Raw genomic sequence first — 60,748 nt, 5'->3', positions numbered from 1 at the left:
AGTGCGACTGGTGTAATGGTCTAGTTTTTGTAACAGTCTATTTTTGATATCACAACCATTCAGGAGCCGAGGGGAAACTGGACAAAAGCTCTGTAGAAGCCAGGTGTTTTAGCCCCCTGCCGGGTGGGCCTGGCTGTAAATTATAGATGGGTGACTCACTGTTTAGAACTGGATTTCGGAGATAAGGAGAAGAAACCAAACAGTCTGGGATGTCTCCTTTCCTTTCATTCACCCAAATCAGGTTTATCCAAAAGGTATATTACCATGAGAGGCACAAAGACATATTTACAGCATAATGCAGTTATCATGAAAACTCCCAACTACAGCATTCATAGATATGATGGGGCTGCCATCTGTGAAGAGCCTGTGAGCTGGGGGTTGACTCTGCCATTTGTGAGGTGGGGGTTCTGGGGCGTGTCAAAAGGGACAAAGGACAATACTGTTTGTAGTACCTTTTGAGGAGTTCCAGACCAGTGACACCAAGATGATAAAGGAGAGATATATGGTGGGTGGATGAGCGGTTCCCGGGCAATTAGGCCATGTGGGCCATTAAAACTCCCGGGAAAGGAATGTGCCTAACATCTTATGACCCCACACCTGGTCACTTCCAGGGGGAAAGACTCCGGGCAGTACCACAGTGCCCTCCTTTGGGCACTGCTGTCATTACCCCAGGGACTACTCTCTTGAATGAAAACCTCAAAACTGTTGTTTAGATGGTAAATAGACCCAGTAACACCTTGAAAACATTGCCCATGTGATCCTTGTATTATTGCATTAAGTCTTATGTAATGGTAACAGGAATTGCATGTAAAATGGATAATCAGGAGGGAAGTTTCATGATAACTGCACCATAACAAAACATTAGGATAATCTGTTTGGTATGGATGTGATCCAGTAAAGTCAACGAATCAGATGAGATACATTTCATACCAAATGGATTTTAATCAACCATAGTTTCAATAACTCAAGGGAAAACCTACACGTCCTCTCCTGGTAATCATCTCATTTTCCCTACTCAACAACCCCCAACGGTGGGGGTCTAAATTCCAGATTTGACCACCCCTCCAGGTTGATTTATGGCACTGCCGCCTGGTTTCAAACGTGTGATTTGGCATAAAAGCAAGGGAGACAGACCAATCGGGGAAGATCGTATTCGACTTCCCACACAACATGTCTTATGTAGGTATGCGTGTATGTAAGTATCGGGAAGATCGTATTCGACTTCCCACACAACATGTCTTGGGTATGTATGTATGTATGTATGTGTAGCAGTGGAAGATCGCACTCGATTTCCCACACTGTGCATATTCTGTATATGTGTGTAGCGAAAGCAGGCTGGGTAAGATTCTTTACTCTATACTTTTTATTTTCAATTTATCTAATTGTAATTGACTGATATTCTACGTTAACTGCCTACCTGTCTGCAAATAAACTATTTTGCTTGTAACTTGCGTGATCTCCATGACTCTAATTCATCTTGTACCTTTTCAGCCTAAATTACAACTGAAATACTCAGGGGGAAATGGTGGCCAAAAGACCGACCGATCGGCGGGGCGGTACACCTGTGATAGTTCTAAGTTGTGAGGCCAGCAATTTCTGTCCCTTAAAGGGTCGGGCGACGCAAGGCTCCTGTAATCTGGTGCGAAGGGAACCCATGGGCGTTACGCCGGTTCCTACCAAATTAGCTCTAAGGAGCCCAGACAATGCTACGCCGACCTGGGCTCGCAAATATCATGGCAGGTTTGCATGTATTGTGTTGATTGGACCCTCAGCCTCTGAGTTCTCCACCGAACTGAGATTTCAGCAGTAATGCTAATCCCGGGAGCATCTATTGAGTAATGGTGGCGCAGGTACAAGTCGAATGTAATCACTCCGGAGGTCCGCGTAAATTGCAAACCCAAATTTCTAAATTATATTTTAAATGGAGTCAGATCAACGAGTGGAACGAGAGTAACCACTAAGCTTTCAAAACGGCCCCGTTTACGAACGGAGAATATTAGGAATATTACTGATCTGTTTCAGGCCAGTTGTAAGCGGGATATGGGGCAGGTCAATCCATATCCGACCCGTGGCAACAGACCCAGTATATTCCTAAACATAATTGTGCTCTGTTCGTGTGCGGAGTTTGATAATTTAAAATCTTTCATTCAACCGCCAGGAAAGAACACGTCGTCCCTTCACCTCCAGCTATTCCCTCATTGGTCTAGCTGTGCAGGTTCTACAGTAGCTCCAAAAGCCACAGGAATTCTCTGAGGTATGTTTGACGTGGCTTCCCACATTAACCACCGCTGTGTGATTTCCAGCCGCTATCAGCAATCTACGGCCCTCAAGCCTGAACTCAGCAGCCCTTTCCATTTGGGTTAACAGAAATCAGGCTTTGAAACAGCCTAAATACGTCTAACAAGGCTAAAATTGAAACGGCGCTATTCGTAATTAGCCGAGTGTGGGGCCAGAGAGCTCCTACGGTGAACAAGGTTAGTGTCTGGGTGAAGTTAAACTTGAAACCTTCTGCTTTTCCTCAAGCGGCTGAGGGAAGTAAATCAGAGGAGAGAATATGAATGCTGATCGCAGGGTCGATTGCTGCTCTTCTGTCACACTGCAGTAGAATTAAACGAGCCGCTCGGTCTGATGTAAACATCTGTGAAATCTCTGGTCATTAATTAAGTGTGGCAGAGGAAAATAATTGATCAATTTCAATCCTCCGTTAGCATGCATAATGAAATGCAGAGGCTGATCGACTCTGATTGTTAACGTACTCTAGTCGACTGCGCAAAACTCTAATTCAAACTTCTTATCTCACTTCTCTTGGCTCTGCATTTCGTATTACTCTTTCCTCTATCTGATGATTCCCAGATATTTCAGCCCGGTGTTTGCCAAGTGTCAATGAGACCCAAAGAAGTGTGAAGACAATTAAAATATGTAATATATCTATGTAGGGAGCCTCTGTTTCTGGCTAGTCATTTATTTTTTGATGAGCATTTCACTCAAAAAATGTCAAAATGCTGAAAGGAAATTAAAGTGACATGGTAAAGATGAAGTAAACAGCATTTTTTCTTTTTTACTTTGTTTCTTTGCTACATAATAACATCTTAAAGAATGTGTGGGTACAATTTGGGTGTTGATAGGAGGGTTCGATACCATTGGAATGTGATTGCTCAGACAGAAAAGAATACTTTGAAGACTTCTATTTTGATCTAAAATTTTCTGAGAGCTATTCTGTGTGCACAGAATTTCAATGACTCTGTCTCCACAGGGCCTAGTGGGTTTTCTCCTATAAAGGTTCACTATTTCTCACAACCACAGTAAGACGAACATATATATCAGACTGTAGAAACATAACTGGAGAAACATAATGCTTCGTAATGAGTATAGCTCCATATAGCAGAGATCACATTTAAAAGCACGAGTTTATTTATTTATTTATTTATATTTATTTTGCTGCTTGAAGCAGAATTATCTGGGCTTTCATTTGGACTAGTTGGTTCAAACTTGGTCCATATTCAAAATATCATTCTATTCAGCTATAGCTTGGTACTGAGAAAGGTATACAAATACATGTAGTGTAAATCTCAAACTCAATCACGTTAGCTTATAAGTTCCTGATGATAAAACCCTATTCTGGGAAAATAAAATCCTAAAGTGAATTTCTGCAGGGGAATTTTCTAAAGCTTATCCAGAAAGGGCCACTGTGGGAGCAGGTTTTCCAACAAAGCAGTTACACACCTGAATCAACCTGAATTAACAACTAGTGCTTACTAAGGACCTTGAGTAGTTGAATTGTGTGTGTGAGTTACTGCCTGCTTGAACCATATGCCTGCAACAAAACCGGCCATTTCTAGATAAGATTAAGGACCCCCATTCTAAACTTACCTTGACTACAAACAACAAATAAACAAAGTACTTGGTTGGGCCTTTTAAACAGATAATTACTCTGTCAGCATGAAGTATCACACGTTGGTTATAAAACTGTTATTTTAAATACGGTGTCATTAATGAATGGTCAGTGATTGAATTTGATTGAAAGAAAATGTACAGTTCTGAAGCAGTACAGTAGAAGTAAAAAAATCAGGTCAAGCTGAGAGTAGGGAGAGTAGCAGAGACTCAGACTTACATTGCATACAGATTTTGTTTTTCTGTGTCAGTTCATGGCCAATTCCACCTGCATGAGAGTTTATCGAACAATTCGGCAATAAAAGAAACAGAATATGTGAGGCAGTAAAATAAACAGAATGTGTGAGGCAGTTGTACCAACATTCAGACCATATTTTCATTTCCATGGTCATTACATCTCTTGAGACATTCACCAACTTGAACAAACAAACAAATAAATAAACAAATAAATAAAGGCACTTCAAGGCAAGCAGTTCATGTCTGTCAAAATATTATTGAAACTTGGAATATTTTGTGTGAAAACAAAAATGTTTCTTAGCTGTGGACATTATGTCCTGAGGAAATTATTTCTCATGCCTTTAATATCCTGTTGTTGCTTTTCTTTATCAGCCCTGTCAGTCAGTTGAAATTAATTTTCACTTTTAATACTTATAAATAATTAAGTTTCAAGCTACAGCACTGTGGAAAGTAGCTTTGCTTGCTAATTGCATTTTTCAATTTGTTTGGGCGAATACAGCTACACCTTACAACTCACTGTGCCATATTTTCAGGTCAGAAATGGCTCCTTCTATATATTGGTTGACCAATTATAAATTGGCTGAACAGTATGGTTGAACAATTGCAAAAATGTATCTTAAATGCCATCCGGTATTGTGTAACATTTTCAGTTATATGTTTCACTATTTGTCTTTTTTTGTAACACAACCTTGAAAACACAGTCGTAAGTAACACCATCCCAAAACATTCTGTACTGTGACAGCAACCCCACATGCAGAAAGGTTTCATCATAACATATGTATTATTTCTCTTCTTAATGTTCTTGAATAACTTATTTTGAATGTTTTCCAATATCTTTGTCAGACATCAAGGCTTAGTAATAGCATTTGTTTGACAAGTAGGCTAAATTACCAAGCAGAAATGTATCCAGCTAACATCAGCTTTTTTCTTTATGCTGCCTTTTTGTGTAGTTATTCTGACAAGCGGCGTTATATTAACTTGAGTACAGAGTAATAGGGCAGTGTATTATTGAAATTGAAATTCATTGTGAAGGGATTTATTTATTTTTTTCATTTTCAAAGATGATTTCACTCCTTTTCTCAGAATTTCTCAGGAGGATATCCCAGTTACCTGCTTTTTAACCATTGCCCAGATTAAGGTCTGCTGGCTGGAAGCTTAGTTTAAAAGAGAATTGCGCCTACCTCAGTCCGCCTGAGTTTGACATTTTTCTTTGACTGTATACATTTTATCTTGGTTTCAAATTGACACATTTTGACTGTGAGATGTGCAGACAATACCTATACCGACTTCATCCTTGTCTTTAACATTTCTACAAAAAAACACACTTTGAAGCAGAAAAATATATATGTGGGTAACGCTGTCAGAAGTTCCCAGCTCTTTTTCTGTTTTCAAAATGCCTTACAGCTGGGTATAAGAAGGGAAATGGGTCTCGGAAACCTGAGCAGAATGAAATGATAACCACATCGTTTAACAAGGATTTGGGTAGCATCAGTTTCTGTTGAGAGGGGTGACCAGAGAGTACAGCCATCATTTTCGATGGTGGCAAACTGCTGCAGGTTTGGGGTTGTTTGGGTTTTCTGGGCTTTCTGCTGGGGGTGCTGGAGGCCTCTTTATGCACTGAACACTGCTTCCCTCGCCTGCCTTGGGAACAGAATACTGATGAGCCTGCAAGGGGTGGGGGGGGGGGGGGGGGGGGCGAGGTGCATTCCCTCACCATGGTTACAGGGAAGCTTCCATTAAAAGACTGAAGGGTGTTCTCAGAAAAGGGGAGAAAGCCCTGGAGAGTGGATTCGTTCTTAGCCAAAGGGAATGGTGTATGCATTTATTTTAATAGGCAGGTCTCTTCCCCAAGCTTTTGGAAACTAGGATGCCCAGCATGCAGAAAGTAGCGGGTGGAGAGACAGGTCATGGGGAGATGCTGCAGGTGTACAGTCGAAAAACACCCTGGGCTTATTTACTTCCGTGCACTTCAGAGTAGCCTACTACTATTCATATGGGTATCATACAATCAATATTTCATAGTGTTTTTGAAAATAAAGTGAAAAAATATCAACTGTACAAACTACTTACACATGTTATTTGGTAGTTCCTGTAAGATAGCAATTTATTTAATCTGATCCTTAGCCGCACTGCTTAACTTCTGAAGTTAAGATGAAATGTTTAAGTATTGAGGTTACAAATTTTAAACTTCAATGTTATTTTTGAAAGGTCCATCAATTAGTAGCTATCGATCAACTGTAACATGAATTCATATTCATTTTAAATTATACAGTATGGTATTCATTAGAAATGATAATCCCACAACACATTCCCTCCTTATATTACATTGGTTGTGAAGCAAGCCTTTTTGTTCCTTTTCTACAGTGACAAGTAACAGGCTTAACACACCTCTCTCACTCCCTCCCTCTATCTCAAACAGACACACACACACGCGTCCCTTTTCAAAAGATGAAGGAGTGAGCTCACCTGGGCGAGGAACTGAGGAATTCAGGAGCTGAAAGGAAGAACCTGGATAGTGTTCCGTTTCTAAGGGGTTGTATACGTATGTTCATGTGGTGATTGTGTCCCTTTGGGAGAGTAATAACAGAGGGGTGGAATTGCTGGTGGAGTCGTCCACTCAGCTATTGTGCTGTGTTGTTTAGATAACACCTGTATGTATAGACCCACTGAGCAGCAAACCACTTCAGTGAGAGTGCTGAAAAGGTTATTGAAAAGTATCTGGTTTATGGGTGAGTTTCTGCCCACACTTTGTAGTGTTCCTGGCATCAGTTAAGAGACAAATCCCTTTTTGATAATCCCTGGATTGTGCGGGTCTGAACTATTTCACATTTTTGCTGTTTTGCACTCTCACTCTCTCCCTCTCATAAAACCCAAAACTTGCAGCAAAAACCCTCAGTGCCAGGCAATCGCCAGGCTTAATTAAATTGTTCACACAATATAATCTTGTTAAGACTTGAGAAAACACAAGCAGTGGGGTTTAATTTTAAAAAATCACAATGAAACACAGTAATGAATGTGCGCAACATGCCACTATTCAGGGAACTGTTTCCAAACAATAAGTTTTATGTTACATTTATTTATTTATTCATAACAAAGTGCCGGATAAGTGCACAAGCGGCTGTTTCAATTCTCATTGTCATTCCTTTGAACTTACTCACACAGAAATTGTATCAGATAGGCCTTTTGTGTATATTTCAGATTCAAAATAAACCTGTGGAGACTGGGGTAAATCCTTCCGCAAGGCTCGAGTTAATAGCTACGAAACATTGGCTTGCCGTAGGCATCTTGTTCCCCAGGAATTATGCTGGTTTACTAGGTCAACCGACTGTCCAACATCTAAAATGGTGAACCGTGCTTCATGGGGGGCATTAGGAAAGAGGAAGCACAGTGCTCTATGACAACCAGTTGGAACCACTCAAATATTTACAACATACCAGAACAATGTGACCCCGATAAGATGAGGACAGCTGTTGGGCCCTTGAGCAAGGCCCTTAATCCCACATTGTTGAATTGAATTGAAATTCTTTATTGACAATATAAAAAATATATGAAATATACTGTTTAAATAAATAATATATACACAGCCTCAACCAGGAGGCATCATATCTTTATACAATATTTGCCAAAAGGATAAAACACAATAAAGCCCAAGAGCTTGTGGTCCTTTGAGTGTAGGTGTGTGTTTGACTTTTAGTGTTTGAGTGAGTATATTAGAATAAGTATAAACTAATATGTGTGTGTATGTGTGCGTGTGCCCGCAAGTAGGGGGAGGGGGCAGCAGCAAATCACATGTAATAATAATTGTAAGAGACAAATAATCTTACCACCCTTCATTTATTTTTATTTTTTTATATATTTACCAGGGACAGTGCACATTAATCAACATTTCCAGTTTCCACATCAATGTAAATCTTCTGTAGACACTAACCTGCATGTCTTTGGACTGTGGGAGGAAACCCAGGACCCAGGACCTTCTTGTTGTGAGGCAACATTGCTAGCGTGCAGCCTTTATGGCCCTTCACTGGAACAATCCAGTCCTCCTACATATATACCAATGAAAGCCTTTCGCTAATGGAGAGTGGGGCTGATGCAGTGGCAGTGTTCATCAATGTTTTATGTTAACCTCTATGAGTGGATTATGTAAGATTGCTTTAAAGCAATGGAGAATAATTGTGAAGGGTGGCTTTCTAGTTGCATGCTGGTCTCTTGAAGACATGGAGTGAGCAGAAGGGGTGTGGGTTACTCACCCAAGTCTATAACCCTTAATGACTTGTTCATTTGAATGCCCCTGTGCTAATACTGCAGACACGTTGGGTTTAAATCATCCGCTCTCTAACGCCCTCTCCCTCTGCCCTCAATGGTGAGAAATTCAACCCCCCTACCCCCTCATCTTGCGCAACATGCCCAGTCACTGAGACCTAATGAACTGTATGAGAAGCACTGAGGCACAAAACAGCCTCTCTTTCAGTGGTACTGTGTCAGTAAGTTCAATTTCCATTCAGAAAATGCTGTGAAATGAAGGGAGCTCAGAGAACTGTGTGCACGTGTATTTATATTTACGTGGTAGTGTTGTCGTTTATGTGCATAACATGCATGCAAGTCTGTTGTGTGAAACTGTGTGTGTGTGTGTGTCTATTCCTGCTGTTTGTGGGTTTCTTGCCCCTACATTGTAATATTCAGTGTTAAATCAACTCTCGCAAGAGTACAGTCAATCCCTCTTGGACTCGTATAAACTTTATTTAATTGCATTGTGCTTGGGCCTGTCTAACCGTCGCTTCTGTTCTCATGAGACCGCAGCCTTCCTTTGAGTGAAACATAAGCTGAGCAATATTTTGTCCTTTTTTGTTTTCTCATTTCTTTTAGCACTTGGAGCACATCCTGGGACTGGGAGGCAGAGTAGAGGAGGATATTTTCTCTTTTTTTTGTTGGGTGAGGGGGGAGGGCATTCGTATAATGTCTATATATTACTTTCACAGAAGAAAACATACATTTTTGCTGTTTTTATTTTCCCTTTAGCTGCACATCCCGCGGCTACCCTGCTTTTCGTGGCCAGCTCCTCTGCTGCCGGGGAATGAATGCAACAATGTGATGGAAAAAAAAAAAGACTAGCCGCCTTTTGCCTGAGCTTGAACAAATTCCTTTTGTGGAGATTCAAAAGATGCCACGGAAAGAAAAAAACAAAAAAAACCCTGGGCTCTGCAGCAGCCTGTTGAGGACATGAGTAAGGAAGGCCCCATGGGCAATTTTGTCTGCTATAAACAACTGAGAAAGAAGCAGAAGAGAAAAATCTTCGTGCCTGAGATAAAAGAGCAAGAAGGAGTCCCTGAAGAGAAACTTCTGCCATTATAATGAAGTAAAGAGAGAAGTGGTGTTAACCGAAATACCTTACGATAAAAACATCTACCCTTCACTGGAGTATAGCTAGTACCCAGTGGTCTGCGCCAGTTTCCTGCCAGTGCTTCTAAGACATGATCCAACTTGTGCTTGCAACAGTGCTGCACAATTAGTCATTGCTTTAGTCATTACTATTGCAATAGAAAAATGTTTGTGTGGATGAGCTGAGCATAAATGCAGGCAAGGGTTCCAAAAGGGCATGTTATTGGGCCTCGAGGACTTTTTCCGGGCATGAATATTATCGAAATCCAAACAAACAGAAACAAACACCTGCAAGCGGAAAGACTCCCACTCCTTTTGGTCAGTGAGTGTTTTGAGTAAATACTTTAATGTGAATTGGCCATTTCTTTTCTCTGAGGCCACTGCACTATGCACCATATCACCACAACTACGCGTTCTGATTTTTAGTTTAAAAAAGGTTTAGAAGTTTAAGAAGAATCCTGCTGACACTATCCACTCTGCATTTAATTTTGTCTTAGTTTAAGACACAGTTTCACAGCATAAATTATAATTAATATTTTTGTCCTAATTAGGAAATACATTATTGAAGTGTATATTGCTTCTTCATGCATCACCTGACACATTCTATGAAATGTATTCTCTTAATTTGAAATGAACAAATTGAGAAACCCTTTCTAGTTGGATTTACTCCAAGGCCTACAAAATGCAAACAAGGCCTCACAGATACTGCCTAAAATACTTAAAATGTTAATTGTGAATGTCAAAGCATTGTGATAAGATGGTCTCGCAGGTATATCCAATATCTAATTTGCAGGGTCTTAAATAATGTTAAATAATGTAATTATCGTTAGCACGTTCAGCAGCCAATAAGACCCTCATCCTACCTTCGGCAAACAGATGAGACTGAAATTTAACTGTTGCTAATATGGAACACATGATAGCAAAGATTGTTAACTTGTAAAAAAAAAAAAAACGTGTTTCTCAAGACGACCTGTAGGCCAGGAATGGTTAAATATAAGTACCAGTTTATCCTCCAAACCAGTGGCTTTTTGGTTACAGATCCTCACTCCCCAGTACACTGTACACATTAGGGAATGAAAGTCTGCAAATTCACATTTAAAATCTCTCAATCCAACACAATGATTTATCACATTTAACAACTATCTATCACATTTCCCAACAAACATACTGCAACCTGGAGTGTGGTAATAATGTGAGCATCACAGTGCAATAACATTCAATAAATAATAAAACATTGCAAATTAAGAAAAAGATTGCCACTGAGGTGAGAGTTTTACTAATTCCAAGATTTTCCAGTGGAGTAAAACACATTCTCGCAAAACGTTACTTAAGACAAGCTAATATTTCCTAATCGAGTAGGGTGAAAGAGAAACACTTTTTTTGCCGTGAGGTTTTAACAAGGATGTATGAAGCACGCTGACGTCTTTCATAGCATGTTTTGCCCATGATGCTTCAATTGCCTATGCAAAGGGGTTCACGACTGTAGGTCCTATTTTGCATACAAACACTGTGGTTTTGAAGCAAGCAGGTTGAAGTGGATTGTCAAAAGTATAAAGTGTAAATAGGCTACAGACACTGTCGTAAGATGGTTATGCCGATAATAGCCTAATTAAAACATTGTATTACTCGTTTATAGGCTAGTGATAATATAAACCTGAAAGTAAAATCCTAAAATGTTACTCGTCAATTAAATTTACACCGGATTAATAAAACGTCAATACCTTCTACCTACACTAACAACAGCCTAACGTTATGAGTTATTACAATGCTATTAAATTAAAAATGATGTTATAGCATATCGCAAAATGGGCCACAGTTTAGCCCGAAAGGTTCCAGTTGTAATATGAAACTCCAAGTGGATGACATCAGTGAGCGGACGGTTCCCGTTCACTCCCTCGCAGTGACATCACTGAGCTCCTGCCTTTTCGCCAGCGCTGTGTGTCTGCACAAGTCTCACAAAGGAGTACCTGACGCTTGGATGCATTCACCACTAACCGACCACTTCACGGGGATTTACGCAGGTGACTAACGCAGTTTATAAAGTTTTCTTTGTATTACAGTTATTTCGCTCATAATTTAATGTAGCCTGTGTGCCGGGTTCTTCTACGCTCCACACAGTTGTTGGTTACATTGGGCAGTTCGTCAGGAAAACAGGATGTCTAGTTGAACATTTGCTTTGCGCTTGAACACATAGGCTATCGTTCTTGTTGCTAATAGCCTATCTAGCAAATTTCACGGAATAAATCGACTTTTCATTATAGAAAAATAATGGGGTATTTCATTAGCCTATTACAAACTGCTGAAAATTGCGCGATCTAGAACACATTCTATTTATGACTGCACGTGTGTGCTTTTGTAGATTGTTTACTATTAGGCTAGTAAATGTAACGAATTAATAGACAAGAGTGGATTTCTCTGACATTCCAGCTAGTCCGCGCTACGCGATTAGACAGCTTTTGTCTTTGTAGCCAAACGCGCCATCTAAGTTACCGTTATTCATCAGCAACTTGGAAATGAGTAGGGCTAGCTTTCGCTTCAACAACTTTAGCGAACTGACTGGTTTTCGCTAGCTTGATTCAGTCATCTGTTGCTTGGTGTAGAAATTTAGCCCGTGCTTCGTTGTTCTTGTGTTCATTCCATTTTTCCCGCTATATGGGCTACATTTGCCTCTGCTAACCTATGATGCTATGTTTAAATGCATATTTTGTTATCATTACGTTAACCTGTCAATAGCAATGTCAGAATTGTCACTTTAGTGTCAATTATAAATTATTTAAGCGGCTATAAAGTCTGTATTTACCTACACCGTTATCAGTCAGTAAGATTATAGCCTATTAATAATGTATTTATAGAGAAACACCCTAATTAGCCTAATTCCTACCTGACAGACCTCTCGTGTGTGTCGGTCGTTACCATGGCAGAAATAACCCCCAGACCCCCCTTTGTGGCCAGCACATTCCATTTAGAATTTGAATGCAGCTGTGTCACACCAGCTTTACCGAACCTCCGCCTGGAATAGCCAAGTGCAAACACCCGCACTTTTTCGGAAATGCCACTTACAAGCGGTGCACTAATATACTACAGTTGAGGATAAGCTACATTCCCAAATCTTTTCTCATAGTCAAAGGTTTTTGTACTTTTAAAGACGCCACACGTTGGTTGGTTCATTGTTTTTTGGGTTTGGTATGATTTCCACATACATGCAAAGTAGGCTCGTCGATGTTTCGAGTATGGGAAAATCTCCGGATGCTTTGGCGTTGAACGAGATACCTGTGTTGACTATTTGTTCTGTTTTGTGCGTTACGCAAGATCGTGCTTTGAAACCGTGTTTTATCCTCTTCAGTTGACTTGTTCGTTTACAGTGTGCTAATTGTATTCCTCCCCCACGTTCCAGGTGTGCTCTAAACACGTTTCATGTAGGCATGTTTGGAAGAAAAGACTTACTTCTCTCGAGAAGCGAAGGATAAACCAACGAGGATATTGACGACAATGTGGATCACCACACACTGCAAGACTCATAGGCATGGCCTTAATAGTATTAATTTAGCCTAAAACATATTTGCAGCTGTGTAACTGTCAGCAACAAACCTATATCCAATATATATGCAATATGGTAAGAGGCTACTTCCCTGAGCACCATTTACAAAAAAATAAAAAATATCATTGTTACATTGCCTCAGGCATGAACAGTGCAAAACGTGCTGCAGAGAGGTTGTTTTGCCTCCTGCCGAACATGAACACTAGTTTCACTTAATGGTGAAGAATTGGTACAGCACCTTTAATTGAGAAAGCAAAGCTGGGAGGATGTTACACACCTTTTTTATGGTCTTTTCATGGAAATCTCCTTTTTAAATTTAAGGGGAAATTATAAAAATCTGACACTGCAATACAAAACACTGATGTCTAATTGAGGTGAATTTGCGAAAGGCTTTTAAAGGATTTGTGCTAGCTCTACAGAAGATTTCTTCTGGCACGTTTCTATTGGTCCAGCTTCAGCAAAAAAAAAAAAAAGGCTGCAATTTGAGTGACAACTGGATAAGCACATTGTGTAATGAATTAACATGTGATTTGAGATAAGCTGCTCTTGAGGCAACTTGACGGCTTGGAATGTTAAATTTTGCATTTGGTTGGTGTTCAGCTAAATTTGAGTGAAGGGGGGGGTGGGGGAGATTTAATGATTACATGCCGGGGTACAGTTGAGGGTACACTCTGTTTACAGAAAAATTAGACTTTGCTCATCTTAGCAACAGATCAACTGTACTGAGAAATGCTGGGGAAAATGTACTGTAGCTAGTCTCTCTCCAAAGACCTTGGCATTTACCCCCGTTATTTACAATCATCAGAAGTACATGTGCTGGTCCATCCCTTTAGCCGGCCATAAAAGGGTATAATGAAATGTCTGATAGTATCATTTCAGTAGTTCTGTCATTTATTGTTTATGGAATTTATGTCTTTGATATTACTGTTTTGCTGCTATTTGCACCAGTAAGTGGTGAAGCATAACAATGAAATTAATTGAATGCAGAAGCATTTACCGATCAGCCACAGTGAATCCAGTTATTTTGTTTTAGTATAAGTTTGTTATGTATTTTACAAGGATAGAGCTACCATGGTGTTTCGAATTAGCCAAGTGCAGACAGTTCAAGACCAGTCCAGAGCACCAAACCAGTGACAACATGTGACCTGGTTTTGAGGACATGATTGGTCAATATCATAGCATGATTGAAATGCAGACACATATTTTTGATCCCATCTGCCAAGATTCTGTATGCTGAACAAATACTTGTTAGTAATCCCCAATCCAATCAGAGATTTTAATTCGACACTCAGAATCTAATTGAACTGCAGTGCTAGGTTTCCACACTGAGTCGAATAGAGTTCCCACAGACACACTGTGAGTAATTGCAGCAAAGTTGCAGTCAAGGAAACAGGTGATGTGGGTGTCAGAGGAACTGAACAAGGTGAAAAGGTCAATCTTTCATTCGACTCGACTGCATCGTCGACCACAGATGGCTTTGGCACATTGCCTTTTTAGTCTTCCTCCAGCTGTTGATCGCCATTGCCCAGCACCCTGACGCCATGTTTCAGCTCTGGTATTCTTCCGTCATACAAGAATGCACGACTTCATTACTGCATTCCAAAGATTTTTATTTTTACTTTGTCCCAGACCAAAACTATTTTGTCTGGGACTGATATATTTATCATGGGAATAAACAAGGAAAAGGAAAAGGGGGGTCAAAGAATAAAGAGAACGTAATTCTTACCTTGCAAAAATTTTCATTTGAACCACCTGTTTACCTAAAGATAGACTGGGTTTATCTTCAGCCCAACTGTGCTGTGGTAGCCAGAGACATTGTGCCTGCCAATTTACACGTCCAAGCAACTTAAAGCAATTCTGCATTGCTGAATGTTTTCTTATGCTGTTACCCATTACCGCCCTTTCTTCATAATGTGGAGGCATAATTGTAGTTTTATTCACATACATTGTCGAGACCTCCTCTACTGATTAAGCAGAGCGCAGACAATTAGTCATGAACTTTTAGTCCACTTTAAAGGATCCAGTAACTGTATGTTGCACACTTATATTTGAGTTTGAGCTTCCTTAAAATGCGGAGTCTAAAAAGCACTGCCGTTGTTTCACGGCATAAATTAATTAATTAATTAAAAGCAAAACCTTGTGCTAAATGTATTTTTTAATGAGGTGCCAGTTACGGAAAACGCACTGCATAAAAGCCAACTATTAGTGGCATTTAGTAAAACACATTCAAAAACAAGGCAAAGCAAGACTTTTGAAGCTGAGTTTAATGACAATCTCAGACACGAATGATGCGCTTTGCCGTCACTTCCTCAGGGTCGCCCTTTATGTGCTGCTGGTGTTTCCTTCGTAGAAGAGAAAATAATACATCCCCCGGCCTCCATTGGCCTCCAGAAGCACAGGGTTATGCCTCTTCAAGATTCTTTCATCTTTTACTTTTTAAGCCATAAGGACCGATTCTCCTCTGAATTAATTTAATGAATAGTTTTTCAGCGCCGATCTTTGCAACAGTTTGAAGTTCATTTAATTTGCCTTCTCTTTTGGTAGCTGTGGGATAATATCCGATAGCACAGCACCTCTCTAACAGATCAATGGACATGGAATGACAGATGGGGTTTTTGTTCTTGCAGTATACAGGTACTGGCAGGAATTTAAACTTCACTCCAGGGCACCTAGGGCTCTTCTCTATTCAACTAATTTGTTTGTAGATACAAACAATTGTATCTATTTTCTGTTCGAAAATGAGCTTCACAGAAAATGTAGTTGATCTTTCCAAGCAGCACACCAACTCCCTAGTTGGTCCTTTTAAGTGAGATTAGCTAATCACTGCTTTGGGTAAATGTAATAGGGTCACTGGAAGAGCAGTTGCAGGAACTTTTAAGACTTTCCAGGTAGAAGTAGTCATTTCACTTTGAGTAAAACAGAATTGCTAATTCATCTCGAAAACTGCCATTCTGTCATATTTTTGTTGCAAGCCTTAGCAGTATCCAGTTTGAATCTGCAGTTTGTGCAGCACATATGCCTTACAACATGGAAGTGTTGACAGCACTTCTTAACTGAGCCATACATCGGCAACAATAACCCTGGTCACATGGTCCCGCGGGCTTTGAGATGATGTCATCATCTGTGCGTGCCCCCGTTTCCAAGGGGAGGACGCAGCAAGCGGGCACAAAAGCTGATACCCAGTAATTTAGCCCAATGCTGCTGACAGTCCTCTCTGAGTGGCTAGATCCGCTAATGGCTGCTGCTCTCCAATTAGTCCCCAGGGCTCTGCTTGCTCTCCCATTGGTCTGCCCAGTGGTGATCCTTGGGACTTCAGAGGGAAGATTTGCCTTGGCCTTTACGACTCGGATATTTCTCCTGGAATAAAGTGAGGCTCTCAGCGGGAGACATGCAGGCGTCTGGGAGGCATTTCCTACATTCCGCTGCTCCACGACCCCTGTGAATGCGTACGCAATTCTGATGCTCGAGGCAAGGGATAACGATGTTCGGCAGACAGAGGGGTTTAAATTTCAGACATGTCCTAATACCACTGTCTGCGTGTGTGTGTGTGTGTGTGTGTGTGCACCGTGCTGTAAAATCCAGCTATGCCATATTGAAAATTGAGCTGGTCAAGCTGGTCATGTGCTGGTCCAGCTGGGTATGAGCTGGTCAACCAGCATGGCCACGCTGGTTATTAAACCGGTCTCGCTGGGTATCAGCTGGTCAACCAGCTAGTGCTTGTTTCAAAACCTAGCTTGAGCTACCTCTTTTCTGCAGGGTGTGCATGTATTCATGGTGTGCGCGCGTTTGTGTGCGCTGTGTGTACGGTGTGTGTGCTGTATCCTTCTTCGGTCCGATGTAGGCCATGCAAATGTGAGACAGGCACTTGCTCCCAGGTCACACGGGAGAGCAGTAACAACCTCAGACGGGAAGTGTGACAGCTGAACATGTGGGAGTTTATCATAGGTGCCACCCTCCTCCGCGAGATGAGTCAGGGCAGAGTTCCAGCCAGGGCGCGGGACAGCGATGGGATTTGGGGCTCATTGGATAACCTTGCTCACAACAGGGCCAGGTTCAGGGCACACAAGCAGAGACACAGCAGCAGTAGGGCACGCCCCGTCTGTCACTCCCACGTTCTCATTTCCTGTTTCCTGTTTCCCGTAAGCATTGTGTGACATCTCAGGGGAACAGCAGGGATTATGACACAACGGGCTCTAAAGCTTAAAGCAGCTTTATAACGGCCGCTTACATTAGAAAATAAAATGCAGGGAAAGCAATTTTCAAAGCAATCTTATGCGAGCCATTGACTTGATACATTTATCAGGAGACTCCCTGAGTTTCAATATTAAACATTGAATGAGTGATGCATTTGGCTTTCTGTTTTACATAATGACTGCACATTATGCAAAATGTTTCATTCATTTCAGAGTTTGATATTGAATTCCCAGTGGAAATGTGGAACTTTATGTATTTTCAGACAATTATTTAAAAAAATGTCTCTATGAATCTTGAAATATATTTGATGCTGTAATTATAACTAGCCTACATTTTTAAGACCATCTGTATGGTAAACTACTGACCTTCCGTTTGCCTCAGGCGCTCTTGACGAAACTCTCTTGGCTATTTTGAGGAAGCATATCGTCTGAGGTGCCATATACAGTAGGTGTGCACATTTTACTTACAGTATGTATCATGAATAACAAACAGTTCAGTATTTAGTCTTTAGAATAGAAGTAGAGTAGAATTGAAGCTATAAAGCTTTATAGCTGGCAGTTCCACCTCGGGAAGGCATTTCCTGATGCTCAGGAACTTCCTGTCCCAAGAACAACCCTCCCAAATCTCCATATAAACAGGGGCTAACACCACTTCCGGAGGACAGGCCGTTTGTTCCCTAGGTTCCACACCCCCCCACGTCTCTCTCTCACTCTCTCCCCCGTTCTCTGTTTCTCTCTCACTCTCATTATAAACACTGTATGGCTGCTTTTTTTGTTTCAGTTTATGGAAAGAGCAGGAAGCACGTGGAAGCATTTAGCAGGGATTTTCTAGCGCAGACTGGCAGATGGCAGATGTTAAATATGAGTGCCCTCGGGGTCATATACATTCTTAGCATGCTGTGCAGATAAACAGTTTGATTCTGGGATGCACAGCTGATGCACTGCTGTGCAAAGCACTTGAATTGCCACTGAAAATTAAGAGGTCAATTTAGGCTAAACAAGTAATAGCCTATATGTAGACAAATATGATGATGATGATGATTATTATTATTTATTATCGTATGCTCCAAAGTTGATGACAGCGTTGAGGTGCATGTCTTATTGCCATCATATCAGTCGTGAATATGAAGTGTTTTTAGTTACTGAAATGATAACGCAGACTGGTCTATTTGGCTGTTTGCTCCAGTAGCTTCCGAAGACCGGGCTCAAATTGCATTCACTGTCAGGGAGCTCTTATCAGTGGCACCAGCCAGAGAGAAACAGAGAAGCAGGGAGTTGGGTGGGGGTCAGGAATGTGGATTTGAGACTTGTAGGGAGGACATTTCACCTGGTTCAGGTGTTGAGGTATTTGAAACGATAGTTGTCTTGTAGTGAAGAGTGTAGAGAGTGCCTAGGTATCCCATAATGGGTTGGGAGAATATCACCGTCAGGGTTAAGCGCACTGAGTTTGTGCTTTCCTTCAACGATGATGGGAGACAGCTATTTTATCATTACAAGACAGTGCTGCTCACCAGGAAAAGGAGAAAACATGCTGATATTCAGCTTAGGTGACACCTTGGGTGTATAATGACGCTTGAATATGTCTTCATGACGTGTGTGCGCGTGTGTCACTGTTTGCATGTCTGCGGACAATGACAGAAGATTGCGACAGACTGTGACAGACAATTAAGTGTGCTTCCGCCCTTGGTTTTGAGAAAGAGCCGAGGCTCTCTCTGCTCGTCCTGTTGAATTTCCCATAAATTTGTAACGTCACACTGGGATTAAATTCAAATTGCAGAACCGTTCCCCTCTCGCCCTCGCACTCAGTTGATTATACCGATAGCTGAAATGAACTTGGTGTTTCATTACCGTAGAGAGATCTGGTGACAAGTTCATGGGAAATGCTTTTCGGAAATCATCTGTTGCCACTGTTTTCCTGCTGCACCATTTCCCCGTAAAACTACTGGCTTTTAACAGAAAACATGAGTTTGGTTTGTAACTCCAGCTTACGTGACAAGAAGCAAACACTGGCCATACATTGTATACATTTACACTGAAAAATGTGTAGTGTTAATTTATCTCCAGAGTATTCACATAATTAAATGGGTCTAAATGTCCTTTACTGTGTCATCAAAAATATATACTCAGTTCCAGATAATCACGCTTTATTTGTTTTCAGAATTGAGGTTGTACTTCATCCCTGCTTTGACAACTGATCACTTTAAAAAGTGAGTTGAAGGTGAAGGGTTTGTAATAAAAACTTTCCATCGAAGAGAATAGATGACAGTAAGCGTAGGAGGAAAGAAGAGAGAGGACAAAAGAAGAGAGACAACCTTTTGCCAGGTTTTCCGGCCTGCGCTCTTGTCAGGCCTGTGTGCTGTAGCGTGGCGTGGCCATCTGCCCACAGCTGGGGTTGGGTTACTGCTCACAGTCACTGTGCTCCTCTGCTGTCCCGAATGCTGGCTATGCCTGTTCGTGCCTCTTAAATTAAACACAGGCTTCGGCATTGCCACACACGTGCACTTAATCTTCCAGAAACTATACAGTATACACACACATAGATAGATAATCACATTTTATATAGCGCTTTTCGAGCCACTCAAAGCATTTTACAGTAATGAGTAGGAAACTCGCCTCAACCACCAACAATGTGTAGCACCCACCTGGGTGGGTGTGTGTACTGTATACTGTATACAGTACACACACAAAACACAAATACACTCACTGAGCACTTTATTAGGACACCTACTTATTCATGCGATTATTTACTCAGCCAATCGTGTGGCAGCAGTGCAATGCATAAAATCGTGCAGATACAGGTCAGGAGCTTCAGTTAATGTTCACATCAGCCATCAGAATGGGGAAAAAATGTGATCTCAGTTATTTCAACCGTGGCTTGATTGTTGCTGGCAGATGGGCTGGATTGAGTATTTCTGTAACTGCTGATATCCTGGGATTTTCATGCACAACAGTCTCGAGTTTGCAGGGAATGGTTTGAAAAACAAAAAACATCCAGTGAGCAGGAGTTCTGTGGGCAGAAACATGTTATTAAGGAAGGAGGTCAGAGGAGAGTGGCCAGACTGGTCGAAGCTGACAGGAAGGTGACAGTAACCCAAATAACCACTCATTATAACAGTGGTATGCTACAGGAGTAGAATAATTAATACGCCTAAAAATAGGTCTAATAAAAACCGAATAAAGTGCACACTGAGTGTATATGCACATACGCACACAAAACACTAACACACAGACTCAGATACACATTCATAAACACAAACACACAGGCATACGCACATAGCTGTACACACATGTATGTGCACACACACAACACACACACATAGGCACACAAACACACATGTACACTCACATACACACTGTATCCACGTATAAACTCTTAACACTCTTCCCATAGCCTCTCATGGTTTCAGACACTGTGCATGCACAGAGACAGACACATTCTTACATACTGAGGCAGAGAAGAGTGGGTTAGCTCCTATCCATCTTGGTTTGCGGAATAAAAGTTCCTTCCAAACCTCTTCAGCATTTTTTCTGCTCTACTTGTGGTTATGGCAACAAAATAAATAAATGAAAAAAATGAGGAGCTTTCCTGTCTGGAGTAGGAGTGGGAGGAAGCTTTAAGACAAAGAAAAACTCCCATTTTATTCCTCTCAAACTTTTAGGGACAAACACAACAAGCCCAACGTCTCTATTTAAGAAAAATCGCGAAGGCTCTGTTGTGAGAGAAGGTATTCACACTGGTGAGGAAAGCCTTCCTATTTTATCTCGGAGCCTCTATGCCAGTAACACAAGGCTGTAGTCGTGGAAACTACCGCTTTGACGCCTCAGAACAGCAGGACTGGGGCGATCATAACAGCTGTCAGCAGTAGCACAACTCCTGTTAATTATTGTGTTGTGTTGCTGTTGAGAATGGATTTAGACTGTGTAAAAACAGCATTATTAATTTGCTGAAAGCTTTGTTTGAGTCTGCATTAATCCCCCAACAGCACGCCCTGAATGCAGAATCACTTTCAGATCCGTGTTCAGAGTGACATATGGTCGTGAGGTATTATGCCTTAATTTCCTTAATGCTATGGCTAATTTGCTGGGGGGTTGGGCAGGCATGCGTGCGGCCCCTGTAAAGCTCACACAGAACCGATGTGTTTGGCTAAGGGGTAGGCAGGTTGGCGAAATGGTGCTTTAGTCAGAATTAGCTTGGGGATAATTCCCCCGCTAGCACCTCGTGACTGATGCTGTCCAATTTGCAATTTATTTGTTTGGCAGGGGAGTCTCTTTGGGACTGAGAAATGTGCATTTAACATGCTAAGCAAATTTATACTCAGTAAGCACTTTATTAGGTATTTATTAGACTCATTCAGTCTTCTGCTGCTGTAGCCTGTCCACTTTTTGACATGTTGTGTGTTCAGAGATGCTTTTCTGCATACCACTGTTGTAATGTGTGGTTATTTGCATTACTGCCACCTTTGCCAGCTTTGACCAGTTTGCAGTTTGGCCCTTCTGCTCTGACCTCTCTCATTAACAAGTTGTTTCTGCCCGCTGAACTCTTGCTCACGGGATGTTTTTTTGTTTTTCGCACCATTCTCTGCAATCATTCCACAGTGAAAGTCACTTTGATCACATTTTTCCCCCATTCTGATGGTTGATGCGAACACTCTCTGAAGGTCCTGACCCGTATCTGCATGATTTTCTGCATTGCACTGATGCCACACTATCGGCTGATTGGTGCACAGGTGTTCCTAATAAAGTGCCCAGTGAGAGTACAATCAAACCAGTGCCATTGTGCAGGGCGATGCCTCAAGCCCTGCAGAACAGAGGTATAGATATTATTTTTTTCACAGACTTTGTGCAGTGTAGTCTAAAAAGGTGGGGTGTCAGATCTTTGTAGAAAATAAACATGAATCAGCTTACCTGATTGATTGGGGAAGGTCGTTCCACCATTGGGGAAACTGCCGGCGAAGAGGCTGGGTTGGGAGAGACTTGTTTTCCTTCACACACCGAGTGACTTATGAACTCGAAGCCCCACTACATAGGCTATTTGCTATTTTAATGTTGTGCTGCCGCTCTGTAGACAGACTGACAGCTCCAGGCTCTTAGATTAAAAGGCAAATAAAATTGAGAAAATATACATATAATAAAATGATTACGTGCGTAGATTACCATGGCTTGTTTTGGCATTTCTTTCTGAGGAATGAAACCAAACCACAGCTGTTCACCTTCCTTGGTGTTCTTGACATTTATATTATTCTCATAAATAATTCTGATGTTCTATTACTTCATTCACAGTCTGCCCAATTCCCTAAACTTTTACTGATCTAATTAACCTGTCAGTGCTGAATAGGGACAAGGAGGTCAACTCTTAATGTTAACGAGTCACGTTTAATTAGCACCTCAGGTGGACTGCGGGACCTTTTTCTGTCTTACATCTTCAACATCAAGACCCTAGAGATATCTCATCCTTCCACTCGCACTTTACTCAAGCATTGTCAGTCCAGTGGTAGCTGTCCGTTTACCCTGTGTGGTTATTAAAGTTGCAGAGACCAGCGAGAAGACCGGCTTCTCTCTCTGAACGAACAAGCTTGTTCATAAAAATGGGCCTGCAGGTGAAATTAACTGTTTCTTTCCTGAGGTAAAACAACAGGAATGCTTTGGGTGTATGGCTCGACAGCCATCGGTTTTAGAGAAGAATAAGACTCCCTCAAGAAGTCTTAAAAGCTGTGACCGGGTGCATCGGCTTATAATTTACTGGCTCTACTCACAGCTTCAGTTTATTAATCTCTCCGTGCCTTTTTCTCAAGACCCTCCTCTTGAACTGTAGCAGGAGTCGTGCTTTTTCGCTGAGAAGGGGGAAGATGGTTCAGCTCCGAGCACATTGATCGGGTGCTTGTATCAAAGCGGACGCCCCGCTTCACTTCAGTCACTGCAGTATCGATTCACGGTAGTGTCCCCCTGTGTCTCGTCCTTGGCAACCAGACTCCTCGTTCCTTTACTGACCCAGAAATCAATGGAGGTCCACCATCTTTTAGAATATTCAAACCAGTGTGTGAAATGTTTCTTGAAGGAGCTAGTAGGATCCCAAAAAATTATTGAGCAAGAAACAACATGCTTTGCGGGTGTATTTTTTCAGAATGCCTCACATATGGAAGATCGACCTGTGTGGTTCCGCATCTCCCCGTCTATAATTAATGTGGTTTCCAACTGGCGTTTCAAATATCCATTTTCCATAATTCATGTTTTCTCGATTCTTTTTGCATCCTTTCCTTGCTTCCTGTCCTTGCGTCCTTCAATGGAGGGAGCTAGGAATGAGGAAAAGTGGTAAGAAAAATATGTGATTGGCTGGCGCCCTGGGGCTCCCAGGACTGGATGAGAGCCACCAGAAAAGTCCTCAGCCCTTAACAATGAACAGCAATGTCCTCACATGGATTTTAACACTGTCAAAGCTCTTGTGTCATTAGCTCCATTTGGGGAAATCCACATTGATGAGTCTCTGTTCTGAACCTCATCTGAAATGTGTCTTCTAGTAACTTGGACGACACCTAACGTCCACCGGGTCCCATGAGGAATACTAAAGCCTTTTTTCCCCCGGATGAGTAATGCTATGAAAACTGGGTAATACCCTAGAATAAATGTGACAGCTCATCAATGAAGTAATTATAGGGCGTTGAAACAGCATCAGCTCTGTAGCCTGTCTTCTTCATAAAGCGAGTGACCACTGATGGGTGTTATTAGTTCAGAGATAGTCAGGATGCCACTCATTTCACCTTATTTGGATTGGCTGCGCTAATGTTGTAAATACACTATGGTGGCTCATCTGAAATTTTACTGCATGGCATGTTAGCAATATGGCTGTACTTTTTCTGTTGAAAATATCTTATTATGGCGAAATATTTGTCTTCGGGCATGTGTTGCTTACCCTGGAATGTGTTGGAAGGGAAATTGTTGGTAACATAAACAGGTGAAATATTTATCATAAATAGTTTGGAAATAATTTAATGATGGATACTTTGGTTGGGATTTTGCAATAGCCTTTACTGGTGCAAATGGAGTTTCGGTCCAGCACCGTAAAATGCATTTTTTTGCTGGGACTTCATCGGGCAATATATTTGGGTATGTAGTTGGAACACACTACATACCCAAATATACTACTTGATGTGTGTGGCAAGATGGCAAGCAGAATCCCAATGGCCGGTGCAGAATCCAGGAACCAATCAGACATGCAAAATGCACTTGAGCACCAATGACATTCACATTGTACGGCTTTTCAACACTGGAAAGTAAATACGCAGAATGTGGCTGTGCTGCCGTTAAGTCATTCATTTGACTTTGCATTTGTTATGTGACAGTGAAAAAGCATAGTGATAATTGGATGGAGGAGCTCAGGGAGAACTAATGGAGGTAAGTCCAGTGTTATTCAGCAATAACAGTTAAACAGACTGAATGGTCTGGCTTTGGGTATTATATAATTGAGGAAAATTACTTCTTACTTAACATTTTTATTTCTCTACCTTTCAAAATGATAAGAGTGAATGTTCATTTTGTGCTTCTGTGAGAAGACCTGTTGGGACTGTGTGGGAAGATGTAGTTTGTCAGTCTGGAATTGTGCTGCTGTGTAATACTGATTAACAGGGAGTCTTGAGGGAGCTACCTCTCATTTGAAAAGAAACTGCTTGGAAGTATGTGTGTGTGATAGAGAGTGTGTGTATTTGTGTGTGTGTGTGTGTGTGTGTGTGGTGCTTCTTTTCCTCAATTTCATCTGCTTTTTCTGTTATCCTGGTAAAAAACTGCCTTTATGACCACAAAAGAAATCAAATGAAATTGCTTCAGTTTACCGAGACAGGTATCAGATGCAGACATCATGATCCAATATGTAGGCCGAAACGTAATTGTGTGTACTAGATTATGTGATGTTGATGTAATTCCCAACAAAACAGAATTGTCCCCCTGGCAACCCTTCTATGCCTAAATAACCCCTGCCGCCACTAACACCTCCAAAAGGGACATACACTGATTAGAGTGGTACAGCTAAAGATGGAAGACCCCTTTTGTGAACTGACATTTTTATGAATTATGAATGAAATGTAAAAAAGCCTGAAAGGACGAGGGCTCAGGTTGGTGTGCTGTGAAGCGTGGGGTTGCAATAGTGTAGCCTGTTGCTGGTTCTTGGTGGGTGGTAGCAGTAATGAGCTCAGAAGCTTGACTTGCACACACAAGCCCTTTGGAAACCTGTTAACAGAACTGCATAAAGCAAAATGAAAGACAGTGACTTGAGACCCAAGGATGGAAACCCACTCCTCTGACTCATGCATGGATGGTTTCCTCACACCACTCTGTTTTATTGGTCATAGAAAACTGCGGTGATAGATCCCATAGAGGATGCATCCCAATACTAAAAAAATGTGGTTCCTCCAGTGGTTCTTCCTGGCTTAAAATAGGTATTTGGTGATGACCTAGTATGTGTGTGTGTGTGTATGGGGGGGGGGGGGGGGGGGGGGCAATACAGGAAAGGAGGATACATTATTTTGAGTATTAGAACACACCCTGAGCCTCATCATTCTGTTTGCTTGCTTCTGTCCATGTGATTGTTTATGTCTGTGGGTCACTGCAAAAAAAGTGTTGTAATGAGGCTTAAAAATGGAGCATGGCCAATGTTCGGGCAGGCCAGGAGAGTCAAGCTGCTCCGACTGAATCAGCCATGGCTCAGCCTATCGCCTAATCAGTCCACTGACATATCAGGGCAGTCTATTTCAACCAGACATCATTAAATCTGGACCGCAAATCCAAATCTGGCCCTTGTTTTATTTACACCCAGGTAATTAGCTGAACAATTAAGTTCTGGTGAGTGGCCAGGCTGTCTTCACACCTGACTTCCAGGGAAATGGAGGGTGGAAAACCAGCAGTCCTCGGACCTCGAGGACCGTGATTTGATGATCCCTGATTTAAGCGGTCTCCCCTTACTCATTCGCGCTTCCTCTTGCATGAAAGCTGCCGCACGCCGCCAGTCTAAACCTTCCTTCTGCTCACTGAACACTGCTGGTCTAAAACCCCTCCACCACCCCAGCTCCTCCCTGGCAGTTATAGACTATCCTGTGAGGAGTTCTCCCCTGCATGTTCTCCACGTGTCTCTGCGTGGATTTCCTCGGGGTACTCCAGTGTTCTCCCTCATCCAAACATACGCTGTCAAGCTGCCAATCTGTACAAAAAAATGCTGTTACTGCGGATCTGTTCGGATCTGTTGGCACGGATGGCTGGGAGGTCTTCCAGGACAGAGCCATGCTGCCAATCATAACTGTATTGCCTAATATTGTTAAGCCCCACACGCATCAGCTTTCTCTTCCTGGTTTTAGTATCTAAAATGCCCACAACACAATTTGCAAAGAACCCTGCACCCAGCGTGCCCCAGAGCCCAATTGTCAGCTCTCTGTGTTAACATTTAGCAACATCATCTGAAAATTTATTTTTACTTAAATCAGAATGGAACACAAATCAAAAGCTCCAAGATGATATAAAAGCTAAAAAATATGCCTGTAGGTATTCTAACTTTGACAACAGTGGTCCTGACTGACTCATAATTGTTTCTCTCAAGTGGGAAATACTAGCTTGTTACTGTTTGCTTTAAGTTAAATTTTCTTGCCCCATTGGCAAATCTTGAAAAATGGTCAAACTGTCTCACCTCATTGCCAATATTCTTATCTTATTTAGCAAAAAAGTATAGATTTTAAGTCTTGATAAAAGCTTTTGCATATTTACTTTTTTTGTTGTTGTTGTTGCTTTTTACAGTGGAGACATTGGGAACTGTTCAGATGATTTCCCGTTTATCTCCATTTGGCAAAATGACTCGCTGTGCTAGAATTGTAAGCGAATTGCTGTGCAATCTCTGATTTGTAGTTATTTTACTAAATCCTGGAATAAATCATCCTACATGGACCTACAATAATACATCATGACCGATTTGTAAAACTATTATTTTGGTCGGAATTATTCCATTCATACAGTATAATTGAAAAGCAATATATTGACAAAATTGACAATACTTCCCTGCAACATTTACCTTTGAAATGCAACTCTTATATAAAGTACATCTCTTAAGTACATCCAGCTACAAGTATGAACAGACATCCTATTTTTCCTGGAACAGCCACATATTTCAGCCACTTTTCATGTGTCCTGAGTCTCGACATATGGTGAAAAAATCTTATTTTGTATTATTGTAGGTTCTCAATGCATTATGTACCATCCCTCGTCCTCCAGGGAAACTGGTCAGCCTAGCTACAATGTACAAGTTATTGAACCACAAGTCCTTTCAAAAAGGCAGATTCTCAAATGGAGCACTGCTGTTGTAAACCTTGAGCAAAGCACTTAATCTGCTTCACATAAACAATTGCTTCAGTAAATATCCAGCTGTATAAATCCATTGCATGAAAAATATGCTGTGTAAGTTATTCAGGAAGTTTGTTATATAAAATATTGTATATGAATTGCTGCCCGTCTCTTTCGGAGGGAAGTCCACCGATTCTTGTTTTAGCAGTTCATAATTTTGTGTGTGGCAGTCTGGCAGAGTTAAAGGAGCCCTCTGGGGTGGCGTCAGGGTCTGCTAGTCTCATCACTTCTCAGTTTATCCTCACGCAACAGCGATGACACACACAAAGCTGCATTCCTGCCACTGTTTAGGGTGCCAAACATCTACCCACCCTATCCCTATCATGCAAATCAGGGAATCATGGATGCATTCTTTACATACTGTTATGTTTGTGTTGAGTTAGAATTGCAAAGTTTACCATGTAGTGTGGGCTCGCATTGTAGCGAGCAGTGTCCAGTGTGCAATCCAGTAAGTAGAGACAGGCTGGAGTTAAATAAGAAACTACATTCCATTTCATCTAAAACTGTAAGAAGCTTTTCTATTTAGAAGGTATTAAGAGGATGTAGATGGTTGAAGGCAACCATCTGTGCTGTGAAATATCACAAGGAGAAGAGGGGGAGTAATTGTTACAGGGAGACAGAAATGCAGTGCTTATTGATGACTCATACTGTACAGTAGAACGGGGCAATGTCAAGCGCTGGAGTATGGCTTTCCGCAGCAAGAAGATAGAGACGTTCCGCTATGATACAAGGTCCTTGCAATAAGCTTGCCCTCTGAAAAGTAAAGTTATAAACATCATATAAAATTTCAGCCTTTTGATGGAACCCTGGCTGTGGGATTTACGTTTAAGGGTTTAATATATCAAGAGTCTTGCAGTGGGGGAAGGACATTTCAGACACTAATAGGTTCATTTCAAAGACAAACCCTGTTTTATAGTGTCTTGTGTCCTTATAGGAAGGCTGTTCTTGGCTTATGAATAAAGGAATATGTGGTAGGAGGAGCGATTCGGCATCAAGCTGAAATGTACTCTCTTTGGCGCAGTGCCTTCGAAGCAGTCTGTGTTTCTGTAATGATATGTTTTTGACATTTTGAGAATAATTACCTTCAGGATATTCATGGTTGAGGAATGTAACATGAACGGCTTCACCCCCACACCCTGTGACAGAGGTCATGGGGGTATTGAGGTGTTTGTTATTTTAACATGAACTGTGTGTGGTGGTGTGGGGGGGGGGCAACTGCCAGAGTCTCATTCGTTCTCACCTCAGGCCAAGGCTGAGTTTTGTCAGGACATGCTGTAGTTTCCCAACAGAAAGTCAAGGAGTGTTTTTTTTTTTTTCACTAACCACTAAACATGGAGCTGCTTGGTATTTTCTGTTGCCTCTGCACAGCGCAACTGCATGCTTTGACTACGTAGCAGCGTATTGAAGTCCAGCAGGATCCAGCAGCAAATCCTGCTGTTGGGCGTATTCATATGGATTCATTCACGTTCAGCCCTTGACCATGCTGCATCGCCACTATATATGTGTGCACGTCTGTGTGTCTAGGCTTATATATACAGCTCATATTTGTACAACACTCTCTAAGCACACTTTTAACACTTCTCAGCTTTCACCACGATGCTAACAGCATGTGTTTGTGCAGAGGAATAAGCCTTCTGCCTACAGTTGTAATCTGTGTAAGTGTTTTTGCTTGAAATAGCTTGGCAAGAAAGACTGCAAAGCGCATTGTTGGGTTTAGGGAAATGTGACGAGCATCTTTGCTAAGGTTGTTTGGCCATTGCTAATCAGGATTCCTTGGCCTGCTTTTGTTTCTCCAGATGCAATGGAAGATCGCCAATGAGCGATTGTCTTCAGTGGTGGAATGGACCAGGAAGCGTAGCCTGACAAGCAACAACATGGCCGCCCACCGTATCCGAGCAACGAACAACAACATTGCACTCCCTCGCTGCAAATCTGAGGGGACTCTCATTGATCTCAGCGAGGGGGTGTCTGAGGCCAGCCTCACGGATGTCAAAGGTCAGCATCTCACACTATTTACAAAGCATAAGGGTATAGTATTAAAGTAACAAATTAGCTGATTAGCTTATTATTTCATTGACATGGAATAATAAGAATGACCTAAAACATCTATTGATTCTCTTCTTGTTATTTATTCTCTCCATCTCATGATTGCAGTGCCTTCTCCCAGTGCCTTAAGACTGGACACATCTGCCTCTTTTGGAACGGCCCGGGAGGTCGTTGCCATCAAGGATTACTGTCCCTCCAGCTTTACCACTTTGAAGTTCTCCAAGGGAGACCGCCTCTTCGTGCTGGACACGTCAGGGGGAGAATGGTGGTATGCCCATAATAACACGGAGATGGGGTACATCCCTGCGGCTTACGTCCAGCCAATAAACTACCGGAACTCTTCTCTCAGCGACAGTGGGATGATTGACAATCTCGGGGATGGACCTGAGGAGGGCGCCAAGGAGCTGGACCTTCTTGGTGAGTGGGCAGGGGTGGTTCCGAAGTCCAGCTTGCCCCATGACAGCAACCCGTTTACCAGCCGCTCCTCCACTAACCCTTTCCTCTGTGGAGCTCTGGACCAGAATAGCAATGAGAAGGCTGTGCACAACAACGTGGACCTGCTGCTTTTTGACACTCTGTCACCCACCGTCCCAAGCTCCATCGCCAGCTCTGCGGTTACCGCCAACGGCTTCGGCAACAGCATCTTTGACTTCACCCCCATGAGCCCCAACCAGGAGTTTCCACACTCTCTCCGCAAGGACAATCCCTTCTTCAGGAGCAAGCGGTCCTACAGTTTGTCAGAGCTGTCCATCCTCCAGGCCAACTCCAACGCTCCCCCAGCCTCGTCCAGTTTCTTCACTGGCTTAAAAGCTCCGTCCCCAGAGCAGTTTCAGAGCAGGGAAGACTTCAGGACGGCATGGCTCAACCACAGAAAGCTGGCGCGGTCATGTCATGACCTTGACTCCCTGGGACAGAACCCGGGCTGGGGCCAGACACAGCCGGTGGAGACCAACATCGTGTGCAAACTGGACAGCTGCGGTGGAGCCGTCCAACTGCCAGACACCAGCATCAGTATTCACATCCCTGAGGGCCACGTTGCCCCAGGAGAGACCCAGCAGATCTCAATGAAAGCGCTCCTGGACCCCCCACTGGAGCTCAACAGCGACCGATGCTCCACGGTGAGCCCAGTGGTGGAGGTCAAGCTTAGCAACATGGAGGTCAAGACCTTCCTCACACTGGAGATGAAAGTGTCGGTGGTGGTGAAGAAGGAGAGCAGGCAGACGGCCGATGTCGTGTGCGTCAGAAGTGACTGCAAGGAAGGCCCATACACTCCCATTTCCCAGGCTTATGTGTATGGGGATACGGTCCAGGTCCAGCTGGACAACCTGGAGCCCTGCATGTACATTGCAGTCGTGGCGCAGGCCCAGCACCTGTCCCTGAACTCCACCGTTTGGGACCATGTTCTGAAGAAGGTCACATTGGGTGTGTATGGACCCAAGCACATCCATCCCTCTTTTAAAACGGTGGTGGCGATTTTTGGCCATGATTGTGCCCCAAAGACTCTGCTGGTGAGTGAGGTCGGGAAGCAGATCCACTCCGCTCCTCCAGTGGCCCTTCAACTGTGGGGTAAGCATCAGTTTGTACTTGGGCGACCGCAGGACCTGCAGGTCGGCGTGTATTCCAACATGTCGAACTATGAGGTCAAAGTCAATGATCAGGCCAGGGTGGTGCGAGGCTTTCAGGTGAAACTGGGCAAGGTAAGCCGGCTCATATTCATGATATCCTCGCGGAATCCGGATGACATGTCGGATTTCACCCTGCGGGTTCAGGTCAAAGACGATCAGGACTGCATTCTGGCACAGTTCTGCGTGCAGACACCTCAGCCACCTCCCAAAACAGGCGTGCGGACAACAGGCCAGAGGAGGTTTCTAAAGAAGAAGGAAGTTGGGAAGATTATTTTGTCCCCACTGGCTATAACCACAAAATACCCAGTGTTTCAGGAACGCTGTGTCACCAACTTGAAATTTGGCAAGCTACTCAAAACGGTGATCAGACAAACCAAGAACCAGTACCTCTTGGAGTACAAGAAAGGGGACGTGATTGCGCTGCTGAGTGAGGAGAAGATCAAGCTGAAAGGACAACTGTGGACCAAAGAGTGGTACATTGGATACTATCAGGGCAAGACAGGGCTTGTCCACGCAAAAAATGTTCTGATTGTAGGGAAGGTGAAGCCTATATATTTCTGTGGACCGGACCTCATCACCACTATGCTATTGGAGCAAATACTGAAGCCCTGCAAGTTCCTCACCTACATCTATGCCTCGGTGAGGACGATCCTGATGGAGAACGTGGGGAACTGGAGGGCTTTCGCCGACGCCCTGGGCTACACCAACCTGCCTCTGACGTATTTCTGTCGAGCGGAGCTGGACAGCGAGCCTGAGCGGGTGGCGTCCGTGCTGGAGAAGCTCAAGGAGGATTGCAATAATGCAGAGAACAAGGAGAAGAAGTCCTTTCAGAAGGAACTCATGATGGTGAGTGTGTGTGTGTATGTGTCTTTGCCTTGTCCTCACTGTCTCGGCACGGAAAAGGACATTAGTGACAGTGCCAAGCTGTTATCTGTAGAATGCTGCGTGAAGCTATGGTCCACGGGGCTAATTCTGTTTTGAATTCAGTTGATAAGCGCTGTGTGGCCTTTGGGTTTCTTGGGGCTGTGGGAGTTGTGAAGCGCAGCACATATTTAAATATTTTGGCATAATCCCACCCCTATCCCATCGTCTTTCATAAATTGCTTTGGATAAAGAATGCACCTTGCATGCTTAAGTCAGTCTGAGTGGAGAGGCATATCTTTTATTTGCTGCGTTCATTTAAAACTCAATATTCCATTCTATTAAGAGTCAAACTGCAGAGTGACTTCACCTTCAACACAGTATTTGCAGCATTGTGCTTTACATGAGCAGACATACAGCCTTATTGTTAAGAGGTCGTCTGCTGTTTGTTGCCACTTGGCTCAGTCTGCAGTGGAGCTGCATATGTTGCACAATCCCTTCTATGTGATTTGATGCAAATGGCTCCTCCAGTCTCAGTGGGGGCGTCACGAGTACGGTGAAATTCCAGGCTTGGTTTCCCGATGGCTGTGAATAGAACACAAACAGAGATAACTGCATCCTGTGAGGGTTGTACTCTGTGGAGCTCTTAAGGGTAAATCTGTAAGTGCAGTGACCTCCTATCTTCCTCTGGGTTGTGTTTCCCCCGGGGAACTTGTGCTGTTGCCACACACTGCCACTGTCTTGCCACTGGCAGATCAGACAGCAACACTTTGAACTTGAATCTGATTAGAGATCAGGCAAACCTGAATTTGACTTTGTTCTTGGAACGGAAAAGGATGATTCTTCAGTTACAAAACTGTAGTTATGTATTTCAGCTGTTTTCTTTTGGTAATTATTTAGCAAATTTTGATCATTCATCAGTTTCAAAGTTAGTCTCCTCAGGGGAGGAAAGAAACAGTGTTCAGAACTGCTGGTCTACTGCCTCTAACAGCCGTGTTATTGACTATACACGTTTGTATCCTTTAGTTCATTTAAAGGCCTCTTCCCTGCACCAGCAAGTTTTGGAGCAAGACGAGTGTAAGAGCTATAATTTATGTGTAGTCATAAACACAGGTTGCAAACATTTATAGGCACAAATGTATATTGGTGTTAGGGGAAATGTGCTTAAAATGAACTTCAGACATGGTAAGACCATCCTGGGTTATACTCTAGCGTGTTTATGTTGGCAGCAGACATACTTAAGGGGGGTAGATTTTTAGCCACAGCCATCCATAAATTCAAGCAAAAATTGAAAGCCAGAATGTTCTTCCAAAATGAAAATTAAATATAATCACATCGGTCTGCAGGGACATAATGCTGGCAGTAGGTTTTATCAGCTTCTGAAAATAAATTTTCTTTCTTTATTCTGAACAAAATACAATTTACAATACATTGACATTTTTAACTGGGTAACTAGAATTATTTTAGAACTTACTCAACTGAAAACTCAACATCTAGATATGTTGCATCTCAAAGGTGAGAGAGAAATAGATCAAATCCCAACCCTGCTCAGAAAGCATATTTGAATAAAATCTATCCTGTCATCTATAAAAATGAGTGACATCATTCAGCTTCACTAATGCGTAGTCTGATTAATGCACACATTTAATATGTTATTTTTATTAATGTAAGTTGTAACATACAATCACTGAGTACTTTATTAGGTAGACCTTTACACCAGCTTGTTAATGCAAATATGTATTCAGCCAATCATATGGCAGCAACTAAATGCAAAAAAAACATGCAGACATGGTCAAGAGGCATTGTTCAGACCAAATGTCAGAATGCGGAGGAAATGGAATCTATGTGACTCTGACCCTGGAGTTATTGTTGGGGCCAGACAGGGTGGTTTCAATATCTTAGAAACTGCTGCTCTCCTGGGATTTTCATGCACAGCAGTCTCTAGAGTTTGCAGAGAATGGTGCGAAAAACAAAAAACATCAAGTGAGCAGCAGTTCTGCGGGCAAAAACACTTTGTTAATGAGAAAGGTCAGTGGAGAAGGGCCAGACTGGTCAAAGCTGACAGGAAGGTGACAGTAACGCCAATAACCACACATTACAACAGTGGTATGCAGAAGACCATATCTGAACACACAACATATCAAACCTCATAAGTGGATAGGCTACAGCAGCAGAAAAAAACCAATGAGTCTGATAAATATCTAATATCTAAGTATGTTGCAAACGTCTACCATTGTCATATATGCATAGAGTAGGATGTAAATACGGATATATCTTTATTTAAATAAAAGCACAGACCCCTAGTGTTTCAGTGCACTGACAATTTTTCTCCACCCCCGATGTTGAGCAGTAAATCCACTTTTTTAGAACACACTACTAATTACTGTGTTAGCTTTTTGGGCTGAAATGAAGCGTATAGCTGTCCTGCTGCAACTTAACTGTCCGAGTGTGCTCTGCAGCAGCGGTGTTTAAATAATCTTATAATTATGGAGATCCATTGTTAGTGGATGATACAAAGATAAATAGTGACATTGCATCTGACAGGCTGTATTTATCAAGCTTACACAAGGCAGTGTTTATAAGGAGAGGGGCATGGGACACTGTATCCTTAGTGGAGGTTAAACTGATTTGCAGAGTCAAGGTCCTGGGTGAACTCAGTGAATTCACGACTTGTTTACGCGCCTCCTCATGTTCAACGTTTGATCTCCCTGTTGCTATGGTCAGCCATCAGTTCGACGTTCCTTCGGGGCCGGATTTCTTCTCACTCGGACGTGTAGAAGATGAGGGTGTGCAAAACTCATTGCCAAAAAAGTGAAAGATGTAAACTATTCCATTTGAAGTAGTCCCTCCTTCAAGAGATGAATCCTTGTAAGCACGACTTCCAGTGCTTTTTTTTCTACCAGTATGAATAAATCTGTTAACTGCGTGTCTGGGGAGCTTCTCTCCATGGTGTCGTAAACAGAGAAACCCTTTGAAAGTGGTGTTTACCAGCATCGCTCACATCGACATGGGACACCCTCAAAGCCGCACACTGCCGTTTTCATCCTGAGCGGTGACGGGGTCGGGGGTTTTGAAGCTGCGAGTAGCCATTCGGGTCCGTGTTGACGTCAGTCCCCCGCGCATCCACTGCAGCATCTCCCAGGAAGTGCTTGATTATAGCTGTGCGGCTGTGACCGAGGATATTCTTAGCAGTCTTTGAGGTCACGGGTGTCATTAAGTAACATGATACGTGTATCATTTTTGCTGTGGGTTTGAGCGTGTTTATTTGTTTGTTGGTTTTCGCCTTTAGGCCTAAGTAACGGCAAGCAGACAGGGCTGGATACGTAACAGGAGAAAGTTCACAAACACAAGCGACCCCATGGCTGAACTGGGCTGGTTCATTGAAGATTTTCGGCACTAACCTAGAATACATCTACAAGCAGTGCCTTAGATACCAACCGAACTATACAAGCACAACATAAAAAGGTGCATTTGCCTGGATTTTCCTGTTGCTGTGGAGGGAATGTGGGCCATGTGTAGACAAATACCTACCTGAGAGAGGGAGAAAGGCCCATATATTTTACCTTGCTAATCCCAAATGACCGGCCAGGCGGCCACTGGAGGTAAATCTATGGTAGAAGTGTTTTGAACGTGATCGGTGAGATGGGGCGGTCTGAGATACGGCCAATCCAGGCAGCTCTCTCCTCGACAAAAGGTTAAGAAGCAATGATCTGAGTGAAGCCTGGGTCTTGAGCACCAATCTCTGCAGACAAAATCAATTTGCACTAGAGCTGCTTCCTCAGTACTGACAGTAAAAAACCAAAGATAGATTTATGTGCTTTCAGTTGATGCAGACTGAAGACCCACCACTTCAGCACTATACACCTTGATCCCCTTTTGCTCTCTTTTTCTTTTTGAATTTCCTTTTAGCTGTTTAAAACATTTGGTTAGCAGCGTAGCAGTACTTAATTTTGATTACCATACTATTTCTTTGGTTAACTTCATGCATAATGAGTATAAATTGGCTTTCCATGCCTTCTTAGGGAAACCGCACTTTTGTATTTCTGAAACTAACACTGATATTCTTAACTATTGTACATCACTCTTGATAAGTGTCTGCTAAGTGAATTTAATGCAGGGTGCATGTAATGTAATGCCTGTTATCCCCATAAAGAAGCAGCAGAAAAATCAATGCTTCTATATCTACTAAAAGTCTGCCACATTATTTTCCATAATAGTTAAAATCACGTTTTGATGTGACGGGTCAGTATGGTGAATCATGGCTATTCTTCTGAGGCCAGTTTTTAACTGAGGAAATAGCATCATATTAATTATCTCCCTTGCCTGTTATTCAGTCGGTGCCTCTCTCGACTGAGTAAGCATGCCATTATTTGCTGAGATGCCTTTTAAAAGAAGGGCCTGTATATTTTTAGAGGTGAGGGGAGAGATGAGGATGATGAATGTTTCCCTTTTTTGGTGCAAGAAGAAAAGAGAAATGATTAATTGTGTATATACTTACATAGGCTGTATCGCTATACAATTTCTGAACAGTTTGCCCATTTTAAGACAGTGTTTTCCTTCTTTTTTAAACTCTTGGCACCTATAAATTCCACGAGCCTCCTGTTTCAATCATCCAACCATCTGCACTTCGCCTGAGACTTGTTGTACTAATGTTTCAGATGGATGCCTGCTCCTAATTAATGGATGCATGGAGATTAATTACCAATGCACTTGTGCTAAGTAAGCTCTGAGCACTCGCTGTGCACTGAGTGACAGTTACAATAAATCTAGCTGTTATGATATGAAGAATTTATTGCTTTGGGGTACCGAGGTAGGATGGGGATTGTTAGGATGCAGCGCGCGTTGTGTTCTGGAAAGGAATTTCTGATCCAAATTACAGTGAGGTGGCGTGGAGGAATGGTGACGTGGGTATAAGATGGTCGTGGCTGGTCTAATGATAAGAAATGTACTGAGATTAACTTTGGGATTTCATTTGACGGGTAATTGCCACTGTTTCGTCAGGGTTATATTAAAAAAATTTCGTAAGGGATCTCTAATTGGACTGAGTATGTGGTATCTCTGACTGCAGGCTCCATGTCCTCATGTAACCCCATGGGTTTGCCATGTGGTACACCTCTTCTCACTCTTGCTTCCTCTTTGCCTTGCTGCTGCTGTTCATGCCATCTCACGCTGGCTATGACTAGCCATCATCCACACTGTTACACCTTTGGCCATGCTGTTAGGTCGCCGGCTACACTGTCACGTGATTGGCGCAGCTGTCAATCCACTGGCTTTGCTGTCAGACCATCGCTGTAGTAGTCAGATGACTTATAATATGTTTGTATTGTAAGTCATCATGGATTAACAGCGTCTGCTAAATGACAGTAATTTAAGGCAGTATAATGCTGACTTGCTTGTAAACCCTGGAGCGCTATATTTTAGCACGGTTTTCTGTAGCCTGAATATAATTCTTAAATCCCAAATGCACACAACTTCACACAGGGGTGAGGGAGAGGATGATGTCACACAGGGTCATCTTTTTAAAAAACTTTCAGAAAAAAACTGCAGTGCCTTTCCTGCCGTGGCACAATATCTTTAGCTTTGTTTGAAACAGCATGGCCCACACCATAGAGTGCTACACAGCCAGCCTCTACCATAGAGTGCTACACAGTGAGCCCCCACCATAGAGTGCTACACAGCGAGGCCTCACCTTAGAGTGCTACACAGTCAGCCTCCACCATAAAGTGCTACACAGCAAGCCTCCACCATAGAGTGCTACACAGCAGGCTCCCACCTTAGAGTGCTACACAGCAGGCTCCCACCATAGAGTGCTACATAGCCACCCTGCACCATAGAGTGTTGCACAGTCAGGCCCCCCCATAGAGTGCTACACAGCAGGCTCCCACCATAAAGTGCTACACAACCAGCCTCCACTGAAAGTGCTACACAGCCAGCCCCCACCATAGGGGGCTACTCAACCAGCCTACCCCTCAGCCTTTTATGTCTTGTTTAGTCAGGTAGAGTATAAATATTAATTGCAAAAAAAACCTTCAGTGGGATTTGTCCTGACATAACATGGTCCTCAATGATGGAAGGAATGCTGCATTAATCTTTAAGTAGCCCTTGTTGATGTCTGGGGAGTCTCAGAAGGCATGCACTCTGACAGCCCCCATCTCATCCCAGAAAGAAGGATCAGCGATTTCAAAGTAAAAATAAATGCAGTACGAAGTTGGGTTGTTTTGGAAGTTATAAGTAAGCAAATCTTGAAAAATGCACGATGATACATTTATTTTTGCATGTCAACATAACTGTATTTCATCATTCGTTTAGCACTGTTTATTTAAGGAATTATGGGATTTCCGTTGTCAGAGACTAAATACAACTGAGATTCCTTTCTGTGCTGTGCTTGTGTTTCAATAGCAAAGACTCCAGATTCCCTGCTGTCTCCTAAAATTCAACAAAAATGAACTTGAGAACAAAGTGCCTCCAGATCGAATTGAAAGGCTTTTTATCTTGAATATTTGAGGCCTTTTCCTGTTTCTCTATTTCCTAGCTTGGTCCGTGGCAAAACAGAAGACTTTACTCAATAAATGTACTCCAACCTGGAGTGTTTCACTCCAGCCGGGACAGAGTAGCTCTCAATGTCAATAAATCGTAAACCCAGTCTGAAATGATGGTGCTGCTGGCATTGATGTTGTGGTTTCAAATAAATTGAAACTTTTTTGTGTGTGCGAATAATAAAACACATTTGAGAGAACTATTGGCAACCCTAACCCATTGAACCTGGCCTCCATTACCTTACATTTCGGCATTTAGCACTTACGCAGAGTAACTAACACAGCTTCTATTCCTTAACATATGACCCAGTTACACTGTTGAATATTTACATAAGTAACCCCAGTTAAGCTCAATGGTACAGTAGCAGTGCTCCCTCTGTGCATGAAACCAACAACCTCATGGTTACAAACACTGTTCCCTCACCATTCCGCTGCCCTGACATCTTAGGAAGCACGCCCGTCGGGAGGTTGTGAGTCACAAATTGTGACTGTCAATCAAGACACTGACACTTCTCCCTTTTTTCAGAGACACTTGATAAAAATAGGAAATGGCTGCCGGTTTGACCGAATGGCTTCTGCTCCATTTCACAGTACAGGCTTCAATGCACATTTTCATTCATGATTAAATTAGATCTGTGGACAGCCGGACATTTTTTGTTTAAATGTGTCTTTTATAAAACTGAGGCCTCTCCATACACTATTCAGGCAATGTATTCATAATAACTTTCTTAGTAGAGGCTTAAACCAGATCAGAGACACAGTCTTTTTGTCAACGGGACTTAAATAATGCATGTTGGTTCCAAAGATAAATACCACGTACCTGCTAGCTTTCACTCCTGAGACAGAAAGAAAGGGTTTATCTTGTCAGTGGTGAAGGCGATGGGTTTATGTTTAAAAAGGAGTATGGGCCTACTTTCTGTGCTCAGTTGTTGCTCTTTGTGGAACACTCCTGCAGTCATTGATAAGAGACAGATGTAAAGGGTTTTAAGAATGGCATCTGAAATCTGTACAAAAGGCAGATTAATTAGTGCTAAATATTCACATGCTTTTTAAGTGCAATAAATCTTAGGATGAGAAACTGCATAGTTTTGTCCTCCCTACTGTGCTGTAAAACATACTGTCGAGAAGTTGTCATTATACCTGGAACATTTTAAAGGGTAAACAATGTACAGACCACAAAAATGTGAAGTATCGGGCTATGTACATGAAAGGGACTTAATTCAAACAATCTATCATGTCCAGGCCCAATGCTGCTTCCTAAGCTTGAGGCTGTGTACACACACACATAAGCACACAGTCTAAAGATGGTTGAGAGTACAACTGCTAGTTGAATAGATTAACTGCTAGTTAACATTGACTAGTTAGTCCTGGTTGGAGTCGGTACTGCATCATTTTGGTATGTTAATAAATAAATATATCGTAACTGTATCTGTGTGTTCATACCATATTGGTATGTCTTGTGTATGCACACAGAAATTGATGCGTTGTAAACCCACATTTGGGGAGAAAAGACAGATTTGTGTGTTCTGTTTTCTTAGATTAAGGTTTGGATTAGAGTAATGCTTATCTTTCAGCAAACAAAAATGCAAGCTGTAGACAGACAGCTATTCTGGTCTATAATCATTCAGGATGCTTAAAAGGTTGTAAATGCATGACCATATTTATTGGATTTATCAGTAGCATAAAAATAAAGTGCCACTGTGCTGGAGAACAGGAATAGATATATTAAGGATAATCCAACTCTAACAATTTTGCTATTGAATGTCTGGGAATCTCTTCTCAGAGCTTTAGTTTAATTTAAGTTTCCTTCAGTTTAGTTAGGGTGAATCAGAAAAAAATAAGAGCCAGATAAGGAGTTTAATTGGATGGGCCGAACATTTATGAAGCGTGCCTTTGAAGATCATTAACACATTGTGTGAAATGAAACAGAAGCAAGGGAAGGTCTGTCTTTTGTACTATCATAGTTCTTAGCTCAGGCTTTTTTGAGAGCTCTTAACAGAAGTAGGTTGCAGGTTTGCTTGGGTAACAGTGGGGACAGTGTGATTGTGTCTGTTGTGGTGTGTAGCTGGCTTGCAGAGTGAATGGGTGTGCTGATGTGTGTGGCAGGTTTGCAGAGTGCGCTGGTGTGTGTGTGGCAGAGTGAGTTTTTGTTTCAGGTTTCACTTGGTAGATGTAGGGACAGATGGTGAGAAATGAGCTCGTCCAGATGGTCAGGAGCATGCTATTTTTAGCAATTTTGACTGTTAATAGGAAGTCTGATTCAACAGTAAAAGCTCATTAAAACAGTCACAGACACACATGCACACACGCAGAGCGGAAAAGCAATCTATATTTCTTCATTATACTTGTCTTTCCTATTGTGTCAGCACCAAACTCACTGAAGATTAACATACGTATAATAGGAATACATAGACACCCACATACGAAACACACACAAAGGTACAAACACACATTCTTATCATGCACACACACACTCTCTCTCTCTTTCTCTCACACACAGTGGTAGTTCAGGTCCAGGGCAGTCTGGGTTGTCACCAGCAGCTGCACTACTACTCACAAAGCCCACAATGAAATCACAGCTTCTTATGTAACTGAACTGTGGACCGTAGCGCTGTTGGAAAACCTCACCGGAAGATCAGGGGGTTGGGCTCGCAGTAGGGGCCCCAGGCCAGCGCAGAGAATCTCAGGGCTGCAGTCGGTTCCTGCGCATTGTTAGCCGCTAAACACAAACAGGCGTCATGGTGTCTGGAAGGTCCCTCCTCATGTCGGGGAAAATATTGTGACAGTCTGCTGACTGCTTAAGCCGCTGCGTGCCTCCTTTCCCTACTCAGCAAGTTCGTCTCGACGGAAAGTTGAAACGGCCGAAAGACCGTACGGTTGTGTAAAAGGACACCGAGGTCCAGCAGCCCGTCTGCAAGCGTGCGTGTTGTGTGTACGAAACTGTGTGCGTGTCAGCATCGTGTCAATCTTCCTCTGCGTCGTCCACAGCTGGTCAGCCAGGCGGCTTGCTTTTCTGACCTATAATAGAGACTTATTTCCGGAAAAATGACTCTCAAAGGTTGAGTGGCCCTTTCACGCCAATTATGTGTCATTTCTCCCATCTGACCCGCTCTGTTTGTTTACACTTCCCTGTTTTCTGCTGCCATTCTTTTCATCCATTCCTCTCCGACAGGAGGGCCTCTGAATAATCCGGAGTAGGCATTCTTAGTTTATTTTGTACACACCAAGCTAATTGCAGCTGTGTGGGATGGCAGTTATGGTTTGATTCCCAGGTGGGGAACTCGGCATGTGTAAAGCCAGGTAAATACAGTATATGATATGCAATCTGTGCTTTGTGCTATTGTTAGGCCTCTGTAAGGACATTTGCAAAGCAAATGTAATTAATAAAGTTAACTTGGCAGGATTTCTCGAGGATGTGTTAACCACATCCTGACAGCTTTGTCTAATCTGAGCCGTGGTCTACCAGGTTGCTGGCTGTCGCTGAGGTCACCAGTACATTCGTTTTGCATGTTTTGGCTATGTCTGACAGATTTATTTGGATTTGTCGCCCTCATGATGACCTGCTTTGCTTACATTGGCAAATATTTGGAACATATATTGAGACACAACAACAACAACTCCAAATTGAAATGCCACACCTAGAATCAACTGTGGACCTTTTGTTAGCTTTCCTGTGCGTGGACTAATGACGCAGACCGCGGCGAGCCAAGTAGCAGCCAGTTGTCAATTTTTTAAGTGCAGTGCTTTTTTAGCATTCAGCAGGGATCATTGCCTCTTTGGCAGAGTTGTTTGAGAAAGCTTTTATAGTGCTTCTTATCCTGGGGTGTGGTTTTAATGGTGTTGATTTGCCTTCGTGTATTTGTATTCAACTTCAAATTCAATTCAACTGCATTAACCAGGTATTTGTTGGCAGCGCGTGATGGTTCATTGTGACAGCTCCTGTTTCCCTTCGTTATGCAAGCGTGTCAGTGGAAAAATACAGATAGCTTGTGCAAAGACAGGGCTGGGTGGGTGGATTCAGCTGAGGGGGGGTACTGAGGGTGGGGTGAGGTGGAGAGATCCTGTTCATGGCCTCCACCCAGCCTTCAGTGGAAGAAGAGGAAGTGACTGTAGATATTCTGCGAACACCCCCTCATCTACCTCCAGGGAGATTCGGCTTTTTAGGAGAAGTTCGCTCTGAAGTCTTGTGTTGGGGCTTTGGTGTTAAAAACATACATGTATAAATGCAGTTTGGCAGAGCCTTTTTTGAAAGGAAGCTGTCTTCTATTTATTTTCTCCAGAGGTCTGACCAGACTTGGTGTATTTGGGTCAGCGATGTTATGCATACCTGTAAGTAACTGTGTGATCACAACTCCAGCTTCCTGGAGTTTCCTTGAAGGCAAACTGCAGTGTGGAGCTGTGCTTGGATTCCTGTACCCTTTCAGAACCTGAGCAGAACAGATAAGCAGTAGGCTTACCCTTGAACAAGGTCCCCTGCCAACACCTACCCCTGCATATGTATTAATGAGAAATACTCACTGTGGATATAATATTCACATTTCCCAAGCCTCCCAAGATTGAGTACACAAATAATCAAAGCTGCAGTACCCACCCGCCCCTTCAAGTTGGCTACTGCACGTTGCCAGTATTCGTAATAACTTACTGTAAGGTGATCAGCACTCCCTCACATTTATAATATAATTTATAATAATACTATATATCATATTAATGAATGCTACTTTATTTCTGTCCTTCATGAATATTGATGGAAAGAAAATAATAAAACCAGTGATTTCTTTTCTTCTTTTTCTTTTTCCTCATGGCTTTAGTTAAATGAAAAAGTACTGGAACTGTGCCCCAAGCAGTGACTAACTCTAATGGTCTTGTTTCTAAAAGTGGCAGGCTCATAATGTACAAGAACTCAATTGGGGTACCTGATACAGTAGTTCAAATAATATAATTGCATTTATAATTGCACTGAACAAAAACAGCTGAAGCAAAGGTTTGAAACAGCTGGTAGCTGGTTGACCAGTTTAGACTAGCTCACAGCTTGACATGGTTTGACGAGCTTAACCTATGTTTTGAAACAGCTGGTAGCTGGTTGATCAACTCATCTCTGTAGATAAGCTAACAGCACTAGCTGGTTGATCAGCTCATACCCAGCTAGACCCGCTTTATGACCAGCTTGGCCATGCTGGTTGCCCCAACACATGTCATAAGATGCAAGATATCGTACTTACTTCCTTTTCCTGTGTCCTATAAGGTTCTTACTAATTTCAGGAGAATGGTGACCTCACTGTGAGTGTTGGATTCACTGAAGGTCAGCAGTGCCACTGCCTCTGCTTCAAATGCTTCACATTTTCTGGAACATTCCAAATCTCTGAGAACTGCCATCAATCACACTGTATCAGGAAGACAAAGTACAGATCAGTTAGTGATTACATTAAAGCTGCCAGGTTCAGGTGAGGATAATTTAACAAAACTCGTGAAAAAATCCTATGAACAAATTTTAAATATAGACATAGTATACACAAAGACATCCTATCAAATCAAGCAAATGTTTGTGCACCAGCGTCAGCATAATGAATTGGCTTTTTAAAATTTTGATGAGCAAACTTTATTCCATGCTGCTAATGATTACGCTGCAGAAACGGCTCCAACGAAACGAGAAGGGCGTATGGAGAAAATAAGCATTTTCCTCACCTCTCTCCTTAATCCGTTACGGTTTGCTGGGGAACGGTCTTATTTTTTCCTCTGAACCAAATCATTACAAATTGTTTTGGTCATTTCCTTGGGATTTGGGAATAAAATCCACCCTTCCTCCTATCTTTAAATATATGCACATGTACGTTTTATTTTGATTCAATCCTTGAATGTCAATTAATATGCTATTTGCATATGTTAATATTAATTCATATAACTGTTCATCTAAAGCCAGGGAAGAGAGAGAATCACCCTTGATTGTACACCACCTTCAGTTCAGAGTTATTTTCCTATAGTATGCTGTGTCCTCAACCCCTCACGTGTCAACATACATTGTCAGCATCACAGATATTGGTGGTGTGGTTAACTATTCCCACAACACATCAATCATTCAGCTCCCTGGTTTATTCCCATTGGAGCTAAATCTTGAGATTTGGACTTAAATATTTTAGATCCTCGGGCAAGACCTACATTTCAAGTGCCTAAACAGCAAATTTAGGACTTGGAGAAACAAGGTGTACAAATCAATAATTCAATAATTGTTCAGCGTGTGAATACACTGAAAATCAACAGATGCTGCGGCCCTACAGGATTTGAGTTTGACACCCCTGCGCTACACAGATATGCTAAGATTTTGTGGACGTTGAGGCCTGCAGTTGTGCATTGTATTTCAGTGTTGCACAAGGGAGTCCTTTCTTTAAAGATCATTTCCGGTTGTCTATAGAGGAGACATATCTAGGGCATTCCCTAAGGAGAGATTAAAATGGAGGCTCACTGGAGATGAGACAGGTTTACTCCCCTGCCAAGGTTGATACTCTTGGCAAATGGCAGTTGTTAAAGTTGGCAGTGATGAATAAGATGGTCATTTGGAAGATGTGAGTGGAACTGTTAGTGAGGGACAGAGTTGAGAACGGCCATTTGAACTAGACGATAATGGTGCTGCCAGTCAGGCCCTGGAGTCAGACGGGGATTACTGCTTCCCGTAATTCCACACATTCTCACATTCCTGTCCCAGCCAGAGCTTTCCATGGCTGGACCGCCCTGCCCCTCCGGGACGTGTGTGTGTGTGTGTGTGTATGTGTGCACGTATGTGACTGTGTGTCAGTTTGTGCACATATGTGACGGTGTGAGTGTGCGTTTGTGCGTGTGTCTGTGTGCATGTGTGTGTGTGTGTGTGTGTGTGTGTGAAAGAGCATGTGTATGTGCATGAGGCTCCGTGTGTGTGCGTGTGCATATGTCACTGTGTGTGTGTGTGTGTGAGTGTGCGTATGTGACTCTGTGTGTGTGTATGAGGCTCTGTGTGTGCGTGCATATGTGACTGCGTGTGAGTGTGCACATGTGTTTGCACTCTTTGCTGGCTTCTGCCCAGCTATGTATTTGTGAATGAAATCCAAATAGTTTGTGTCAACAGATAGCAGAGCCACTGCATGTTCTGGAGACCTCTTTGTTCAGGGCTGGGGTACAGAGAGGGTGGAGCGGCTGTAAACAAATTAAGGAGATTGAAGCGGGGGTCAGTTTGAACCCACAATGCCCTCTCTATATTTCCCTGGACAGAGGATCCGTGTTCCCCGCGGCTCTCCTGGCGTTATAATTGCACGTACTTGGCTCCTTTTCCGCCTTATCTCTGCGTAATCACTGGAGCTTGTTTTCTCCGCTAGAGCAAACTAATTGCATCCCAAATCGCTCCGGCTTCATTTGTCCCTCTCAGTAATGCGCTTAGCAGTGCGCCATCGTACACCCCCCACCCCTCAAACCCCCGGTGGAATTCAGCAATGAACGCACTGAGCACGCCCCGCAAGGGGCGGTGTGGAATAACCCACCTTGTAAGAGACTGAACTGGATCAGATCAGATTGTGTGACAGGGAAGAGCTTTCCTGTCAGACGTCTGAGGCGCTCGTTAGCAATGGTGTGGAATAACTCACCTTGTAGGGGACTGAACTGGATCAGATCAGATTGTGTGACAGGGAAGGGCTTTCCTGTCAGGCGTCTGAAGTGCTTGTTGCCGGCGGCAAGTTTTTTACGGAAACTGGAGCCCTCATTTTGATTCCTAACAGTAGCTTCTCTAGCAGTTCCCACTGCCGGTGTGGCATACAGTAGCTATTAGGGGCTTCAGCCGGTAACGAGCCAAGTGGAAAAAGCAAGACTTCAACCCGGTTGCTATAAAGAGAAGATTGGTACTTGACAGCCGGGACAAGCTGTGTCTCCCTGAAAAGTTCCAGTACGCTTTACTGTGGGGACGACGTGTGCTCCGGCCCCCACTTATCAGGGTGAGGTCTTTTATGAAGTTACCAGGGCAAGGAGTCTCCCTGTAACCCGAGAGCTAACCTCACTTATCAGGCACATAAATATGTTCAACTTCGGAGCTGTGCTTTGCTAATGACCCAACGGCCAGTTACTGATTCTGATGAACTGCGAGCTTGTGCAGGAAGCATTCCTTATTCAGGCAGCAGTTCAAATCGTGGGACACTTGTGATGCACCATTAAGTTATGTACATTTAGCTGTATATCTGCTAACAGCTTCTAGAACTGGCCACAAGAAAAGCCAGTGGGCTCATTGTGCCGGGTAAAGGAATGTAAGCTAACTATTTAATCAAATGAGACTAAAAAATCGAACCACTGTGTACACATTGGCAAAGCTCCAGAGTCTAAAACGCTTTCCTCGATTTTTTAATTAGACTCAAATCACTCACTTTGACAGTCCACGCACTATGCAATACTGTCCATTAGCAATGACCCATTGAACTCTTTCCGTTAAACATTTCTCATGTTCCTCCGTAAAAATAAATAAAGTGTATGTCACCAATGATAGCTTTGTCTGGTCACTGCTGGGTAATTTCTCAATAGCAAACTGCAATGAACTGCTTAGCATTAGACTGTAATGGCACTTATGTATAGATATCGTTACTTGTATTGGTATTGTTGTTTTTATTGGCTGTTGTATTATTGTATTCTAGCTGCCAACTGTGGTATGCTAGTTTGAAAGTTGATTGTACTCTTCAAGGGTTCTGAATTTCTGTATGTTTACACTAGGACTCGGAACTGTACTGTCCTCTCAGGTCCACTTTTGCACTTGTTCTTGTGTTTGATTTGCACTTTGTTGTACGTCGCTCTGGATGAGAGCATCTGCTAAATGCCACGTAATGTAATGTAAAAAACACAGAGTTGATGTGTATCCCAGATGCTCTATTGGAGATCTGGAAGGGAGACTACCAGAGAGTAGGTAGTTCCCAAGGGGAACCAACACCTTTGCACCCATAAATCAGATATTTCACCTTACCGTGCTTAAATATGTATTGTTATAATCATCCATATGGGTCAGTATAATATCATTTGTATCAGTCTGAATTAGGGTCCCTGCTGGTGATTCAAGACCAGAAACAGCAGTCACTGTTGTCTCTAATCTACCCTCCATGGGGATCACTGTTGTACTTATACTCACGTAACTAAGAATGATGGCCTTATGTTCTCTTTTAAGTCACTCTAGATTAAACTTATCTAGAGTGAAATCTTAATGAACGTACGTTAATGTAAATTAGAATGTAATAAAACTCAAAATCAATGTAAAGCTGCTTAATGTTGCAAAAGGCAGTAATGGGCAGCAGTGTAGGATAATGGTTAGAGAACTGGGTTTAGAGAACTGCACGGTTGTGGAGTTGATTCCTGGGGGGGTTGGGGGCGGCACTGCCATTGTACCCTTGAGCAAGATACTTAACCCAAATTGCTTTAGTAAGTGTCCTCTTGTAGAAATGGATTGTATGCAAATAAAGTAAGCTGCGTCAGCTAAATGCCTAAAATGTGACTCGTAAGGGATTCTGGCCATGTTGTAGTGCATCACGTACAGTGCCCATGGCAATTCAGTGTCCACAACATGCTGTTCTGCTACCTCAGGACCCCTGACGCCTCTCCCTTGTCCCTTGTGTGTGTTCTGGCCCCATGGTGGTGGAATGACCTCCCTGTGGAGGTCAGAACAGCAGAGACTTTGACTACCTTCGAGCGCAGACTGAAGATTCACCTTTTCAGGTTGCAGCTTTCCCCTCCCCCCCTTACCTCCCTGTAGTTTCTAATGAGCCGTGTATGCTGTCAATTGTAATTATCGCACTTATGCATACTTATTTTACAATTATTATTATATTTGTCTTAAGAAGGTCGCCAAACACCAAACCAGCTGGAGAAAGTTAATGAATGACGTATGCTCTTCAAAGAGCAAATGGGTTTCATGAATAACTCATGATTATATTTGCCAAAACTTTTATTGCTGCTTCTTGGTCAGTTTTTTTTCTGATTCATATAGGGTTTAAGTTTTTAATCTATGTGGTCAGTTCTAGCACTTGGAACTGTACTTCCCTCTAGGGCAGCCATCATCAAATCTGGACCTCGAATCCAAATTTATTTTCTCCCTGGTAATTAGCTGAACAATTAGTGCCACTTAGGGTTTTCATCACACTTCAGTCCCTGGTTATGGTTTTGCACTTTATTCTACGTCGCTCTGGGTAAGAGAATCTTCCGGATGGCTGTGATGTAAAGTAATGTCCCCGTGGCCGTGTCGTTCTCCCTCAGGCCCTGCTGAAGATGGACTGCCAGGGGCTGGTGGCCCGGCTCGTCATGGACTTCGTCCTGCTGACCACGGCCGTGGAGGTGGCGGCGCGGTGGAGGGAGCTGGCCGAGAAGCTGGCCAAAGTGTCCCGGCAGCAGATGGACGCCTACGAGGCACCGCACCGGGATAAGAACGGGGTGGTTGACAGCGAGGTGAGGGCACGGCGACGACCCCACGTGGGGGGGGGGGGGGGGGGGGGGGCGATATCGAAAGATGGAGACTACGCCTCTCATTAAAAACGCCGTTACAGTAAAAGGCGGGTTTCATTTTTAGACACAGTCATTATTCTCTCCGCAGTCAGTTCCCTCTGCTGAGAGGGCATTGGTGTGCATTAACGGCTCAGTTTTGTTTTTATTTATTTACTTACTGACCTTGCGCAGTGTAATGAGGGACATGATTGACTCTGTTATTTACTGACTCATCGTCTGAGTTATTTGATTTACTTTGTTTACATGCACTGTGTTTCTGTGGAGTCCACAGAAGCTCAGGTTTTTTTATCTACGTCAACCAAATGTCCTCAATTTAGGATGTAACAATGCAGGCGTATCGAGGCAAGAAATTAATTAGGATGAATTTGTGTGTGTATTATGCATTCTGCATATAATTTTCTGAAGATAGCAGCTGACCAGGAGTCATTACAGATGGATATGACCAAAAGAATAATAAGAGTCTGAAAACGAGCGTAATACACTGAGCAGTTACAGGCAGTGAAGCAGAATGAAGAGAATAGGGGCTGAAATAATGGGAAGATATGAACAGCCGGGAAGATTGAAGGAGGAATTTAATAGGGAGAGGACGAAAGGGCGATATTAAACCCAAGGTCTTGTCCGGGCTTTGATCCCGTCTCGCCGCAGGCGATGTGGAAGCCGGCGTACGACTTCCTGCTGACGTGGGCGGCCCAGATCGGGGACAGTTACAGGGACGTGATCCAGGAGCTTCACATGGGCCTGGACAAGATGAAGAGCCCCATCACCAAGCGCTGGAAGCACCTGACGGGCACGCTCATCCTCGTCAACTGCCTGGACGTGCTCCGGAGCTCCGCCTTCAGCCCCGTCGCTCAGGACGACTTCGCCATCTGAACCACGCCCCGACACCTGGGGGAGGGGGGGGTCTTCTCCACTGTAGCTTCTCCACCTCTTCCTTATGACCTCCTTTTGTCATAAACTGTCATAATGATCCACTGTAGCCCCGCATTTTCCTTTCATCATCAACTATCACAACAGCTGTTTGTTCCCACCCAATCCCCCAGTAGACTCTTTGCCTTCTGCCCCACCCCACTGGATGACTTTGCCATCTTTGATCCGCCCCCTTCCTTTCCCACCGAACCCAGAACGAATTCTGTTGTGGTCTCAGTATTTGTTTTTTGCTAAATTGTAAAAGGGTATTTTTATTGTTGTTGTCCTTCACAGTATATATTTTTTTACTCTGAAAATGGCACAGCAGCAGTTTTTTTAGAACCACTGTGACACTATCCAACATCAAATCATGTAGAGACTGAACGCTAATTATGGACGTCGGAGCTGAACTAAATGTTAACCCTGTCTTGTCTTAAGTGGGAAATATATATGTATATTTATATGCGTTTAAAGTTTTATGTTGACAACACAACGACTGTGTTCAAATGTCAAATCAAATGATTTCTGCTCACTTTTGGTCTTTTTACATTTCATTTTTACGTGGTTAACATTAAACAACGGGATGAAAAACGGCTTGTAAGCGAGACTCAAATTTCATTCTTCTGAAGAGTGATGCTTCGGCTCTGACCTCTGCGTTTTGTATTACTTTAAAGCTTCCCACATCTCTTTGCTCCTGCTGCAGCTCTTTATAGAATATTCCGGATGACATTTCTACCAGTTTAATCCACTTTTTACAAACACCTTTTTTTGTATATTTTGTATGAAAGCTTATCAAACAGTGAATACGGCTTTTTGACACGTGTAGCCTATATGCTTTTAAAACAAGTGTCACATCAATGCCAACTACCTTTATTTCAAGAATTCACCCTTCTTTTGAAGGCTTTGAGCTGTTTTCTTTGTGTTGTGTTCAGTGCAGAGTACTGTATCAATGTTTAGTGCTGGGGGGAGTTTGTATTATTTTGTGACTGCATCTGTTACTGAGGGAAATAAAATGAATGTAAATATTTGTACACATGGTTACAGGGATATTTTAATGTTGGAGTTATTGTTTATATTCGGAAAAGTCTGGCAAGCACCTCGCCATGGTGTCTGGGTGAAAAGATGTGTATCTTTCTGGTGGAAGAATGCAAGACATTTTCTGTTATTTTTGTTCGTTTGTATGGCTATTTTGTAGTCCGCTGAGGCATAACATTGGATGCGCTCATGACCTGAGTCAACATTCTTTTCTTTTTTTTGTGTTAATTTGCTGCCAAAAATATTTGATGAAAGGACTCCTTCTGTGTCAGTTTTTTGCCATTCATTCAATAAAGTGGATACATTTGGAAATATGTCCTGCTACATTGTAGTATCCTGGTCATAATTTAGAAGAAAATCCACTCTAATCCACATTAATCCCATTAATCGCAGATGCCCGTAATATAACCAGTACTGGTAAAGCAGTCACATCATATAGGCAATGCCCCTCTCCATGCACAAGCAACTACAGAAGAACTTTTACTCTGCATACAACCGGCTAGAAGTATGGTATTACAGTGACGACTAAGTAGCATTTTAGCTAAAGAAATTGTGTTTCATAGTATGTTAGGCTTGCATAAACAACACAGATTTTGCGGCCTGTGTAAACAAATGCACCAGAAAAAACTAATCTTGAGACTTTATGGCTAAAAAGGATGATGATGCACAGAAAACACGTATTTTGTGATGGCTAAGTCTAAATAGAAGACTACCTTTGGAGGCCTTGGAAGAAATTACTCATCCTCACTGAATATTTATGAGGAGGACAGTGAAAACACCTTTGACTCTACATTACATTACATTTGACCCCATTTTATATTGGTGAGTATCTAATTACATTCCCAGAATATTTTATTTGTGTTCAGTATGCTTATAAATAAGGTGCAGACCTGCTTTTCAATAATAAATGCCATGTGAAATTGTGGGATGTTTGACTTGTTGGTGGGGGTTGGGTATTTGACAAAATTAATGAAATGGACCTCAATCAATATATTATTGTACTATATGTTATTATTGTAATTATTGTAGTTATTGTAGGACCAGAGGGGAGAGCAAGGAGAGGGAGGTTGAGAGTGAGGGGGAGGGAGACAGGCAGGGGAGGAGCGAGAACACTTTTTTAAGGAGCATTTCAGGAAACATTGTCCAGGATAATTTTAGTATACAATACGTAGTATTTTATACCTCAAATCACAAATATTATTTGTCAAAGCATCTGTATCCAATCAAATGGCGAAAACATTCTTCGGTGAGAAAATAATTCTTGCACTCCCAATGTGTTTAAGCTTCAGTAGCATTTACAGTAATTCTGACTTGGAAAACAAACCCCCAAGGGTTACTGTTCAGAAGAGATCAGGATTATGCCTGTAGTCAAAAGGGTTCAAGAGTACAGTAATAACCATTTTATTTTGGGCGTGTCATTTTGAAGCTTTTCTTATGGAAATGGGGTGATACCTAAGGGGTTAATATCTCCTGCACTGGTAAGCTAAAACCAAATCTGTCTGGATTTTGTCTGGTGAATTATTTATTTATTTTTTATCAGAAGCATTTGCTGTGATCAGCCATAGTAGTGTGCCTTTTCCCTTCTTTCATGTTTTTGACACTTTGATTTTTTATGCCGACGGCGTCGAATGAAATCGCTTTGTAGCTTGAAAGTAGGCCAGCACGTCATCTCCAGCAGGCTTGGCTAGTGCGACGCACAAAAAGTATGGATAACCAGACAGAAGTTGTGCGTCTCCGGTTTTTCGTTATCCTGCTGTGCCGTTACTTTGCTCTGAGAACTGAACCCGCAAAGTTTTACAAGAGTTACAAACCCAGTCCCATTATGTCACACTTCTGTCTTACACTTCTGTGGAAGAAGGCCTGAGGTTCATCTTCAGAAACATCTCTCAGGCCTGTTGTGTTTTCAGGAGCCTCGGTAATAGCACATGAAGAATTCATGTGATGCCGAAACCTCTCCAACAACCCTTACATAACGTCACCCCTCAGGGACAACAGTTTTATAACAGTTTTATAACTGGTTTTTCCTCTCCTTCAGTTATTCCTCCTCTGAACTCAAACACCTGATTTGACGTCTTTATCCCATCTCCCGTGATTCAAAATTACATTGAAATAAAGAGAAATACAAATACTGTATGTGATAGATCATCATCGTTTTACGAGTACGGATTTTATGCGAACAATAAATAATTAACTGAATTATTCGCTAATTTACTTAATTTGCAATGGCTTGAAAATCAACTGTTAGATGCTGGATCAAGAAAAAAAAAAATACCCTGCAGGCCAGCTTCATAACCACTGGCTAGATCTAGCAGAACATTTCTGCTTGATTTCATTTTCCCACTGCTATAGAGGTACTTAAGGCACAAGTCAATCATGTCACTTCTGCATTTTGAGAACAGCAACTGAACAACAGCTGAAGAAAAAGTCCAAGCCAAGTGTCAAACTCATCCTGGAGGACTGCAGTTTCTGCAGGGTTTTTTTGTGATTTCCTGTCAGTCAGCAGCCCGTCAACTGCTTTACAACAAGGTGTGTGGATTATTTGGTCATTTGATGACTTAAATCAATCGCTGGTGCTGACATCTAGCAGTCACTGCAGTCCTCCGGGACTGGAGTTAAACCTGCAGGCCACGTGGTCCTCTAGGACTGACAATAAACCTGCAGGCATTACAGCCCTCTCAGATTGGGGATAAACCTGCAGGCATTACAGCCCTCTTGGATTGGCGATAAACCTGCAACCATTACAGCCCTCTAGGCCTGGTGATAAACCTGCATGCATTACAGCCCTCCTGGAATGGAATTAAACCTGCAGGCATTGTGGTCCTCCAGAACTGGATTCCTCCACCTGGTCTGGTCTAGGTACAAGGCCAATACTTGTTCCTGTGATCACTGAAATGGGCTTGTCTCTGTATATTTTCTTTGTATTTAATTTATGGATAAATGTGCCACAGGATTTTCCCTGCCTGAGTTCAAGAGTCTACTGGCAGGGTAGTTTTAGAACAATACTCTTGTGACGTTGAACATCCTCAGCTAACACACTTTTCTATCTACACTGATGCAACATTTTAGTAAAGCATCAGTATTAGAAATGTTACTGTTCTAAAATGTTCAGTGTTCATTTCAACTGAGTGTGTGTATGACTCCAAGAGGGAGTGAAATTAACTCGAGTAGGTTAACTGTGCAGTTTTGCAGCTTTGCAGCACTTGGAACTTTACTAAAACAGCAGAGCAATCAGAGGCAAATAGAATGGAAGAGTGGATGGAGAGTCATGTTTCTGGGTTTTAGTTTTTGCAGTTTATTTAACTATGTATGTCTTCCCCAGCACTTTAATTGAAAATCAATCCCGCACCATATTTAACCGGAGCAGTAGTTTCAAGGGCACGGTTTTCACCAGCCTTAGGTAAATGTACATACGGTATGACTGAGTGAGAAATAAGGATTGGAACAAATTACAAAAATACAAGGGTATTCAGGTAGACTACAGGCAGTCATATATCTCATCTCACTTTGAGGTGCCGTCGACAGGTTCTGAATGGTTTTCATCATGATCCTTGCCCGTTTTTTCATTCATTTCTGCTCTTCGTTTTTTCTTGTTGTAGTTTAATTGTTTCTTTTAATCAGATGCAGATGCAGCTCATTGCCTTTTATGAAAAAGGGCTCAGGAGGATAAAACTTGCTTGGTTTGCTTTCCGTTTTATTATTCTATTTGTCTGATTGTTTTTTTTTTATTGTTATCGTTGGCCTTTAAACACAAAACATTGTTTTTATGAGACAGTATTGATTTATCAATTACATGCAAATATGTTTTTATTGTATATATTGTGATCCCCTCCAGATAGCTGCCTAACTGCTCTGTTTATGGTGAATTCCTCTTTAGTGCAGTGGCTACTGCAGCCAGAACTCACCCCTCAATATATTATATATATATATATATATATATATATATATATACATACAGTGCTCTCCATAATGTTTCAGAGAGAGACATATTTTTCTTGATTTGGATCTGTACCCCACAATTTTAGATTACTAATCAAACAATTCACATGTGGGTTTTCTTCATTATGGTGAGAATTATTTGCTCATCAGATGTTGAGGTCTTCTATTGGCCAGGGCCTTTGCAATCACTGCACTCACCAGTGCTCTCTTTCTTCTCCATGCTGTTCCATATAGCTGATTTTGGTAAGCCTGAGGTTTGGCCAATGTCTCTGACAGTTTTTTATTCTTCCTCAGCCTCATAATGGCTTGACTTTCTATGGTATAACTCTGGTCCTCATGCTGACAAACGCCAATAACAGACTCCAAAATCAATCGAAAGCATAGAATCAAGACACCGAAAGCTTTCTGCTCTAAGGAAGTAATTGAACGCACCTGATTTCACTAATTACTGATCTGAATCAAGCAGGTAAAATAATTTGTGAAATCAGGTGGTGTCCCGCAAGGTAGGATGAAATGGAGTTGAGTAGTGCTGGTATAATGGATTCCACCAAGTATCAGGCAATTTTGGCTGACAATCTGGTTTCTTCTAAGACAAGGCTGAGACTTGGCTGTAGGTGAACTTTCCAGCAAGACAATGACCCAAAGCACACCTCAAAATGCACACAGAACTGGTTCCAAGACAACAAAAACTACTGGCTATCTCAGACGGCAGACCTCAATCCAATGAAAATCCTGTGTGCTGAGCTGAAAAGGGCAGTTGTTAAGCGCAGACCCAAGAATGTGAAGGATCATGCATCATGCATCAAGTGTCTGCATAGAGGAATGGTCCAAAATCCCTCCAAATGTGTTCCTTAACCTTGTCGAGCATTATAGTTATCCTTGCCGGAGGTGGGTGCACCAAGTACTAAACCAGGGGTGCTAATAATTATGGAACCTTGGTTTTGGTGTAATGTATTTTTTATTACATGATTGATTTGGGTCATATCTGTAATCATATTGTTTCACTTTTTGTGCATTGCCAGTCAGGGGTACCAATAATTCTGGAGCCCACTTTATATACTGTATACTGTACAGTGTTTGTATGAAGTGTAATGGAATGCTACCAGTCATTCGGAATGGATGATTTCATGTGCATTTATTTCTCAGTTAGATGACAAAGGATGATGGGATTCATCACTTGGAAAGTTTAATAGGGTATTGTAGGATTTTCTGCAGGAAGCATATTTCATAATGTTCTTATGATTGATTTCTTTCATGAAAAAGCGTTCTCAATTTGTTCATTACTCTTTGGCCATTCATTGCTGCTGCAATTTCAACATTTAGTTCAGGACATTTTTATTCGAGACAGTAAGTCATGCCAGTGGGTATCAGAACTGAATACACAATTAGCTTTTCTACAACACATCTCCACACAGTTAGACTCATCTAATTACCATTGTCTCCCATGGGTGTAGAATATGAGAAATGGTTAGTGATACAATTATGAAGAGAATTGACACACACATGCATAGACAGGCACACATAGACACAGTCACACATATAAACACACTCACACACCTCACTATTCTTTTCTTTTTTTTTAATCTTGCATAATCTTGTGCATAATGTATGAATAGCCATAGGATAATATAATGCTTCAAAGTATAAAGCATAGTATAAAAAGCTTTTTGAAAGCTACTTTCTCAGTTTAATGTGAGAATAAAATAGAGAATAAAAATATTTCTTGTTTATTCTTCTTCTTTTGCATGTCTCCCATTTGGATTGGATTACTCAGTTGGAAGCAGGAGGCTGTCAGTTGCCATGGTTACACTTTTATTCCACCAGTCCCAGGTTCCACAAGTACAGAGAAAGCCCCCACCCAGCCTTACTCGACTCCTTATTTCTTTCTTATTGCCACCCACTGGCACAGGGAGTGGTGTGGGAAGGTCAGACAGGGGTGCGTTTTAATTGATTTACTGTCCCCACTGAGCAGGAAAAAGTCTCACAAACAGGGAGGAATTGAATCCTGATACGTGAGGGATTATCTTGAAGTTTCGGACAGTTCTCCGCTGTCTTTATTCTGCGGCGGTGAGAAAGGCCAATACTGCAGAAAAGATGCCCAATGCTGGTGTCACTGGGTATTGTTCTGAAAATGGAATTGGCTGCCACTCGCTGGCTACATACAAAGTTGTAGTTAGTCTATGCATTCCAGTGGTCTGAGAGGGTGTCCTGTGTATCCGCAGAATGCTAATTAATTAGGCTCCATCCTTGTCTTTCTGTCACGGAGGAGAGAGAAATCCCTCCATCCCCTGGGTGGTTACATCTCTGTTCATCTTCAATAAAAGGTTCAGCCCAGTCAAAGTCCTGGCTTGAACCCAGTTAGAGATGCTGCGGCAGGACCTGAAACAAGCAACTAATGCTCAAAACCATATTCATTTGTCTGAATTAAATCAGTTCAGCAAAGAAGAGTGGGCTGAAATTCCTCCACAGCTATGTGAAAGACTGATAGACTGATTATAGGAAGTGTATGGTTGCAATTATTTCTGATGAAGGTGGTGCAACCAGCCATTAGGTTTAAGAGGGCAATTACTTTTTCACAGGGGTGATTTGGGTGTTTGATGCTATTTGTGAAAAAAGTTAATTAAATGTATTTTGTGTTTAGTCAGCTTCCCTCTGTCAAGTATGAATTTTTTTCTAAAGAACTGAGACAATTTGGTGTAACAAATGTACAATAATAGAGGAAATCAGGAAGGGGTGGGCAATACTTTTTCATGGCACTGTATATGAAAAGATTAATCCACATATGATATTCCTTTAGATACACAAATATACAAATTGAATGATAATGGGAATTATCTTGATATAATTATAACTTTACTCTGTGTGCATTTATGTGAATATGTAGGGTGGCAGTGTAGCTGTGGTAGTGAGAAGGGCTGAATCTGTACCATAGATGCCCAATGCTTGTGCCAGGGGGTATTGTTCTGAAAATTTAATTGGCCGCCACTTGCTGGCCACACACAAATTGGTAGCTAGTGCAGGTGTTCCAATGGTGGGCTGAGAGGGTGTCGTGTTGATCCACAAAATGGCAGTCATTTAATTTGCTCAATCCTTGTCTTTCCTTCTATTTCCTTCCCTCCAACCCCTGAGTGGTTACATCTCTGTTCATTCTAGAAGGTTCCCATCATTGACCACTTGGTCTGTGTGTCTCAATTTCCCTGGCTGGTGTCACTCTATGCACTTAATATATTTCTGAGTTAAGCCACCCCTCTCTGCCTTAGTTTTTACCATTCTGTTTCTTGAAAAAAATGTGATTTCAATCCAGGATCAGCTAATAAGTGCTAAGAGACACAATGAGGTTGTGATTGGAACACATCATTAATTACAGTATAACAGTGGCTCACAGTATTAGATGTTTCAAAACCAGGAATGTTTTTTTTCATTCTTCATAATGCTGATTATTTTATTCATCACTGTTAATCTCAGGTTACTTCAGTGCATTTCAGCAGTCTTGGAAAACGCTGACATTTAAAAACTATTTAAAAGCAACCTTCATAGACTGCCTTTAGATGATTTGATTTAATGTGAGCTAACTTTTTTCTCATGCTAGTGCAGCCAGTAAGAATACAATTTCTTCCTGACAATGTCAGGTTTGTTAGCCTAAAGCACATCCATAGACTTTCACGCTTATGTAGAAGAACATTGGCACTAACTGCTGTTGAAAGTGATATTGCTTGATGGAATTAATAAGATATCATTTTCTGCTCCCAAACCCCCTCTCCCCTCCCCCTTAGCCCACATTTGCTTTAATCAATTACCATCATTTTCACCACAAAGAAAATAGATTGAATGCTTGCTACTTAACTGGACTTGCCCAGTCTACTCTACCTGACAGTGATGTTTAAGTACCATTCAATCAGTGATGATGTGTGATTGAATGATTTCTCAGTTGGAAGGCTGGACCACAGCAGTGAGGATTTCAGAACACTAAAACACATGTATAAATCAGAAATGCTGTGAAATTTAAAAGGTTGCAAAACACTGAAATATGATTTGTATGCACAGCCAATTATAATTAAATAATACAAATATTTTATGAGCAAGATTGCAAAGAAATAATACATGTGAATATGTATTAGGCACCCTAGATTTTTTCAAATATATATTTGGTCTTAGATGTTTATTTTTCTGCATTAGTGTTTAGCAGAAAGGAGCAAATTTGACATTCATTTTTAAAAAGAATTTAAATGTCCCAGAGAATGTTTGTATTTTTCTAAATAAAGTAACATATTAACAAATAGACCACTTTACAGATAAAAATCTAGGTTTCCTGGAGAGCCAGAAGCAAGTAAAACAGCCAAAGTCTACAAAACCGTTACAAGTTCTCCAATATATGTTGAACAACCTACCATATGATTTTCTTATAAAACTAAAAGACTGAGTTATTACAGTTACTTGGCTGATGCTTTTATCCAAAGTGACTTATAGTTGATTAGTCTATGTGGCTTTAAGAGTTTTTTCTAAGGGCCCAACAGCTGCATTGATCTTATCATGGCTACACAAGGGCTCAAGCCACCAACCTTCTAGGTCCCAGTCATGTATCTGAGCCACTAGGCTACAGGCTGCCCCCTACAGTGTACCTAAGCAATCACTGCTTTACATTTTGACATGTACTGAGGACTTTTTCTCAGTACTGTTTATACTATTAATCTATAAATATAAAGAGATTAGTCAGGATATGCTATTCCGTGGGAAAAATGAAAATACCCATTGGCAAATGGCAGTTATTCCAGTTGAATTATATCTTTATATACTCCATGAAATGATGTGAACATTGTGGCTGGCAGTATAGCATAACAGCTGGGGGAATATAACTCTAATGCTGTTCATTTCCCAGGTGGGTCACTGTCATTGTACCCTTCAGCAAGGTACTTAACCTGACTTGCTTCAGTAAACATCAATCTCGATATCAATCTCTAAATAAATCTAAAAATAATTGTTTGTAAATAATGTAGACTGTGTAAGTAATTTTGGATGAAAATATGTGCTGAAAGCCCAAAATGTACTGCCAGCATTTTCCTAAATAAGTACTGTCTGTCAGTGTCTTAATTACACATAAATAATTGGAATGCTTGTATAGGCAGACAGCTGTATTGTCTTTGCACATGCTTGGACTTCATGATGTATTCTGCTCATTCTGCTCAGTTTATTATACAGCAATGTGTCCAGAACCTACTACATAAAACTCTAATGGACTGTGCATTTCAGAACTAGGCCTTCAGTGAATGTCTTCCTGAAAACCACCTCAAAATCTAATAACCACATCATCATAATACACTAAGCTGTGTACAACTACTTTTTGTCATAAATCGCAAATCCCCAAACCAACCACCAAGCATGCAAAATAAAGTTATTTGCCTGCTATTGACTCCATGGGTTCTATTTTCCTGTGTGACTGTGGTTAAAATTATAGCTACAGTACTGGCACAATATGAATAAACTGCATCTAGTGTTTGGTTATGAAAGCAATATTTTGCAACAATGTCTTTTGGAATAATACATGTAATATCTAATCAACATAAAACAAAATAAATAAATGAATAAATATATGAATATATAAATATATAAATATATAAATATATAAATAAATAAATAAATACCATTTATGTTAAGCAATAATAATTACATTTATTAGTTCATACCAATATTAGCTTAAGCATTTCTTTGTCCTGC

General features: G+C 42.0%; 1 protein-coding gene across 1 annotated transcript; it reads left to right on the top strand.

The window, feature by feature from the left end:
- Positions 1-11,407: 11,407 nt before the first annotated feature.
- On the top strand, positions 11,408-51,424 carry sh3bp4a (SH3-domain binding protein 4a). Its single transcript, XM_061236964.1, has 5 exons — positions 11,408-11,525; positions 29,403-29,601; positions 29,761-32,123; positions 48,914-49,102; positions 49,805-51,424. The coding sequence occupies exons 2-5, from the start codon at positions 29,403-29,405 to the stop codon at positions 50,027-50,029; spliced, it is 2,976 nt and encodes a 991-aa protein (XP_061092948.1). The 5' UTR covers positions 11,408-11,525; the 3' UTR covers positions 50,030-51,424.
- The last annotated feature ends 9,324 nt before the right edge of the window (positions 51,425-60,748 follow it).

Source organism: Conger conger, chromosome 3 (assembly GCF_963514075.1).
Source record: "Conger conger chromosome 3, fConCon1.1, whole genome shotgun sequence".
Classification (NCBI taxonomy): domain Eukaryota; kingdom Metazoa; phylum Chordata; class Actinopteri; order Anguilliformes; family Congridae; genus Conger; species Conger conger.
This window is presented reverse-complemented; position numbering and strand designations above follow the sequence as displayed.

Excerpts from the sequence above, each read along its gene's own strand:
- sh3bp4a (XM_061236964.1), top strand. The coding sequence starts at position 29,403 with ATGCAATGGAAGATCGCCAATGAGCGATTGTCTTCAGTGGTGGAATGG. Across the intron at positions 29,602-29,760 it reads CAGCCTCACGGATGTCAAAG|TGCCTTCTCCCAGTGCCTTA; the intron begins GTCAGCATCTCA and ends TCATGATTGCAG. Across the intron at positions 32,124-48,913 it reads TTCAGAAGGAACTCATGATG|GCCCTGCTGAAGATGGACTG; the intron begins GTGAGTGTGTGT and ends GTTCTCCCTCAG.